At 36.8% G+C, this 71,276-nt stretch overlaps 6 protein-coding genes across 10 annotated transcripts; all 6 read right to left on the bottom strand.

Annotated features, from left to right (window-relative positions):
- Positions 1-39,705: 39,705 nt before the first annotated feature.
- On the bottom strand, positions 39,706-42,186 carry LOC112749818 (uncharacterized). The gene has a single exon (XM_025798223.3). The coding sequence runs from the start codon at positions 41,010-41,012 to the stop codon at positions 40,005-40,007; it is 1,008 nt and encodes a 335-aa protein (XP_025654008.1). The 5' UTR covers positions 41,013-42,186; the 3' UTR covers positions 39,706-40,004.
- Positions 42,187-42,716: 530 nt separating this feature from the next.
- LOC112748038 (protein FAR1-RELATED SEQUENCE 5-like) lies at positions 42,717-44,659 on the bottom strand. Its single transcript, XM_029292906.1, has 2 exons — positions 43,456-44,659; positions 42,717-43,312 (listed from the first exon to the last, which is right to left on the bottom strand). Exons 1-2 carry the CDS (start codon positions 44,657-44,659, stop codon positions 42,717-42,719), a joined length of 1,800 nt encoding a protein of 599 aa, XP_029148739.1.
- Positions 44,660-47,892: 3,233 nt separating this feature from the next.
- LOC112749817 (stromal processing peptidase, chloroplastic-like) lies at positions 47,893-59,073 on the bottom strand. The gene is given in 26 exon segments (XM_025798222.3): positions 47,893-48,244; positions 48,383-48,516; positions 48,597-48,747; positions 48,899-49,000; positions 49,250-49,330; positions 49,427-49,547; positions 49,817-49,934; positions 50,037-50,148; positions 50,337-50,489; positions 50,587-50,814; positions 50,966-51,103; positions 51,920-52,069; positions 52,381-52,551; positions 52,933-53,136; positions 53,388-53,612; positions 53,768-53,902; positions 54,370-54,471; positions 55,397-55,587; positions 55,590-55,692; positions 55,773-55,961; positions 56,075-56,182; positions 56,413-56,460; positions 57,274-57,472; positions 57,547-57,773; positions 58,105-58,372; positions 58,606-59,073. Coding segments are annotated over 25 exon segments (3,798 nt in total). The 5' UTR covers positions 58,785-59,073; the 3' UTR covers positions 47,893-48,244; positions 48,383-48,421.
- Positions 59,074-60,226: 1,153 nt separating this feature from the next.
- Positions 60,227-62,309, bottom strand: LOC112749816 (histone acetyltransferase MCC1). 4 transcript variants are annotated; one of them, XM_072218793.1, is made up of 6 exons: positions 62,174-62,309; positions 61,886-62,087; positions 61,623-61,806; positions 61,092-61,191; positions 60,770-60,998; positions 60,227-60,608 (listed from the first exon to the last, which is right to left on the bottom strand). In XM_072218793.1, the coding sequence occupies exons 2-6, from the start codon at positions 61,990-61,992 to the stop codon at positions 60,476-60,478; spliced, it is 753 nt and encodes a 250-aa protein (XP_072074894.1). In that variant the 5' UTR covers positions 61,993-62,087; positions 62,174-62,309; the 3' UTR covers positions 60,227-60,475. The 4 variants fall into 4 exon arrangements, with proteins under 4 accessions (XP_072074894.1, XP_072074896.1, XP_029149060.1 ...); XM_072218795.1 differs by having other exon boundaries at positions 61,662-61,806; XM_029293227.2 differs by having other exon boundaries at positions 61,886-62,301.
- Positions 62,310-62,363: 54 nt separating this feature from the next.
- Positions 62,364-64,799, bottom strand: LOC140179616 (histone acetyltransferase MCC1-like). 2 transcript variants are annotated; one of them, XM_072218792.1, is made up of 5 exons: positions 64,128-64,799; positions 63,778-63,943; positions 63,501-63,609; positions 62,745-62,973; positions 62,364-62,630 (listed from the first exon to the last, which is right to left on the bottom strand). In XM_072218792.1, the coding sequence occupies exons 1-5, from the start codon at positions 64,256-64,258 to the stop codon at positions 62,531-62,533; spliced, it is 735 nt and encodes a 244-aa protein (XP_072074893.1). In that variant the 5' UTR covers positions 64,259-64,799; the 3' UTR covers positions 62,364-62,530. The 2 variants fall into 2 exon arrangements, with proteins under 2 accessions (XP_072074893.1, XP_072074892.1); XM_072218791.1 differs by having other exon boundaries at positions 62,721-62,973; positions 64,128-64,341.
- A 333-nt stretch (positions 64,800-65,132) lies between these two features.
- LOC112749815 (uncharacterized) lies at positions 65,133-68,732 on the bottom strand. The gene is made up of 12 exons (XM_025798216.3): positions 68,118-68,732; positions 67,932-68,036; positions 67,768-67,825; positions 67,600-67,680; positions 67,424-67,495; positions 67,078-67,325; positions 66,909-66,980; positions 66,468-66,584; positions 66,300-66,381; positions 66,132-66,178; positions 65,769-65,850; positions 65,133-65,460 (listed from the first exon to the last, which is right to left on the bottom strand). The coding sequence occupies exons 1-12, from the start codon at positions 68,348-68,350 to the stop codon at positions 65,377-65,379; spliced, it is 1,281 nt and encodes a 426-aa protein (XP_025654001.1). The 5' UTR covers positions 68,351-68,732; the 3' UTR covers positions 65,133-65,376.
- Between the last annotated feature and the right edge of the window lie 2,544 nt (positions 68,733-71,276).

Genomic DNA, 71,276 nt, shown 5'->3' with positions numbered 1-71,276 from the left:
ATCAACATACTGAACTAGGAGAATCAATAACACTATCTGAACTCTGAGTTCCTATAGATGCCAATCATTATGAACTTCAATGGATAAAGTGAGATGCCAAAACTATTCAAGAGGCAAAAAGCTACAAGTCCCGCTCATCTGATTGGAGCTATGTTTCAGTGATATTTTGGAATTTATAGTATATTCTCTTCTTTTTATCCTATTTGATTTTCAGTTGCTTGGGGACAAGCAACAATTTAAGTTTGGTGTTGTGATGAGTGAATAATTTATACGCTTTTTGGCATTGTTTTTAGTATGTTTTTAGTAGGATCTAGTTACTTTTAGGGATGTTTTTATTAGTTTTTATGTTAAATTCACATTTCTGGACTTTACTATGAGTTTGTGTGTTTTTCTGTGATTTCAGGTATTTTCTGGCTGAAATTGAGGGACTTGAACAAAAATCAGATTCAGAGGTTGAAGAAGGACTGCTGATGCTGTTGGATTCTGACCTCCCTGCACTCAAAGTAGATTTTCTGGAGTTACAGAACTCCAAATGGCGCGCTCTCAACGGCATTGGAAAGTAGACATCTAGGGCTTTCCAGCAATATATAATAGTCCATACTTTGGCCGAGTTTAGACGACGCAAAAGGGCATTGAACGCCAGTTCTACGCTGCAGTCTGGAGTTAAACGCCAGAAACACGTCACGAACCAGAGTTGAACGCCAAAAATACGTTACAAACTGGCGTTCAACTCCAAGAATGACCTCTCCACGTGTAAACTTCAAGCTCAGCCTAAGCACACACAAAGTGGGCCCCGGAAGTGGATTTATGCATCAATTACTTACTTCTGTAAACCCTAGTAGCTAGTCTAGTATAAATAGGACTTTTTACTATTGTATTTACATCTTATGATTTTTAGTTCAACTTAGGATCATATTGATCACGTTTGGGGGCTGGACATTTGGCCATGCCTAGACCTTCATCACTTATGTATTTTCAACGGTAGAGTTTCTGCACTCCATAGATTAAGGTGTGGAGCTCTGCTGTTCCTCATGATTTAATGCAAAGTCCAACTGTTTTATATTCAATTCAACTTATTCCGCTTCTAAGATATCCATTCGCACCCAAGAACATGATGAATGTGATGATTATGTGACGCTCATCATCATTCTCACTTATGAACGCGTGCCTGACAAACACTTCCGTTCTACGTGCAAACAAGCTAGAATGAATATCTCTTGGATATCTAATACAGGGGACCGAGTCCGAGTTATTAGTATCTTCGTGGTATAAGTTAGAACCCATGGATGGCCATTCCTAAGATCTGGAAAGTCTAAACCTTGTCTGTGGTATTCCGAGTAGGATCTGGGAAGGGATGGCTGTGACGAACTTCAAACTCGCGAGTGCTGGGCATAGTGACAGACGCAAAAAGGAGGGTGAATCCTATTCCAGTATGATCGAGAACCTCCAGATGATTAGCCATTTCCCTCCCAAACCCAACCCCTCATACACGAATACCCCCCCTCTCTTACCCTATAAATACCCCCTCCTTACCACCTTCAATTTCACACATCATACACACTTCTTTCCCCCCTTGGCCGAACCACTCACCCCCTCCATCTCCTCCATTTCTTCTTCCTCTCCTCCTTTCTTTCTTCTTTTGCTCGAGGACAAGCAAACCTTTTAAGTTTGGTGTGGAAAAAGCTCTGCTTTTTATTTTTTCATAACTATTAATGACACCTAAGGCTGGAGAAACCTCTAGAAAGAGGAAAGAAAAGGCAATTGCTTCCACCTCTGAGTCATGGGAGATGGAGAGATTCATCTCAAAGTCCATCAAGACCACTTCTATGAAGTTGTGGCAAAAAAAAGGTGATCCCCGAGATCCCCTTCATGCTCAAAAAGAGTGAATATCCGGAGATCCGACATGAGATTCAAAGAAGAGGTTGGAAACCTCTCACCAACCCCATCTAACAAGTCAGAATCTTAATGGTTCAAGAGTTCTATGCTAATGCATGGATCACTAAGAACCATGATCAAAGTATGAACCCGAACCCAAAGAATTGGCTCACAATGGTTTGGGGGAATTACTTGGATTTCAGTCCGGAAAATGTGAGGTTGGCATTTAACTTGCCAATGATGCAAGGAGATCCCCACCCTTTCACTAGAAGGGTCAACTTTGATCAAAGATTAGACCAAGTCCTCATAGACATCTGTATGGAAGGAGCTCAATGGAAGAGAGACTCAAGAGGCAAGCCAGTTCAATTAAGAAGGCTTGACCTCAAACCCGTGGCTAGGGGATGGTTGGAGTTCATCCAACGCTCTATCATTCCTACTAGCAACCGGTCTGAAGTTATAATAGACCGAGCTATCATGATCCATAGTATCATGATTGGAGAGGAAGTAGAAGTTCATGAGATCATACCTCTAGAACTCTACAAGGTGGCAGACAAGCCCTCTACTTTGGCAAGGCTAGCCTTTCCTCATCTCATCTGTAACCTATGCAATTCAGCTGAAATTGTCATAGAGGAAGATATCCTCATTGAAGGAGACAAGCCCATCACTAAGAAGAGGATGGAGCAAACAAGAGAGCCCACTCATGGACCTCAACAAGAGCATGAGGAATTCCCTCATCAAGAAATCCCTGAGATACCTCAAGGGATGCATTTTCCTCTACACAACTATTGGGAGCAACTCAACACTTCTTTAGGAGAATTGAGTTCTAACATAGGGCAACTAAGGATGGAGCACCAAGAGCACTCTATTATCCTCCATGAAATCAGAGAGGACCAAAAGGCCATGAGAGAGGAGCAACAAAGGCAAGGAAGAGATATTGAGGAGCTAAAGCAATCCATAAGATCTTCAAGAGGAAGAACTAGCCACCATCACTAAGGTGGACCCATTCTTTAATTTCCTTGTTCTTATTTTTCTGTTTTTCAAATTCTATGCTTTATGCTTTGTCTATGTTTGTGTCTTTATTACATGATCATTAGTGTCTAGTGTCTATGTCTTAAAGCTATGAATGACCCCATGAATCATTCACCTTTCTTAAATAAAAAATCATTTTAATTACAAAAGAACAAGAAGTACATGAATTTCGAATTCTATCTTGAAAATAGTTTAATTATTTTGATATGGTGGCAATACTTTTTGTTTTCTGAATGAATGCTTGAACAGTGCATATTTTTTATAGTGAAGTTTATGAATGTTAAAATTGTTGGCTCTTGAAAGAATAATGAAAAAAGAGAAATGTTATTGACAATCTGAAAAATTATAAAATTGATTCTTGAAGCAAGAAAAAGCAGTGAAAAACAAAGCTTGCGAAAAAAAGGGGGCGAAAAAAAAAAAGAAAGAAAAGAAAAAGCAAGCAGAAAAAGCCAGTAACCCTTTAAACCAAAAGGCAAGGGTAAAAAAGATCCAAGGCTTTGAGCATTAATGGATAGGAGGGCCCAAAGGAATAGAATCCTGGCCTAAGCGACTAAAACAAGCTGTCCCTAACCATGTGCTTGTGACGTGAAGGTGTCAAGTAAAAAGTTTGAGACTGAGCGGTTAAAGTCGTGGTCCAAAGCAAAAAGAGTGTGCTTAAGAGCTTTGGACACCTCTAACTGGGGACTCTAGCAAAGCTGAGTCACAATCTGAAAAGGTTCACCCAGTTATGTCTCTGTGGCATTTATGTATCCAGTGGTAATACTGGAAAATAAAATGCTTAGGGTCACGGCCAAGACTCATAAAGTAGCTGTGTTCAAGAATCAACATACTGAACTAGGAGAATCAATAACACTATCTGAATTCTGAGTTCCTATGGATGCCAATCATTTTGAACTTCAAAGGATAAAATGAGATGCCAAAACTGTTCAGAAGCAAAAAGCTACTAGCCCCGCTCATCTAATTAAAACTAATCTTCATTGATAATTTTGGAATTTATTGTATTTTCTCTTCTTTTTATCCTATTTTGTTTTTAGATGCTTAGGGACAAGCAACAATTTAAGTTTGGTGTTGTGATGAGCGGATAATTTATACCCTTTTTGGCATTGTTTTTACATAATTTTTAGTATGTTTTAGTTACTTTTTATTATATTTTTATTAGTTTTTATGCAAAAATCACATTTATGGACTTTACTATGAGTTTGTGTGTTTTTTCTGTAATTTCTAGTATTTTCTGGCTAAAATTGAAGGACCTGAGCAAAAATCTTATTCAGAAGCTGAAAAAGGACTGCAGATGCTGTTGGATTCTGACCCTTCTGCACTCGAAGTGGATTTTCTGGAGCTACAGAAGCCCAATTGGCGTGCTCTCAATTGCGTTGGAAAGTAGACATCTTGGGATTTCCAGCAATATATAATAGTCCATACTTTTCCCGAGATTTGATGGCCCAAACTGGTATTCAAACGCCCACCTGAGACCCTTTTCTAGAGTAAAATGCCAGAACTGGCACCAGAACTGGAGTTAAACGCCCAAACTGGCACCCAAGCTGGCGTTTAACTCCAAGAATGGCCTATGCACGTGAAAGCTTCAATGCTCAGCCCAAGCACACACCAAGTGGGCCCCGGAAGTAGATTTTCGCACTATCTGCACTTAGTTGTTCATTTTCTGTAATCCCTAGTAACTACTTTAGTATAAATAGCACTTTTTACTATTGTATTAGGGGATTATGATATTATCATCCTTGGACTTGGAGGCTGGCCACACGGCCATGCATAGACTATTTTCTCTTATGTATTTTCTACGGTGGAGTTTCTACACCTCATAGATTAAGGTGTGGAGCTCTGCTGTTCTTCATGAATTAATGCAAATACTATTGTTTCTCTTTTAATTCATGCCTACTTCTTCTCCAAGATATACTCTCGTACTTAATTCAGTTAAGTCAGAATGAAGGGATGACCCGTGATAATCACCCACTATCTTCGTTACTTGCTTAGCCAAGATCCGCGTGCCTGACAACCACAAAGCGGTCTATATGATGTTCAACGTAGTCATTGGACGACAGCTGGAGTATATTCTCTTGGGTATCTAATACACGGACCGAGTCCGTGAGATTAGTATCTTCGTGGTATAGGCTAGAACCATTGGCAGCCATTCCTGAGATCCGGAAAGTCTAAACCTTTTTTGTGGTATTCCGAGTAGGATCTGGGAAGGGATGACTGTGACGAGCTTCAAACTTGCGAATGTTGTGCGCAGTAACAGTGTGCAAAAGAAAAAGGGTCCTATTCCGACGCTAGTGGGAATCTACAGATGATTAGCTGTGCGGTAGCCGTACCTGGTATTTTTCATCCGAGACGAGAAATCTGACAGTTGATTAGCCGTGCAAAGATCGTACCTGGTATTTTTCATCCGAGAGGATCATACAGCTTGCCATGGAAGGGAGCATGCATGATTGGAAGAAGACAATAGGAAAGCAAAGGTTCAGAAGTAGCAAAGCATCTCCAAACGCTTATCTGAAATTCCCACCAATGAATTACATAAGTAACTTTATTTTATTTTATGTTTTATTTATCCTTTAATTATCTAAACCTCATACCCATTTGAATCCGCCTGACTGAGATTTACAAGATGACCATAGCTTGCTTCAAGCTGACAATCTCCGTGGGATCGACCCTTACTCACGTAAGGTATTACTTGGATGACCCAGTACACTTGCTGGTTAGTTGTGCGGAGTTGTGAAAAGTGTGAATCATAATTTCGTGCACCACCAACTATTTTAATCATGCAAGATTTATTTTATGGCAAACTGTAATTGACTAAACCCTATTGTCTTAGTGATTTAGTCTCCTCTAACCCAAATCAACCGCCAATGTCTTGGTTACTTAATGTAGATTAGAGGGTGAAGTTCAATTATAGTTTATGACCACAAAAATCCTAACTACCCAAAGCTAAGAGGATTATATGTCGCATATTACGATTAGTTCAAGTAATTAGCAATTTAGGAGGAATTTGCTTTCAAGCTGTAGTTCAAGCGAGATAACTCTATCGAGAATCACAAGAACACATGTAGAATAAGGGTTATACTGTCGTTCTACCCAGATTCATAAGATGAAGAATGAAAGCAATCCTTGAAACTGAATCAATAGATTAATTAAAATAGAAAAGTAATAGTCTTAATCCATAGAAATAAACAGAGCTCCTAACCTTAATTTTAGGAGGTTTAGTGGCTTATGACTTACAGAGAAAACAAGGGTTCTAAAAAGTGTAACGTGCGGAAGTCAAAAGATTCCCCTGAAAGGTGAATCTTTTCCATTTTATATTAACCTAATTTGATTTGAAATTAAAATAAAATAATAAATTCTAAACCTAAAAGATTTTGTTTGTAAATAAAAATTACAAAAATAAAAGATAAGATAATAACTAAAAGCTAAATCCCACAAAAGATGCTCCTTTGATGAGGTTGAGTTCGGATTGCCTGGTGCTAAACACCCAGCTGGCGTTTAGCACCCCCCCCCCCCATAGGTAGAGAGCTCCCCTTAGTTCGCTAGTTGCTGGCGCTAAACGCCAGGTGGGCATTTAGCGCCTAAGGGGACAACTTCAAAACTTCTCCTTTTTGCTCAAAATTTTGCCAAATTGATCCGAATTTCACCTGAAATAATAAAAACACCAGAAAAACTCAAAGTAGCATCCAAAGAGGATTTTAGCACTAAAATATAATTAAACTTTATAAATTCAAACTAAATTTAACTAGAAAATAAGCCGAAAATGGGTATAAGATGCTCACGCATCACAACACCAAACTTGAACTGTTGCTTGTCCTCAAGCAACTAAAACAATGAAGGACTGAGAAGAGAAAATGCCTAAGACTTGAGTGTTCATTTAAGCTCATGTCTAATCACTGAGTGGGGCTAATGACGAGATAAGCCTCAAAGTGGTCCCTGAAGTTGCCCTCGAGCCTCATAATAGTCCCTGAACTTAAAAGTTACCCATATTCGTCCCTGAAGTTGCACTCCGGGACTCAGATTCATCCTTCCGGCACATTTTGTCCACCTGGCACCACCGAAAAGCTGATCTGGACTCCTCCGTGACACGCTGACCAGGTAACGGCTAGCTGACGTGGATTAGTAACTTTTATGGTGCAATTTGGTCCCTAAATCAAAATTAAAAATTTTAATCCCCAAATTTAATCATCATTCTCTTCTCTACAGTAATCCCTCTTTTCTCTACAGGCATAGATCTTCATATCCCAAATTCACAAGATTTTTCCTTTTGTTGATTTTTAGTTGAAGTGTCTTATAACAATAACAACAACTAGAGTCTTTTTAACAACCATTATTTGAACAAGTTTAACCCTTTTATCCCTTTTTTTCTGTAAGAAAGATGGTGAGATTATAACATAAAAAAAGTTATGTGATATATATAATTAAAGAAATAATGCAAAGTTTAGTTTCTAAAATTGTGAACATTCATAAAAATTTGTTGACTTTTAAAAATGATTAAATTGATTCCTAAATTCATAAATTGTGAATCTCAACTCATCTCTAATGCTAATATAAAATGTTAAAATGTCAGTATGACATTTACAAACAAAAAGATGATATGATTAATATTTTAATATGATCAAATTAGTGTCTTAAATTAGTTAATTATATTTATTCTGCTTAATTCATTTTTTATTAATTAGAGACTAAAATAATAAATATTAAATTAGGTAAATTTTTGCCATTAAATTTTACAGATTTTAATATGAATTCTACAGCTTTTAAATTTTTCAAAGGTTTTCAAGGCATGCGTACACGAACAGTGCATGCGACGCGAGGATTGGCTGCTGCTAAGCACTCTCGCGTACGCAACACATGCATGAATACGCGAGAATGGCATTGTTACTGGCATGTGCACGCGACTCGTAACACACGACCCAGAGGCTTCCTTTTGGTTGGGACTCTCACGTACGTGGGTAGGGTTACGCGTACGCGACTTGGGCAATTTGATACCCATGTGTACGCGAGAGGGGGCATATGTACGCATGACCCCTGTTTTGCTGAAAACTTATTTTTTGACATTTTAATGGTTCCTCTAACTTTCTAAACTTCTCTAACCTCTATTTAAGACTCTTAGCTTGTGATTAGGCTTTGAGACTAGTGACGATGAGTTAGGTAACTTAATTTAGATATTTTCTGTTAATAAGTTTAGAAGACGGTGACTTAGGCTTAGGAAGTTCTGTGGATGGAGTGACTTGAGTGGATTGGCAGAGTGTTGAGATAATAATATATTAATAACTGATGATGGTTATTATGAATTTGGAACTTGGATAGAGTTGATGAGATTAAAGAGATAAGTATTAATAGAGTTGTGCTATATAAACAGTGATCACTGAGATTTATTATATACTAGTCATATACTGATATTGATGAGTCGCTATGCACCTGGCGAGGACGGTGGTTAATCCCGCTTGTCGAGGTTGCAGCGCCAGCGTAAGGACAGTGATTAATCCCGCTTACGTTGAGATGTGAGGTCTGAGGCAGAGTATCGCACTCGCATCTTTTTTGGTCACAAGAATGTGCTCGGGCACTATATTCCGTAAGAGTATGCTAGGGCACTATATCCCAGGGGCCATATGTATACGTGATAGAAAAGAGACATCCCGAGGGGATGTGTCGGGTTGGCAGTTGAACCGACAAGTGATATCACGGCCAATAGGACAGGCATTCATCATGTGCATCTTCTATCTATTTGCTTGCTTTACCTAATTGTATCTTTTGCCTAAATGTGTAATACTCTTACTTGCTTCCTGAATTACTTGCTGTAAATGTATATTACCTATGTTTTACTTGCTTGCATTTATCTGTGTTTTCTGCTGGGATTGAGGAGGTTTGGTAGGCGGTGGCGATGGGATCGCATGGAGGATAGGTTGGCGAAGGCTGTGGGACAGCGGTGTTTCTGTTAGAATTAGAAATTTTTTAAGATAGATAACCTTTTTATGGTTTAAGTTTTTGTTATAAGTTGAATATCTTTATATCGGTGTGAAGTTCTAAGATTTCCTTTGGTGTCCCAAAATCTTATATCTTATCTATTGGGTACTGTTACCATACTGAGAACCTTTGGTTCTCATACTATATGTTGTTGTTGTTTTTCAGATGCAGGTTGCAACCTACCTCAGTGAGTTTGCGGGATGGTGACAAAGCAAAGGATTGCTTTTATCTTTTATTTTGGTTATTTTGATGTAGTATCTCTCTCACTTTTGTATATTTCACTTGTTAGTTTAGAGGCTTACTTTGAGAGATAGGATGTTGCTGTTTCACTTCAAAAACTCTGTTGTATTCTATTTGAGCTAGCTAGCCTAAACTCCGTGGGTTGTGACTAGTTCTCTTTTGTATACTATATATGTCTTGTTTATCTTGTACCTATGATCCTTTTCTTACCTTTACGCATTTGTTTATCGTGTGTAACACTTTGCGCTTTTGTATCTCTATTTTCATCATTTTTGAGCTTTTATTTCTTCATCGGACTTCTAGAGTACTATATCCTTGACTATATACTATGATATTGAGTTTTAGAACTATCCTGATGCTTTGTTATCCTTTGCTTTACGGCTAGAGGTAAAGCTTAGAGTGATAGGGTGTTACAAATTCAATTAGTAAGTTGAATAGGACTTATGGATTAGGATCAATTATGCCTAATTGAGTTTTTTTCGATGTTTGGGGACAACGAAGTAAGATTAACTCTTCTTAATTGCCATGTTTGTGGTCAATGACATGGATAGAGAACCTTGACTCTCAATCCTTGCCAAGATGCCTTTTTAGCACTATATTTTCTTTATTTGCTCTTTTCTTTCTTGTCATTTAATTTTTTATCTTTTACATTTCAAACCTTTTTTTCTCATAGCCAATGATACGCGCACCTCACTGCAATTCCTTTAAGAGACGACCCAGGATTTAAAACTCCCGGTTTTTATTGATTTGAATTTGTGATAACAATCTAAACTCTAATATGAGTTATTTGTTGGTTTGGAACTATACTATCGACAAAATTCTATTGAGAAATTCTAGCCCGACATTTAGTCTACTTTAGACTACCAGACGCGGGACCCCCTCTTACAACAGTACCTATCCAAGGTCAAAGAGCTAATCGCCGGATTTGATAAAGTGACCGCCCGACACATCCCTCGAGAATGAAATGAGAGCCGATTTGCTCTCCAACCCAGATCAGTGTCTGGGAACCGATCGTTGATCCAAGAAGTCGTCAAGACACCATCCATCGTGTCCTCAGCTTCGGCAAACCTTCCTGTGACGAATCAGCACTCCTGGACCTTCCCGATCTTGCAGTATCTCAACAATGGGAACCTACCCAAAGACCCAAAGGAGGCGAAGCGTATAAAAAAGGAGGCCGCGAAGTATACCACAATGGCACGACAACTATACAAACGAAGGCTGTCCCAGCCCCTCCTCAAATGCATAGAGCCAGGAAACATGGACTATATACTTCGTGAAATCCATCACATTGGGGGTAAAACCCTAGCTTAGAAAGTCATCCGAGTCGGGTACTTCTGGCCAACCATCATCAGGGACTCGCTCCAATTGGTTAAAAGCTACAAAAATGCCAGGTTCACACCGACCTACACCAAGCAGCCCCCATCAGCTTAACATAGTAACGGATCGCCCCTTCAGAAATTGGGGAATCGACTTCGTCGGCCCATTCCTCATGGCTCCCAGGTAACTCTGATTTCTTATAGTCACCATCTACTACTACATTAAATGGATCAATGCCGAGGCGTTGGCCACCATCACGGCCACCCAATGCCGAAAATTCTTTTGGAGATAAGTCATAACCCAGCTTGGGATTCCTGAGATCGTGATCTCCAATAACGGGACCCAGTTCGCAGACAAATGCTTCCAAGAGTTTCTAGAGGGACTCAGCATCTCTCAGAGGTTCAGCTCGATGGAACATCCTCAAACTAATGGCCAGGTAGAAGTGTAACACCCTACCACACAAAGCCTTATGCTTAAGTTGTAAAGCAGAGGTGACGAGGTATTACGACCTCTAAAAGTAAAATACGTACATAAATATAGTTGAAAGAAATCATATCTAGGAGCCTTGAAGAATAAGCTAAACAAAAAACGAAAATAGAAAAGCGTGTCACACTCGCACGGATATTCATAAAATGGATAGGTAAGATCAAAAGAAGGCTAAAAACATAATATACAGATCAGAGTTCCAAAACATAGATATCAAGCTCTAGATTCGACCTGCAAAACTAAGGCCGACTAGAGTATGTAATTATATATATTTATACAACACAAAATATAACTCAAACTACAGAATAAACACATGTTTCTCCAAGTCAACTTCTAAGAGGGACAAATATAAAATATATACAGAGAGGAATCTATATACATATATACATAGCATAAATAGAAAATACAACATCCCAAAATAACCACACTTCGCCTGCACAGGAAACTCCAGACACTCAGCGAGGTGCCTCTCGACCTACATCTGAAAAACAACAGAATATATATGGAATGAGAACCGGAGGTTCTCAGCATGGTAAAGGTGCCCGCATAGTTAATATAAAAGGTCCCAAGAAAGCCAGAATCATTCCTAGAACTTCGACACTCAGATTTTAGCTTAAAGACCCAACTAAACCATAATTAAGTAAGATATCTAAGGTATTCAAGTTCTAAATCTAACTTTAACTTAACACTTCACTTTCTGTCTCCTTCAATCCTCTGAATCACCGGTGGAACAACCCTTCTCACACCTCCGCCAAGCGGGGTCTCTCAGAAAACATACACATACACTTCAAGTAAGGAAAACACAGACAGAGGTACAATTACAGCAAATAGAACAAGTAGCAGATAAGTAGAGTTAAGCAACTAAGCAAACTAAAATAATGCTCACCAAAGCAAAACATACAATGCACATGATGTATGTCTGTTCTATGACTGATGAGTCTAATCTGTTGGTTGTATAGCCAACCCAATATGTCTTGGTAGTTAACCATTGGACAGTCCCTCTGTGTGCGCATCCCCAAACTCAAAAAATTATCCATGGAGTCAAACTCCAAGTTCAATAATATAATATTCCATAGAGTTAAACTCCAAGCTCAATAATAATCCGTGGAGTCAAACTCCAAGCTCAAATATAATATTCCATGGAGTCAAACTCCAAGCTCAATAATATAATATTCAAAATCCATATATATATGCATGCCCATGGGGGAACCCGGGGAGTTAAATTTTCCGGTCACATTTTGCAATAGAGGGTCAACAAATAGTCTCAAATATACAAGCTACATAATAATCTTTTTCTTTTTAAAATAACACTTCAAATCAAAACTCCAATTCTTATAGAAATTTCGGCAGTATCTCCTCTAAAACTCGAATTTCTACCACCCTTCAAGGGTCCCAACCACCAAACCAAACACCTTTCGATCATTCAAATCATTTCCAGTATCAAATTATTTCAAAACCAAACTAATTCCAATATTAAATCTTTTCTAAAAATTAACCAACTCCAATAACAAACCGTTCACAAAATCAAATCACACATCATATACCATTTACACAATCCATCAATAATTCATTCAGTTCATTCCTATTTTACAGTCTTCTAGCCTAAGTTTCCATTTGACATTAAATATTAACTATAAGAAACCAAAACCATACCTTGGCCGATTTCTCCCTAAGCTCGGAACACCTCAAAAACCTCTCCTTTCATAAGCTCTAAGCTTCCAAACGTCAATTCCTCAAGCCTAATTACCCAGATTTCGTTCCAAACTGCCCAATTGAAATCCAAATCATCAACCGGAACACAATCTATTTCACACAATATAACTATAATCATCATAGGGTTCACTAACTCAATGATTCACAAGGGTTCAATAGTTTCTTACCTTACCCACAGGTCAATTGGACAAAATCCAATGATTTTCCACTGCTAGAGTTCACCTAAACCATCAAAATCATTCAATTTCTCAATACCCAAATTTCAAAATCTCAAAACTGAGGAGGGGTAAAACTGGGTGAGAAATGCAAATTTTTACCACTTTGTTCGGATATAATTGAAGAGAATTTTGAGACGAACACGTGACCGTTGACTCCGGAGCTTTGGATTGAAAGTTACGTGGAATTGAAAGATTTGACGAGGGTTTGGGGTTTTTCGGCGTTGAATCCCTCTCTTCTGCGTGCTTCCCACGAGACTATGGGGAAGAAAGGTTTGGAGTTAAGTTTATATAAGTGGGCCTTGGGCCTGATTTGGACCTGGTTCGACCAATTCGGCCTGTTGGCCCAGTTTTAGGCCAAAATCTTTAAAATTAGTGTCAAAATTCATATTTTTAATATTTCTACTCATCTAGATTATAAAAATTTAATTTCCTAATTTTTTTGAATAATAATTAATTTATTGACTAATTATTTATTAATTTCGTAGAGTTTACAAGAAGCGGCTAACAAAGTCATCGTAAAAGGTCTCAAAAAATGGCTAGACGGAGCCAAAGGCGTATGGGCTGACGAACTTAGGTCAGTACTCTGGTCGTACCGAATGTCACCCCAAACCTCATCTGGGAAAGCCCCTTTCTGGCTTACATACGGCCTGGAAGCCATTATCCCAGTAGAGATCGGAGAACCAAGCCCCCGAAGGACCGTTGGGGGACACGATGAAAACGCAAAATAGGACCTCGAGGGAACTAGCCTTGAAACAAAGGGTGAATCTAAGGTACAATCAGGGCGTAGTGAAACAGGATTTTTGGGATGAAGACCTAGTATTACAACGCAAATACGTCGGCCCTCCCACCCCAGGAGAAGGTAAACTCACACCTAACTGGGAAAGACCTTATCGAATCACGTCGGTAATCGGAAAAGAGGCCTACAAACTGGAATGGCTTAACGGGCACGAGATATCGAGGTCATGGAACACTGCAAACCTATGGTGCTTTTACTCATAAGGAAGCCCAACCGATTCGGTAACTTTGTCAAAATTTTTAGTTTAGTGATTTAATATTCTTTTTTATCTATTTTTGTGTTTTCATTTTTTCGGGAACTCTTTCCTACCTGGATAACAAAGGGAGGTTTTAACAAGGCCCACCACTTAATAAAGTCATCTTTTCTATTTTAAACAAATTCTACCCAAACAAACGGTACGAACTAAGCAACACTTCACTCACGTTCTAACCAAGCAATCGGTAGGAACAGAATAAACTAGACAGCTACCCCGGGACCGATCACCCTTAAGGCCAACAGACAGATAGCCATAAAATAAACACAAGTATTTAAAACGGCCCATGATGAGCGAATAATTTATACGCTTTTTGACATTATTTTTACATAGTTTTTAATATGATTTAGTTAGTTTTTAATATATTTTTATTAGTTTTTAAATAAAAATCACATTTCTGGACTTTACTATGAGTTTGTGTATTTTTCTGTGATTCCAGGTATTTTCTGGCTGAAATTAAGGGACTTGAGCAAAAATCTGATTCAGAGGCTGAAGAAGGACTGCAGATGCTGTTGGATTCTGATCTCCCTGCACTCAAAGTGGATTTTCTGGAGCTATAGAAACCCAATTTGCACACTCTTAATTGCGTTGGAAAGTAGACATCTAGGGCTTTCCAGAAATATATAATAGTCCATACTTTGCCCGAGTTTTGACGACGCAAACTGGTGTTCAAACGCCAACTCCCTGCCCTATTCTGGAGTTAAACGCCAGAAACAGGTTGCAAATCAAAGTTAAACGCCAGAAACAGACTACAATCTGGCGCTTAACTCCAAAAAGAGTCTCTACACATGAAAGCTCAATGCTCAGCCCAAGCACACACCAAGTGGGCCCGGAAGTGGATTTCTGCATCATTTACTTAATTCTGTAACCCTAGTAACTAGTTTAGTATAAATAAAACTTTTTACTATTGTACTAGGGGTCTTTTTCCCTATTTTCGAATTCATATGCCATTTGGGGAGGCTGGCCATTCGGCCATGCCTAGACCTTGTTCTTATGTATTTTCAACGGTAGAGTTTCTACACACCATAGATTAAGGTGTGGAGCTCTGCTGTTCCTCATGAATTAATGCAAAGTACTATTGTTTTTCTATTCAACTCAAGCCTATTTCTTCTCTAAGATATTCATTCCCACACAAGAACATGATGAATGTGATGATTATGTGACACTCATCACCATTCTCACTTATGAACGCGTGCCTGACAAACACGTCCGTTTTACATGAAAGCAAGCTTGAATGCATATCTCTTAGCCTTCTGATTTACGATCAGAGTCTTCGTGGTATAGGCTAGAATTATTGGCGGCCATTCTTGAGATCCGAAAAGTCTAAACCTTGTCTGTGGTATTCCGAGTAGGATCTGGGAAGGGATGGCTGTGACGAGCTTCAAACTCGCGAGTGCTGGGTGTAGTGACAGACGTAAAAGGATCACTGGATCCTATTCCAGCATGGTCGAGAACCGACAGATGATTAGCCGTGCGGTGACAGCGCATTTGGACCATTTTCACTGAGAGGACGGGATGTAGCCATTGACAACAGTGATGCCCAACATACAGCTTGCCATGAAAAGGAGTATGACTGATTGGATGAAAGTAGTAGGAAAGCAGAGGTTCAGAAGGAACAAAAGCATCTCCATACGCTTATCTGAAATTCTCACCAATGAATTACATAAGTATTTCTATCCCATTTTATATTTTAATTATATTTTAACTATCAAATTTCCATAACCATTTGAATCCGCCTGACTGAGTTTTGCAAGATGACCATAGCTTGCTTCAAGCCGACAATCTCCGTGGGATCGACCCTTACTCACGTAAGGTTTATTACTTGGACGACTCAGTGCACTTGCTAGTTAGTTGTGCAAAGTTGTGACAAAGAACTAAGATTATGAACGTGCGTATTAAGTTTTTGGCGCCGTTACCAAGGAATGAACAATCACGGTTTCGTGCACCAAGTTTTTTGCGCCGTTGCCGGGGATTGTTCGAGTTTGGACAACTGACGGTTCATCTTGTTGCTCAGATTAGGTAATTCTATTTTAATTTTAAGCTTTTTTATTATTTTTATTTTCGAAAAATTTTCATATATATATACAAATTATTCTATGGATTTTTAAGAATGAATTCTAGAGTTTCATGATGATATGTTGAAGTCTGGCTGGCTGTGAGGCCATGTCTAATCTTTTGGATCGAGGTTTCAACTCATCATCACAAGAGCTTTTTTGATTCTCATCAATTCAGCTGTTGTATGCCTGATTTGTATCTTAAAGCTTGGCTGGCCATTGGCCATGTCTAGTGTTTTGGACCGAAGCTTTCACTGAAAGCTTGGTTGGCTAGTAAGCCATGTCTAATTCCTGGACCGGAGTTTTAGACTAATATTGCATGATTCCTGGAATTCTCATTAGAAATTTTGAAATCCTTATTTTTCTTTTTCAAATTAATTTTCGAAAAAAATGCAAAAAAAAAAATTATAATAAAATCATAAAAAACCTAAAATTTGATGTTTCTTGTTTGAGTCTAGTGTCAATTTTTAAGTTTGGTGTCAATTGCATTCTTTTATTTTTCTAAAACAAAATTTTCAAAAAATTCATGCATAATGTCCTTCATGATCTTCAAGTTGTTCTTGATGATCTTCTTTGTTTGATCTTTGCATTTTCTTGTTTTGTGTCTTTTCTTGTTTTTCATATGCATTTTCAATTTGTTAGTGTCTAATTATTGAAAATTTCTAAGTTTGGTGTCTTGCATGTTTTACTTTTCTTAAAAATTTTCAAAAATAAGTCTTGATGTTCATCTTAATCTTCAAAGTGTTCTTGGTGTTCATCTTGACGTTCAAAGTGTTCTTGCATGCATTAGTTGTTTTGATTCATAATTTTTATGTTTTGTTCCAATTTGGTGTTTTTCTCTTCCTTCATTAAAAATTCAAAAATAAAAAATATATTTCCCTTTTTCTTCTCATAAATTTTGAATATTTGAGTTGACTTTTTCAAAAATTTTTCAAAATTTAGTAGTTTTTTATGAGTCAAATCAAATTTTCAATTTAAAAATTCTATCTTTTTCAAACCTTTTCAAAAATCAAATCTTTCTCATTTTTTTCATATTTTCGAAAACTTTTTAAAATGATTTTCAAAATCTTTTTCTTAATTTCATTTCATAATTTCAAATTATTTATTAACAATTAATGTGATTGATTCAAAAATTTTAAAGTTTGTTACTTGCCTATTAAGAAAGGTTCAATCTTTAAACTCTAAAATCATATCTTTTTGTTTCTTGTTAGTCAAGTAATCAACTTTAATTTCAAAATTCAAATCTTTTTAATTTCCAATTCAAATCTTTTTCAAAATTATTTTCAATCATATCTTTTTCAATTTTAATCACATCTTTTTCAAAATCAATTTCAAAATCTCTTCGAACTTCTCACCCTTTCAAATTTGATTTTCAAATCTTTTTCAATTAACTACTTGACTTTTTGGTTTATTTTTAAAAGTTTTCTATTTCAATCATATCTTTTTCAAAACCACTTAACTAATTTTCTCTCTCTAATTTTCGAAAACTCTTCCCCACTTTTTCAAAATTCCTTTTTAATTAACTATTTGTTTTAAATTCTAATTTAATTTAATTTTATTTTTCTTTTTAAATTTTGAATTCTAATTAATAGTCAAAATAAAAACAAAAAAATATTTTTATTTCATTTTATTTAATTTTCGAATTCTTCCCCCTCTCATCTCTTTCTATTTATTTATTTATCTACTAACACTTCTCTTCTACTCATAATTCGAACCCTCTCTTCTTCTCTGTGTTCGAGTTTTTCTCTTCTCCTCCTTCTATTCTTCTCCTCTTATACTCACATAAGAAATCTCTATACTGTGACATAGAGGATTTCATATTTTCTTTTCTGTTCTCTTCTTTTTCATATGAGCAGGAACAAGGATAAGAACATTCTTGTTGAAGCTGACCCTGAACCTGAAAGGACTCTGAAGAGGAAGCTAAGGGAAGCTAAGGCACAACCCTCTGGAAAGGATCTGACAGAAATTTTCGAAAAAGAAGGAGACATGGCCGAACCTAATAACAATGGTGGAGATACAAGGAAGATGCTTGGTGACTTTATTGCACCCTCTTATAACTTCTATGGAAGAAGCATCACACTTCCTGCAATTGGAGCAAACAACTTTGAGCTTAAGCCTCAATTAGTTTCTCTAATGCAGCAGAATTGTAAGTTTCTCGGACTTCTAATGGAAGATCCTCATCAGTTTTTAGCTGAATTCTTGCAAATCTGTGACACTGTCAAGACCAATGGAGTTGATCCCGAGGTCTACAGGCTTATGCTTTTCCTTTTTGCTGTAAGAGACAAAGCTAGAACATGGTTGGATTCACAACCTAAGGATAGCCTGAACTCTTGGGATAAGCTGGTCAGTGCTTTCCTGGCCAAATTCTTTCCACCTCAAAAGATGAGCAAGCTTAGAGTGGAAATCCAAACCTTCAGACAGAAGGAAGGAGAGTCCCTCTATGAAGCTTGGGAAAGATATAAGCAACTGATCAAAAGGTGTCCTACTGACATGCTTCCAGAATGGAGCATCATATGTATATTCTATGATGGTCTGTCTGAGTTATCAAAAATGTCATTAGACCATTCTGCAGGAAGATCTCTTCACATGAAAACCCTTGCAGAAGCTCAGGAACTCATTGAAATGGTTGCAAATAACCAGTTCATGTACACCTCTGAGAGAAATCCTGTGAACAATGGGACGCCTCAGAAGAAGGGAGTTCTTGAAATTGATACTCTGAATGCCATATTGGCTCAGAACAAAATATTGACTCAGCAAGTCAATATGATTTCTCAGAGTCTGAATGGATTGCAAGCTGCATCCAACAGTACTAAAGAGGCATCTTCTGAAGAAGAAGCTTATGATCCTGAGAACCCTGCAATAGCAGAGGTGAATTACATGGGAGAATCCTATGGAAACACCTATAATCCTTCATGGAGAAATCATCCAAATTTCTCATGGAAGGACCAACAGAAGCCCCAACAAGGCTTCAATAATAATGGTGGAAGAAATAGGTTTAGCAATAGCAAGCCTTTTCCATCATCTTCTCAGCAACAGACAGAGAATTCTGAACAGAGCCATTCTGGCCTGGCAACCATAGTCTCTGATCTATCCAAAACCATACTAAGTTTCATGAATGAAACAAGGTCCTCCATTAGAAATTTGGAGGCACAGGTGGGTCAGCTGAGTAAGAAGATTACTGAAACTCCTCTCAGTACTCTTCCAAGCAATACAGAAGAAAATCCCAAGAGAGAGTGCAAGGCCATAACCTTACTTGGTGTGGCCGAATGCCCAGAGGAGGAGGAGGACGTGAATCCCAGTGAGGAAGACCTCTTGGGACGTCCTCTGGACAGAAAGGAGTTCCCTTTTGAGGAACCAAAGGAATCTGAGGCTCATTCAGAGACCCTAGAGATTCCATTGGACCTCCTTCTGCCATTCATGAGCTCTGATGAATACTCTTCCTTTGAAGAGGATGAAGACACCATTGCAGAGCAAGTTGCTAAGTATCTAGGAGTAATCATGAAGTTGAATGCCAGTTTATTTGGTAATGAGACTTGGGAGGATGAATCCCCCTTGTTCACCAATGAACTGAGTACATTAATAAGGCAGACATTACCTCAGAAGAAACCGGATCCCGGAAAATTCTTCATACCTTGTACCATAGGCACCATGACCTTTGAGAAGGCTCTGTGTGACCTTGGGTCAGGGATAAATCTCATGCCACTCTCTGTAATGGAGAAACTGGGAATCTTTAAGGTACAAGCTGCAAGAATCTCATTAGAGATGGCAGACAAATCAATGAAATAGGCTTATGGACTAGTAGAGGACGTGTTAGTAAAGGTTGAAGGCCTTTACATCCCTGCTGATTTCATAATCCTAGACATTGGGAAGGATGAGGATGAATCCATCATCCTTGGCAGACCCTTCCTAGCCACAGCAAAAGCTGTGATTGATGTTGACAGAGGAGAGTTGGTCCTTCAGTTGAATGAGGGCTACCTTGTATTTAAGACTCAAGGTTCTCCTTCTGTAACCATGGAGAGGAAGCATGAAAAGCTTATCTCAATACAGAGTCAAACAAAACCCCCACATTCAAACTCTAAGTTTGGTGTTGGGAAGCCACAACCAAATTCTAAGTTTGGTGTTAAGAGGCCCCAACATTGCTCTGATTTTCTGTGAGGCTCCATGAGAGCTCACTGTCAAGCTATTGACATTAAAAAAGCGCTTGTTGGGAGGCAACCCAATGTTATTTAATTATATCTATTTATTTTCCATTGCTATTTTATGTTTTCTTTAGGTTGATGATCATGTGAAGTCACAAAAACTACTGAAAAATCAAAAACAAAATGAAAAACAGCATTAAAAATAGCTCACCCTAGAGAAAGAGCTTACTGGCATTTAAACGCCAGTAAGAAGCATCAAAATGGCGTTTAACGCCAGAAAGAAGCATCAAGCTGGCGTTAAACGCCAGAAACAAGCACCAGACTGGTGTTTAACGCCAGAACAGAGCATGGAATTGACATTTAACGCCAAGAATGGGAGAAAAGCTGGCGTTAAACGCCAGAAACAAGCAGCAAGCTGGCGTTTAACGCCAGACATGCATTCTAAGGGCGTTTTGCATGCCTACTTGGAGCAGGGATGCTAAGTCCTTGACCCCTCAGGATCTGTGGACCCCACAGGATCCCCACCTACCCCACCTCTTCTTCTCTCCTCTTCACACCTTCTCATAACACTCTTCCCCAAATACCCTTCACCAATCACCTTATTACCTCTTCCCTAAATACCCTTCACCAATCACCTTATTACCTCTTCCCCATAAACCCCACCTACCTCCAAATTCAAATTCTTTTCCCTCCCAAACCCAACCCTAATGGCCGAAACCTAACCTCCCCCCCCACCCCTATATAAACCCCTTAACACTACTCTATTTTCACACATCACAACCACTACTTCTCCCCCGTGGCCGAATACACTCTCTCACTCCATCTTCTCCATTTTCTTCTTCTTCTACTACTTTCTTTCTTCTTTTGCTCGAGGACGAGCAAACTTTTTAAGTTTGGTGTGGTAAAAGCATTGTTTTTTATTTTTTCATAACCATCAATGGCACCTAAGGCCAGAGAAACCTCAAGAAAGAGGAAAGGGAAGGCAATTGCTTCCACCTATGAGTCATGGGAGATGGAGAGATTCATCTCAAAAGTCCATCAAGACCACTTCTATGAAGTTGTGGCCAAGAAGAAGGTGATCCCTGAGGTCCCTTTTAAGCTAAAAAAGAGCGAGTATCCGAGGATCCGACAAGAGATTAGAAGAAGAGGATGGGAAGTTCTCTCTAATCCTATTCAACAAGTCAGAATATTAATGGTTCAAGAGTTCTATGCAAACGTATGGATCACTAGGAACCATGATCAAAGTATGAACCCAAACCCAAAGAACTGGCTTACAATGGTTCGGGGGAAATACTTAGATTTCAGTCCAGAAAATGTAAGGTTGGCGTTTAACTTGCCAATGATGCAAGAAAACGCATGCCCCTACACTAGAAGGGTCAACTTTGATCAAAGGTTGGACCAAGTCCTCATGGACATATGTGTGGAAGGAGCTCAATGGAAAGTTAACTCAAGAGGCAAGCTGGTTCAATTGAGAAGACCGGACCTTAAGCCTGTAGCTAGTGGATGGTTGGAGTTCATCCAACGCTCAATTATTCCTACTAGCAACCGGTCTGAAGTTACTGTAGACCGGTCCATCATGATCCATAGTATCATGATTGGGGAGGAAGTGGAAGTTCATGAGATTATACCTCAAGAACTCTACAAGGTGGCTGACAAGTCCTCCACTTTGGCAAGGTTAGCCTTTCCTTACATCATTTTTCACCTTCGCAATTCGGCTGGAATTGACATAGAGGGAGACATCCTCATTGATAAGGACAAGCCCATCACCAAGAAAAGGATGGAGCAAACAAGAGATCATGGACCTCAACAAGAGCATGAGGAAATTCCTCACCATGAAATCCCTGAGATGCCTCAAGAGATGCACTTCCCTCCACAAAACTATTGGGAGCAAATCAATACCTCCCTAGGAGAATTAAGTTCCAACATGGGACAACTAAGGATGGAGCACCAAGAGCACTCCATCATTCTCCATGAGATTAGAGAAGATCAAAGAGCTATGAGGGAGGAGTAACAAAGATAAGGAAGAGACATAGAGGAGATCAAGAACACCATTGGTTCTTCAAGAGGAAGAAGACGCCACCCTCACTAAGGTGGACCCGTTTCTTAATCTCCTTGTCTATTTATTTTCTCTGTTTTTCGTCTACTATGCTTTATGTCTATTTATGTTTGTGTCTTATTACATGATCACTAGTGTCTAAGTGTCCATGTCTTAAAGTTATGAATGTCCTATGAATCTATCACCTTTCTTAAATGAAAAATGCTTTGAATCACAAAAGAACAAGAAGTACATGATTTTGAATTCATCCTTGAAACTAGTTTAATTATTTTGATGTGGTGGAAACACTTTTGTTTTCTGAATGAATGCTTGAATAGTGCATATGTCTTTTGAATTTGTTGTTTATGAATGTTAAATATGTTGGCTCTTGAAAGAATGATGAAAAAGGAGAAATGTTATTTGATAATCTGAAAAATCATAAAACTGATTCTTGAAACAAGAAAAAGCAGTGAATAGAGAAAAGCTTGCGAAAAAAAAGAAGGCGAAAAAAAAAGAAAGAAAAAGAAAAAAAAGCAAGCAGAAAAAGCCAATAGCCCTTAAAATCAAAAGGCAAGGGTAAAAGGGATCCAAGGCTTTGAGCATCAGTGGATAGGAGGGCCCAAAGGAATAAAATCCTGGCCTAAGCGGCTAAACCAAGCTGTCACTAACCATGTGCTTGTGGCGTGAAGGTGTCAAGTGAAAAGCTTGAGACTGAGCGGTTAAAGTCGAGGTTCAAAGCAAAAACAGAGTGTGCTTAAGAACCCTGGACACCTCTAATTGGGGACTTTAGCAAAGCTGAGTCACAATCTGAAAAGGTTCACCCAATTATGTGTCTGTGGCATTTATGTATCCGGTGGTAATACTGAAAAACAAAGTGCTTAGGGCCACGGCCAAGACTCATAAAGTAGCTGTGTTCAAGAATCAACATACTGAACTAGGAGAATCAATAACACTATCTGAATTCTGAGTTCCTATAGATGCCAATCATTCTGAACTTCAAAGGATAAAGTGAGATGCCAAAACTGTTCAGAGGCAAAAAGCTACTAGTCCCGCTCATCTAATTGGAGCTAAGTTTCATTGATATTTTGGAATTTATAGTATATTCTCTTCATTTTATCCTATTTGATTTTCAGTTGCTTGGGGACAAGCAACAATTTAGGTTTGGTATTATGATGAGCGGATAATTTATATGCTTTTTGGCATTGTTTTTACATAGTTTTTAGTATGATTTAGTTAGTTTTTAATATATTTTTATTAGTTTTTAAATAAAAATCAGATTTCTGGACTTACTATGAGTTTGTGTGTTTTTCTGTGATTTCAGGTATTTTCTGGCTGAAATTAAGGGACTTGAGCAAAAATCTGATTCAGAAGTTGAAGAAGGACTGCAGATGCTGTTGGATTCTGACCTCCCTGCACTCAAAGTGGATTTTCTGGAGCTACAAGAACCCAATTGGTGCGCTCTTAATTGCGTTGGAAAGTAGACATCCAGGGCTTTCTAGCAATATATAATAGTGCATACTTTGCCCGAGTTTTGATGACACAAACTGGCGTTCAAACGCCAACTTCCTGCCCTATTCTGGAGTTAAACGCCAGAAACAGGTTGCAAATCAAAGTTAAACGCCAGAAACAGGCTACAATCTGGCGTTTAACTCCAAAAAGAGTCTCTACACATGAAATCTCAATGCTCAGCACAAGCACACACCAAGTGGGCCCGGAAGTGGATTTCTACATCATTTACTTAATTCTGTAACCCTAGTAACTAGTTTAGTATAAATAAAACTTTTTACTATTGTACTAGGGGTCTTTTTCCCTATTTTCGAATTCATATGCCATTTGGGGAGGCTGGCCATTCGGCCATGCCTAGACCTTGTTCTTATGTGTTTTCAACGGTAGAGTTTCTACACACCATAGATTAAGGTGTGGAGCTCTGCTGTTCCTCATGAATTAATGCAAAGTACTATTGTTTTTCTATTCAACTCAAGCCTATTTCTTCTCTAAGATATTCATTCACACACAAGAACATGATGAATGTGATGATTATGTGACGCTCATCACCATTCTCACTTATGAACGCGTGCCTGACAAACACGTTCGTTCTACATGAAAGCAAGCTTGAATGCATATCTCTTAGCCTCCTGATTTACGATCAGAGTCTTTGTGGTATAGGCTAGAATTATTGGCGGCCATTCTTGAGATCCAGAAAGTCTAAACCTTGTCTGTGGTATTCCGAGTAGGATCTGGGAAGGGATGGCTGTGACGAGCTTCAAACTCGCGAGTGTTGAGCGTAGTGACAGACACAAAAGGATCACTGGATCCTATTCCAGCATGATCGAGAACCGACAGATGATTAGCCGTGCGGTGACAGCGCATTTGGACCATTTTCACTGAGAGGACGGGATGTAGCCATTGACAACGGTGATGCCCAACATACAGCTTGCCATGAAAAGGAGTATGAATGATTGGATGAAAGCAGTAGGAAAGCAGAGGTTCAGAAGGAACAAAAGCATCTCCATACGCTTATCTGAAATTCTCACCAATGAATTACATAAGTATTTCTATCCCATTTTATATTTTAATTATATTTTAACTATCAAATCTCCATAACCATTTGAATCTGCCTGACTGAGATTTGCAAGATGACCATAGCTTGCTTCAAGCCGACAATCTCCGTGGGATCGACCCTTACTCACGTAAGGTTTATTACTTGGACGACCCAGTGCACTTGCTGGTTAGTTGTGCGAAGTTGTGACAAAGAACTAAGATTATGAACATGCATATTAATTTTTTGGCGCCGTTACCAAGGAATGAACAATCACGATTTCGTGCACCATCCCACCAGGAGGCCTACCATTCATACAAATATAAAAAAGGCCCACGATGAGGCGATCAACAACAGTTTAAGGAGCCGAAAAAACGGCCTACAAACTTAAGCAAACAAAAAATTGTTCCAAAAAGTATAACGCCGAATAGCCAGCTTACAAACTTATCAATAAAAAAACATAAAAACAGTTACTACAAATTGACTATCTGGCCGTCCTTTATAGTCCGAAAAGCTCCTATTAGGGACACATCCACGTCCGGAGCCGAAACCTGGACTTGCACCTTTAGAGCCTCCTCAGTGGCCGAGACGGTATCCCGGGTATCAGCTAGAAAGCTGGCATTTTGCTTCTTCAATGTCTCCACCTCGGCCTTCGCCACCTCCCCCTCGGAACAGGCAGTAGTAATTTCGGCCTCAGCATCAGCAGCCAACAACTGAGTCATAGCCACCTGAATCAACAGCTTAGTCTCCCACTCTGACAATCTCAGTATCTTGGCACCCGCGTCCTCGGTATCCTTGGCCACCTTCACACGAGCAACCTCGGCCGCCTCCAACTGCCCCTTCAAAATGCCCATATCCGCCCGAGTCTTCCGGAGCTTCCTATGTAGACGAAAAGTTTGTGAAAGCGCATGCTCGGATTTTCAGATAATGGTAGCAGAATGGAGGAGGGCTCGATACACTGACTTGGCATGACCAAACAAGTCGCAATAAGAACTCGTTGGTACCGCACAACAGGTGCCGATCAATAAAATCGGGGGCATCAAAGGAATGATCCATTACGCAAGGAGTAACCACCCCTGTGCTGACTCCCTCAGCACCTCAACCCACTTGCGCTTTTGATCAGTCTCTGGAATTGGGATCTCTCGAAGGTCATCGTCCCCAATGACCCCCTTTTGGATGATCTCTTGCGAGACTGTCTGGAAATTGGGGACAGAAGCCGCCGGAGGGGTTGAATAAGAGCACTCCCCAATTCCATCCTCCGGAATCTCCACAAAAGCAGTCGTCAAGCCCTGCAACGTCGTCAACCCGTCAGTCATTCCAACTAAAAAACCAAGGAAATAGAAAAATGAATAAGTTACATGATCAGAAGGAAGACACTTAAGCACAAAAAAACTAACAAAAACTACCAACATAGGACCTACCCACCTCGTGATCCCCATCATGTCACGAGGATTCAAAGGCTGGTCCCTAAAAAGAGCCAACAAGACGTTGGCGATCTCCTTGTTTTCGGAAGACAGTCCTTCATAGCTCACCCTTGTCATATAAGAAGCGTTGACCCCAAAGTTCCAATACAGGCAAATCCGATGCTCCCCCGCTGGTGAAAGCCAGAAAGGATGACAACCCTTGACAGGACAGACCTTAAAATACTCCGCCTTGAATCCATGAAACGAGTCTTCAAACAAGTCGAAGAATTGGCAGTTTATCTGGGCTCGAAACGAGATGTACCCTTTCCTATGTTTTACCTCCTTGTGCAGAATGGTGCATAGAAAGAAAAATAGAAAGACTTCAACCCGAGCTGGCAACTCTAAGAAATCACACACTAGCTCGAAGGTCCGAATGGCCGCCCAACTATTCGGGTGCAGTTGAGATGGCACCGCCTAAATCCGATTCAGGAGAGCCATTTGAAATTCAAAAAAGGGTAGTCGAATCCCTAACTTAGTGATCAAGCGCTCATGCACCCAAATCCAGTTCGAGACATGAAGGGAATGCAAGTTGAGGTAGCCCTCTCATCCTCGTCGAAAAGCACCAATTCGTACTGGTCTGTCGCCTCACTACCTCCCAAAACGGCCCCCTCATCATGGAGCCTTTGGAGTTCCATCTCATCCAGTCGAGAAGGCGCTCCCGAAATGTCGGAAGTTAACCAATGGTAACAATTCGGCACGCCCCCCGCCGAAAAGATAGGACCGGGTTCCCCTGAACTCCCCTCCGTCACACCATACCTATATCCAAATAGGATTTTTCACTGTCATCCCACTACCCAGAAATACAAACATATAGGGAACTCCTAAACCATACTAAGACCACAATAGAAGCATCCTACCAAAAATCCCTAAAATTACACCTAACGCGATACCCCAATCAAACATTTTCCCCATTAATAAACACAAAAGCATGCAACAACACAAATAGAAGATAAAACAAAAATGGATAAGCAGAATAAATGATCACAACGGCAAAGTTACGAACATAGTTCTCAGAGAGTAACAGAAATGAAACAAAAAAAACAGGGTGACGCAACACTACAATCCCACCAGCAAACTCAAACGAAGCACAGTGCCAGAAAAATCTGGAGATAACGTTTATAAGAAAACGAGAGAGCAAAAGAAAGAGAAGAAACAGTTACAATGAAAGATAAATAAACCCCAAAAAAAAGTTTCAAAAAAGAAAACACGAAAGGGTGGAGGGCAAAAAAAGGAAAACAACGAGACCTCTCTCCTCCCGCTAAGCGTCATTATGACACCTTGGGAGACGCATCGGGTGAAACTTCCTTGAAAGGAGCGCAACGGTCCAGTGACCTGAACACGCACGGGCCCCCGATCTGGAGACCTCATCACTCCATTCCCAACGACACAGGAAAACTCCCGGACCTAACAAGCAGAACCCCAGAAATAGTCAAAATGTGCGGCCCGGATCCTCAGCCCCGACCATAAACCCTGGACGATATTCCTTCGCCTAGGCCAAGCTCATGGACACCTGGACTCATGGCCGCACTGCCAGGCAGGCACTTCTAAGCAGCGAGACCAAGCCCACTCGCTCTCTCGCTCTGGGAGCAACTATTCCGGACCCAGTCCCCGAGTCCCCCGTCGAAGCAATCACAACCCAGTTACCCGGGCCCAAATCGGCCCGCTAACCATAAACCCCTGACCATCATTCAAATTCAAACACTTTCCTTATCTTAGCCAACAAGATAAGATAAGATAAGATAAGATAACTACCCTAGACTATAAAAGGGGCCAAAGACTCCCTCAGGTATAACACACATCCTTAACTCTCACTACCTCTCGGATCCATTTTGACTTGAGCGTTGGAGTGTCTTTGTAAGTACCATCCCTGCCGCTCTAAGAAGATCTGATCCTGTCATCACCCAAGGCCGGTAAATTCCTGATCCACCTCACAACCCGTACCAATAGCTTTTAGTACAGAAATTAATATCAATCGGTTCCCACTCCGCTAGCATGGCCTAAGGCCATTGAGTCGAATCACCATCAAATTTAAACTGAGCAACAACACAAACCTACCTAAGATTTGCATAAAATTATGTCTGTACCATGAATCAATCAAGGATTCCACAAATTATGTTAGCCTGTTTAAGAAAAATGAAGAGCGAAATAAGATATAGTACATCTTAAACAAAACAAGATAATAAACGAAAGAGGTCCCCGTGATTTGATGGGAAAATCTAGTTTCACAATTTCGAAAACAATGATTTACAAGTTATATAACTAACCTTTTTTTTTTTTGGTAAATATATAACTAACCTTTTTATTCGATAAAAAAAACAATGTGTTTGTGGCCAGAGAACCCCAAAAACAATATGGCCCAACGGATGAAAAAGTGGGACCTATACATCTTAGTGGTGAATTGCTCTATATTTTTCTTCATTCTAATCCTATAAATTTTGTTAAGTACAGGTAGCAGTAACATTTTATTTGTGGTTCAACTAAAGATACAAAGATAAATTGGAGAAATCAAGAACCACTTGTTAGGTTGATCGAACATTTTCATTGTGGACTTGTTTGAATGTGAAGTAAATGAATGCATGCAGCAGCTTCTTCGAACCACAACCAATTGTCGTACTTGCAAGTATGGCTCCTGTATAGGTGCAAAAATTTGTGTATAACGCTCAACCCAATGCATATACAAGAAGTAAAGAACAAAGTGTAGAGACGGATAGAAACTATGATAAAGTAATTACAAGGACCAAAGGATAATTGTGAAGATTATTGAACAACAAGAAACAGAACGATTAAGAGAGAGTGAACAGAGAAGTGTTGCCAAGAATATTAGAGAACAATGAAACTATCTATTGTCAAATGATTATAAAGAAGTTAAATGTATTACTACTCTTCTCTACCACTGTACAAGGAACTGCACTACTATTTATAAACTAAGGTAGTGCAGGAAGGTTTATTAACATCAACAGAAACTAAACTCAAGACACTCTCTTGATGTTGACAAAAACAGAAAACTAACTTTCAAGACACTCTTGATTTTTCTGTTTTTGGAGGTGATATCTATTTAACAGCCCCCTTCAAACTCAAGCTTCTAAGGATTGAAGTCTAAGTTTGCTTCTGAAATAGTCAAAGCTGGAAAATGATAAAGGTTTAGTAAGAATGTCAACAACTTGAGAGGTAGAAGGGACATGAACTATAAAGAGCAGCTTGTTGTTAACTTTGTCTCTCACAAAATGAAGATCCACCTCAAAGTGCTTGCTCCTACTATGCAAGATGGGATTTGCAGCTAAGAGAACCGCACTAAGGTTGTCACAAAAGATAGTCAGAGGAATTGGTGAGGAAATGTGAAGTTCTCGAAGAAGATTTCCAAGCCAAACAATATTCACAGAAGCATCAGCAAGGCATCGAAATTCAGGTTCGGTGGATGATCTGCTCACAGAACTTTGTTTCTTGCTAGACCAGATCACAGGATTGGAGCCCAAAAATACACAATACCCGCTTGTAGATCTTCTATCTTCTATCTGCAAAGGCAAGGACTCTAAAATCAGAATTTTTAGTGAAGTAAAGACCTTGTGGAACTACACCTGAGAGATATCTTAAAATCCGTTTGACAAAACTCCAATGGTGTTGGAGAGGTCTGTGCATGAATTGGCTCACACGATTCACCGCAAAAGCAATCTCAAGATGTGTTAAAGTGGCATATTGAAGTCCTCCAACTATATATCAATATAGAGTTGCATCCTCAAACAAGTCTAAACCTGTAGCTGTTAATTTAAGTGTAGAAACCATAGGTGTAGACATTGGCTTAGAATGCAACATGCCAACTCTGTGTAAAAGGACTCTAACATATTTTTGTTGAGATATATGAAGTTTTGAATTAGATAGCTTGGAGATTTAAAGACCAAGAAGGTAATGCAGTGTGCCTAAATCTTTTAAAGAAAATAAGGAATGCAGACTTTGATAGCTAATCAATGGCTAAGAGAAAGGGGGTTGAATCTTAGTTATCGTTTCTGTCGAATATTGCTTTTTCTTTCTCAAGAGAACTTAGAAGATATTTCACTTTTGTCTTGTTGTCATCTGAGAGACATTTTCATTTTTGTCTCCTGAGTTACAGAAACAGAAAAGTAGAAGTGAAGAAGAAATGATACCCAGATATATCTGGTTCAGCTACAAGGAGCAATGTAGTCTATATCCAATCTCTATCACAACAATGATAGAATTTCACTATCTCTTTTTCAAGATTACAAACACCAATACTTCTCTAAAATTTATCCAATCCTATCTGGGACAAATCCAGATTCTAAACCCAATCTAAATTTGACTAGGATTCAAAACCTAGCTTTTCAACTGTAAAGTGCTAACCCAACTTGTAAGGAAATCCCCACAGGATCATGATACACAATAGAAAGATGTACAAAGAAAACTCTGAGACATCTATAATTTTTTCTCTAATATTGCTCACTACTTTTTACCTCTCTCTGGCTTTTTCTTACAAATCTCACCATGTTTGCCTTTTACCATGAGATTCAGACAGACAATAATAAGAAAAAGAAACTAAATGAACATCATTGAAGGAGAAGAACTCAGGCAGCTTTTGGGTAGCTATGAGAACTTTGTACTTTTTCACTTACTCTCTTTGCTCTCAACCCTTAGTCGTTCACCCTTAATATAGAAGGGTGAAACTTCAAAAGTTGATACAAGTTCAACCCTCACACCTTCTTCCTTCTCCAACATCAGAGTAGCAACTGCTTCAACAGAGAGGATTGAGAGGACTGAGGCTCTTGCATGCAGGCTCACATCTTCTCTCTCATTCTTTTTCTTCAAACTTCTCCAATCTTGTCTATTGAGCTTGACTTTGGCCCCAAGTTTTGATTGTGATCGTTGATGAGCTTCTGACCCAAGATGGCTTCACGTTTTCTATTTTTGTTTCTTCCTTGCTTGAAGCTTTGAAGCTTTCCTCTTCTCTGTAGCACAAAAAAAGAAATAAATTTTTGTTGTACTTTTACCAAGATAGATTTGCTTCTTGATCGAAGCCTTTCTTTTCCTTTCTTGGCAAAAATTTTTTAGCCCTTCTTCAAAAAACTTTCCTTCTGTGGCAAAAATCTTTTTAATCTTTCTTCATGGACCTTCTTTCTGTGCCTTCTATTTTTCTTCTTTTTTCTTTTTTGAATGAGTGATGTGATCGAAGTAAGAGAGAGGAGAGAGACGAGAGGAAAAGCTTTTGGTGAAAGCATTCAATGCAATTAAATCAAATTGAATTTCAAGTTTCAATTACCAATGCATGTAGTAACCGAAGCATGCTTTGTGAATCTTGGGTTCCTTTTTTTTACTTATCAACTTTGGTTCACGGGCTTGTGATTTTGGGTCTCTTTGAATTTCTTCCTTTTAATTTATTAAATTTGTTTCATGGACTTGTAAATGGGCTTGTCTTTTTTCTTAATTTCAAGGTTCAGCTACTCATTTATGTACCAGGCTCGGGGTGTCTGTTTCAAGTCATAGATCGCTCGATTTAACTTACAGACAAGAGCTGAGCTGGCTTTCTCAAAATCTAGTGGTTGAATCATAAACACAGTTTCATGTAAATCACCACTTAGAAAGACATTGTTAAAGTCAAATTATCTTAAACACCACCCTTCTGATAAAGCAATAGTGAGAACATTTCTTATAATTGCAGGTTTGATAATTGGACTGAAGATTTCATCAAAGTTCACACCATGCTGTTAATGATAGCTCTTGGCTACTAATCTAGCCTTATACTTCAAAATAGAATTATCTGGAGCTCGCTTAATAGTATAGACCCAGCGACAGACAAGGACAGTGGAGTTTTGTGGTAATTGAGTGAGTGTCCATGTGTTGTTTCAAAGAACTTCATACTCTTCTTTCATTACCTGAATCCAGTGAGGGTAAGTTAGAGCTTGTTTAGTTTTGATTGGAACATTTTGAACCAAATTCAAGTCGGGAGCAACATCAGAAAAAGCCTTAGGCTTATAAATCCCAGCTTTAGAGCGTGTGACCATAGGATGTTGATTATGAATGATATGAGGTGATGCAAAAGTGGATGATGTTGGGAGAGGAAGGGGACTTTCAATGCCTGAAATAAGAATAGCATCAACAGAAGTATGTGCAAAAGTAGTATTAGTTGGTGAAGGTATAGAATTTTGCGAATTTTGTTCCAGGAAGATATATGAGGAGTAATAGGAGAAGAGGAATCAGAAGACTATTGCGTTTCGGAAAAGAAAAATAAAGGAGTGAGATTATTACTTCTGTCACTGGAAACTTGTTTCGAAAGTCTAATTTGTTCAGATTGTAAGGGCGTGTATGATGGAAACAGGCACAGCCAAACACATGGATCATTAATGAATCCACATATGATGATAAATTTTGTATTGATTTGAATGAATTTCATCATATAAATCCACATTTATTCATCTAAATAGCATGCTTTTGTGTTTTCTCTCTAAATTGTGTATAATTGTGAAAACATGCTATTTTGTGCTTAATTTGATCAATTTTATTCCATTTTCGTTCCATTCGATGCCTTGATGGTTTTAATGAGTGATTTCAGGTATAATAGGTTGGAATGGTTTGAGAAGAGTGGAAGAGAAGTATGCAATTGGGAGGAAACATGAAGAAAACAAAGGAGAAGTACACACCCATGTGTGCATACGCACAACTCTTTGTGCGTGCACACAAAAGGAAAATTCAGCATGTGTGCGTGGACTTCACTAAAAAGTCACGTGGCTCGCAATTTGAGGGACTTTTTGGCCCATTTCTGGAAGGCTGAAGCTGAAATCAAAGTACTATATGAAGGGGCAACAACACTGACAGAAGAAAAATGTCGGTAAAGATTTTCACAAAAATATCGCGTTGCAAGTATAGTTTTAAACCAACAAATTATCCTCGGTCAATGTTTAAATTATTTGTTACTTAAGCAAACCCAATAAAATTTACCGAAGTATTTAAATCTCGGGTCGTCTCTCAAGGAATTGCAGGGAAGTGTAGTTTACTATTGGTTATGAAAAAGTATATTTTTTGGGTTTTTGAAATAAGGAACAAGAAAATATAGATTGCGAGAAAAATAAACTAATAACTAAGAAAGCTCTTAGCCAAGATTGAGAATTAGAAGTTCTATCCTCATTATCATCGTCAATTGTGATGATAAATGTGAATTGTCTTCACTTAGTTAACCTATATCCAATAGAGAAATGTCAAGTGCATACAATCAACTTGAGTTCACAAGTCTTAGTCAACTCATAGTAAGAAACTAGCTTTGGTGAAGTTCAAACTAACCGGCAATCTTCAATCACCAATCAACAAAAGACTTTTGATAACTCAAGAGTCTCTAAATAATCAATCCAAGTCAAGAACATAAAAATCTAAATTAAAATTCACTCAAGCATTTTATGAAACACTTGGAAGACACAAAATAAAAGCATAGAAAAGTAATAAGAGAATGTAAAATCTAAGACTAACAATTGCAAATCAATAACAACAAATGAAGAAAGAAGCAATAAACATGAAATACCTCAAATTGCATTAAAAGGAAATTGAATCTAACATGTAGAGTTCATAAACTAAATTGGGAAAATAAAGAAATTAACAAGAGAAGACTAAAATGCTAGAATAATAGAATGTAGAAGATAAACTAAATTAAAGCAAGATGAAAATCTGAATTGGAGAAGAAATAAAACTAAAAACCTTAAAATCTAGAGAGAGGAGAGAGCCTCTCTCTCTAGAGACCTACATCTAAAACCTAAGGTATGAATGAATGAAAAGTGAATGATTCCTCCAGCTTCACCCTGCAGCTTCTAATCTGTATTTTCGAGTCAAACTGGGTCAAAAGCAGCCCAGAAATCGCCTCCAACAAATTCTGTCACGTGACGCTCGTCACACGTACGCGTCAGCCACGCATGAGCATCGCTGGACTTTTCACTGGCCACACGTAGGCGTCAGCCACGCGTGCGCGTCATTTATATGCTGCACCAGTCACGCGTACGCGTCGTCCATGCGGGCGTTTCGCCACCAGATTCTGAAATCCTTAATTTCTTGTGTTCCTTCCATTTTTGCGTGCTTCTTTTCCATCCTCTAAGTCATTCCTGTCCTATAAACTCTGAAAATACTTAACAAACATATCACGGCATCGATGGTAATAAAAGAGGATTAAAAATTAGCAAATTTAAGGCCAAAGAAGCATGTTTTCAATCATAGCACAAAATTAAGAAGGATTTGTAAAATCATGCAATTTATATGAATAAATGTATGAATAATTGATAAAATTCACTCAATTCAATACAAAATAAACCGTAAAATAGTGGTTTATCAAACACATATCAAAGGGAGCTCACTTTTAGATTAGAAAACATATAATAGGAGTAGGAGTAGTATAGCATACAAATTCTCTCTTAGGGTTTTAATTAGATTTTGAATGTAGCCTTTTATAGTTCAATTTTAGTCTTGAATTTGGCTATCTCATTGTAAGTATTCCTTAATTTTCTCTTTTAGTTCTACACTCTCTTATATTTTAATTATTCTTGTCAATATATACATAGTTATGCAATTTTGAGTTTTGGTTAATGAATTTGATGTTTAGTGATTTTTATATGTTTATTGAGTTGCTTTTGTTGATTTTGATCATTTGTGGTTCATAGCTTTTATCATTTTCCCAATTTTGCCATGTTTTATGATTATGCTCACTATGTGTTTGATAAAATGTTAATTTTGATTATGGAGTAGATTTCCACCCCTTGGCTTGGGGAAATGAAATTATGGAATACCAAAGTCATAATATCCGACATTTAGTGATAATTCTTGGGTTGTTAATTGTCATTTTTTCCACTAACGCTATCTTCTTACTAAGGTAATTAGTAAGTTAGTTAGAATTTGTGGATTAAGCATAATTATGCTCACTTGACTTACTCTTCGATGTTAAGGGTAGACTAAGTGAAATTAATCCATCATAATTATTATAGTTATGATTATGGGAAGGAAGGAATTTCATAACTCATCCCAAGTCAAGATTCCATTTATGTTTTGAACTACAATTCCCTCAATTTTGAGTCTTACTTGTTTATATTACATACATAATTTTTTTTTTTCCTTTATTAGTTTATTAATTGCAATTTTGATCGTTCTTTTATTTCTTAATTGTTTGCTTCATTATTGAAAACCCCTTTGCTTTTCACAACAAAAAATTGTGCACTCGTAGGCATTAGTTCCTAGGGAAGACGACCCGAAGTTTAACTACTCTCGGTTAATTTTAATTTGATTTAAATTTTGATTGATGAGATTTAATTGCTGGTTTAAACTATACTATCGACGAAGTAATTCTCTTTTTTAGAGTGAAATTCTAAACCGGCTTGCTATAATCAGGCTTTTTATGATGTAGTATTTCATAAGGAGTTTTCATAGCAAAAACTTTTGTGGGAAGGCGATTAATGAGGAATGCTGCTGTCAAAAAGGCATCCTCCCAAAAGTGTGGAGGTAACTTAGCAGAAGCTAGAAGAGAAAGTCCCATTTCCACTATGTGTCGATGCTTTCTTTCAACAACTCCTTGTTGTTGATGAGTATAAAGACACGAGAGTCTGTGCATGATGCCATGTTCCTGTAAAAAATTCTGAAAAGCATTGAGAGGAACTCCTTTGCATTGTCAGTTTGCAAAGTTTTAAGAGATGAACCAGTTTGTTTTTCAAGCAAGGTCTTATATAATGAACAAAAATTTGGAAAACTTGTGCTTTCGAGTGTAGCAAATATAAACAGGTATAGCGAGTGAAGGCATCCACAAAACTGATGTAATATTTAAAGCCTGATCTAGAAGTCACAGGGTAATTCTAGAGGAGAATTATAGTGTTAGAATCAGCAAAGGGCAATGTGTGCATTTTAGCAAGGCAGGAGTCATTACAGAAAAATCATTCTTATTGATATTAAAAGGAACATTGCAAGATTGTATCACAGCTTTAACAATAGAATTGGAAGGATGGCCAAGCCTTTGATACCAAATTTTAATTGCAAGATTACATTGATTTACAGAAGCATGATATGCAGAAATATTATGAACAAATTTGTTTAAAGTGAGGCCTTGAAACTCATAGAGGCCATTTCTAAGATGTCCCTGTAGAAGGATGTCTTTGGTAACCTGTGATTTAACAAGACAAACAAACGGATGAAATTCGAAATAAACGTTATTAACAAAATTGAGATACAATAATAAGATTCTTGGTGATCTTGGGAATATGAAGAATGTTTTTCAAAACAAAGGTATTATTGTTTTCAAAGTTAGTGAGATATGTCATTCTAATTTGTGAAATTTGCAAACCTGTGCCATTAGCAACGTATAACTAATCAGATACTTGGTAATCTGATGCGGAAGAGAGATTTGCAGGGTCATTAGTCAAGTGATGTGAAGCACCCGAATCTGGGTACCATGAAGATTCAGAGATGCTAGAAGGTGTAGCTAGGCATGAAGAAGGTTGATGAAAGGAGCTGGGAGGTGGAGGATTTGAAACTGATGAAGAAATTGAATTTGGTGGTTGCTGTCCAAGGATTGACGACTGAATGGAAGAGTAAGGACCAAGAAAACTATGATCAAAGCAATGAAAACATTGTAAGACAGTGTGACCAGATTTTTCACATAATTGGCAAAAAGGTCTACTTCCTAATTGCCAAGAGCCTCTTCCCGGCCCCTCTGTTAAATCTTCCTCCTCTACCTCTTCTACCACCATAATTGCCTCTGCCAAAAGAAATTGGAGCAGATGGTGAAGACTGAGCTAAATTCACTTGAGCAAGAGTTGAAGAATTTTGTTTAAACTTTTTCAACATAGCATCATGCGATATTAGAAGAACTTCCACTTCATTGATTGTGTACATATCTGATTTTGCTTTCACAGTAATAATAAAGGGAGCATATTCTTCGGTAAGACCATCACATAGAGCTTCTATGTTATCATCATGGTAGATTGGAGCTCCAATTGCTGCAAGAGAATCAACTATTCCTTTGATCTTTGCTACATACTGAGAAGCAGAAAGATTGGTTTTTTTGATAGTCTTGAGTTCTGATTTGAACTGTTTAGATTTGACCTTGGTTGAGGAAGCAAAATGAGCTTGTAACTTTTCCCAAATATTAAAGGCAGTCTTGCAATGCACCATCTGATTCCGAAAAGCGACATGCCATGAACCTAGATTGTAATCCTGCAGATTCCAATCAATGTATCCTGTCGAAACAGTGCCTGCAGCTCTATCAGCATCAGTGGCAAATTGAGGTGGTTGCTGATAGGGTTGGATGTGGTTTTGAAGATTCTGACCAAAGATTGCAAATAGTGCTTGCTGCTGCCATGTAAAAAAGTTGTTTTCATTCAACTTATCTGGGATTGGATAAAGAAGGGGTTTGGAGTTTAAAGATGAATCAGCAATGGTAAGGGCCATTGAAAAGAAAGAAAAGAAAACCAGGGATCTCAAGATCTTAATACTATGTGAAGATTATTGAACAAGAAGAAACAGAACGATTAAGAGAGAGTGAACAGAGAAGTGTTGTCAAGAATATTAGAGAACAATGTAACTATCTATTGTCAAGAAAATAACAAGAAATTTTTCTTCAAAGTAAATGACTGCATCACACCGATTCATTTTAGCCAGGAAGATAATGATCTAAATGAAAAATTAATTAAAAAAGCAGGATCACCAAGTTTATTGAAAGAAGAAATGAATAGGCAAAAATCAAACTAGGAAATCATTTAATGCTTCCAAATCAGACTTCTTTACTAATAAAAGAAATTGCTTGGCCTGCAGGTTGGAACTGAATGCCAATAAGTACGTGTTGGGTGAGTTCCTCGAATTTAAGGGCAAGCAAGAAGATCTTCAGGCTTTGAGTCAGATTAGAAGATCTAAAGTTGAGCGTATTACAGTCCAAAAGACAAGCATGTTTGGACTAGGTAATTTTTTCGAAATAAATTGTAAACTATTCTTTTGCTTTCCAATGATCTTTAGCTGTGTAAACAGTTCCTCTCTCTTAGAGTTTATGAATTAAAATCAAGAATTGGGGTGTAAAATTTATGTGAGAGGATAAGATTGACTTTCCTACATATTCTAACATTGACTCTTATGCACCAATTGAACTAATAGATTATCTAGATACCATTAGGAGGCTATATCACTGTTTATTAATGCTTATGTTATTCTTATTCCAACGTTGAATTTCATTTATATCATGGTCTCAACTGGTAGCTACCTGTCTTTAGTGGAGGGAGGCAAAGCTTTCTTTAGTTTCATTGTTATAATTTGCAGTTGCTTTGATTAACATTGTATGGTTTGCAGCTCCTTCTAGGCTCCAAGTGTTGTATGCATTGCGCGACTATAGAACTGAAGGGGCATCAGAAGCAGAGTGGAAAGAAGTGACTGTAAGATCAAGCACTGAGATCATCTTCCAGCTTGAAAATTCTTCGAAAGTCCGAAAGTTTAAGCTCTCATCAGTGATCTCTCTGACTCTTAGCGCATGACTTCGCCCCGGTCGGAGAAAGGTTGTGCTTTTTGCTGATGGCATCCGCCAATCTCTCTCTTTCTCTTTTTGCTGAATGGATGGGATGGATACATGTATATTATACTTTAAACTTTGCATGGAATGGATTTAATAACTTAATTATGGTCACATGCATGATACAATGCCTTAGAAAATATCTGAGCGTTCAAACGTTTGTTTCTTATACATAATACGTGTTACTGTGTATATTAATGAAATCAACAGTTTCATTTGCTAACTAATGCCTACTTCGTCTTGTTGAAGATATCTCCTTTGTTCGAAGAAACAAAGAAGCTAAATAAGAACGTTTGGCTAGTACAAATATTACATCTTATTATTTTTATTTTTTCTAAAAATATTTTATATATATTAAAAATCAGTCATCAAATAATCAATTATCAGAATAATCAAATTTGTTGTAATAGAATAATAAATCTGTAATATATAAATAATCAAATTTGTTTATATTAGTATAATATTTTTCTTATGAGATGTCAAATATGTCTTTTATATGTTATGACTAATTGGTAGTTAATTTTTTTATATACGCTTACCATTATTATTTTTCTGATCGGTTTTTTGTCTTCTCTACTGGGTCAAAATCAATAGACTAATACCATACGCTATGGCTTCGAAACTATTGCCCAACGTGTAAAGCATTCGGCAGATTCTCCAGAGTTCCAGCTACGAAGATGAGATCTAAATCAGAATGAACACCTTATGATTCATTCACATTAGAAAACACAACCATCCCAAGCAAAGAACAAACGGGGTAATAAACATGGGAAATCCAGAAAACTAGAGAATATGCACACCTCCTCTGTCTTACCACCTGCGATTCTGATAATCTTATTTCAAACTGAGATACTCAAAGTTAGAATGTTTAAATCATAAAAGCATATATTAGCCATTAAAACTCTGCATAAAGTATTGCCAGCTTACTTAAATTTTGTACTTTGTAATGAATTCAAACCATAAAAACCAAGTACTATCTTAAAACATGAGATTCAGCTTGATTGATTTTAGTTTTAAGGCAAAAGAGAATCAAGTGGTAGCAGCAGCTTCAGCAGAAGCAAATTCAAGAGTGGAAAACGAATGAATATCTAAAGCTACATTCATAATTCATCCATCAATACACTCCATAATAAACAACCTAAAACTGATCAAGTTCCACATGGCGGGTGTCTCATCTTAAATTACAAAAAGAGGCAGAACAAAAGAGAAGAAAAGTAACCCCAAAATAAAAAAGGAAAAAAAATCTAAACCAGAAAAAGCAGAACTGAACTGACATTTGTGTTACTTAAGAGAGAGAGAGAGAGAGAGAGAGAGAGAGAGAGAGAGAGAGAGAGAGAGAGAGAGAGAGATCAAACTCAGAAACCCGAAACTAAGATTGTTGTGGGGATGGAGTCTTCTTTGGCTTCTTCTTCTTGTCAGAAACTGCTTTGGCGAAAGCCTCCACGATCCTCTGTTGAGATTCCAGAATCATCTCAGTGCGCTTCATCTCCATTTCCATACGCATGGCTTCGATCTCCCTCGCCATCTCCATCTTCATCTGCTCCATCCTCACGAACCCATCTCCAAGCAGCTTGATCGCCGACACAACCTCTCCAACCGGATCCCTCTCCCTCTCTCTCTCCCTCTTCCCCAAAACCCTCGTCCCGAAGTTAGATCCAGCGTTCTGATTCAAATTAGGGTTATTGAATTTCTGATTTCCACCAGATTTCCCGTAAAACTTCGATCCAGGTTGCGCCACGCTTAATCCGGTAGGGATCCTAATCCTAAACCCGCCGCTGCCGTTTCCACCGCCGGGAGGACCGCCAAAACCGTTGCGATACAACTTGTTGAGGCTCCGTGTGTTAGATCCGTGTCCTCCGTTCTTGATCTCCTCGTATAGATCCTGATCGTCGTCGTCTTCGTCACGGTCAACGCCAACTCCATCGCCGTCGTGGCTGTCGGAGTCGTTCTCTGGCTTGACAGGTGAGGGACCTTTCTCCATGGAGTCCATGAGCTTGAAGTGGACCCAGGAAGAGTTGAATCGCGCCACAGGAAGGGACCTTGCGCGCTGGATCTCGGTTCGGTATCGCTTCCTGAGCTTCTCCATCTTGTGGCGGCACTGGACGGGGGTCTTGGCCGGAGAGGCGTTGGGGCATCTCTGTGCGACGGCGTCGGCAACCTCCTGCCAGTGTGTGGCCTTGAGGTTGCCGCGGCCGAGGGAGTACCACTTGTCACGGTAGGCATCAATTAGGGCAAGGGTCTCGTCGGGGGACCAGCAGGGAGGAGGAAGGCGGCGAGAGGAGGAGGCGGTGGGGGGAGGAACGGGAAGAGCGAGGGGGAGCGCAGATGGAGGATCTGGAGGAGGGGTGGATTGGGGAGGAGAAGAAGGGGAGGCCATGGAGGAGAGAGAGAAAAAGAGAAGAAGAACGAGAAGGAGGAGGAGGAGGAAGAGAGAAAGAGAATGGAGAGTGTATGGTTAGGGGTAGGAAGGAGAGAGAGGCGGCGTAAGAGAGAGGGAAGGAATAGTAGTGGGGGTGGGTGGGTGGAAAAAGGGTTTGGTGGTGGTGGAAGAGAAAGTGGCGTTTGGTGACATAATTGTGGTGTTAAAGGGTGGTGGTGGTGCGTGTGGGTGAGCGTGCGTGTATGCGGCTGATTTTGAGATGTGGATAGGACCAGGAGGGCACCACCGAGTTGGGGAGGGATGTGGGAAAAGGGCTAACGTGCGCCGCGGTCACAACACGCCACCCTCACCACTACCCATACCATACCCACCCCCACCCACCCCTTTTTTTCCTAACTAACAGCCTGGTAGATAGATGGATGCGGTGGGGGCATAATTGCCCATTAACATTATCATTATCATTAACAGGGTGGGGGTGGTTGGCAATTGGCCCCCTCCTCACTTGGACGGTGGTGATTGGGTCAGCATTCTCGTATGCGGTGTGGGCTTTTTTGTGGGTGGAGACGACCTGCAATCTTAATGCTATTGCTACCTCATCTCCTCCATGCATTCCCATTATTACGTTTACCACTTACCCCTCCTGCCTCCTCCTAATTTTGTATCCCTTTTAAATCCCATCTCCTCTTACTCATTTCATTTCTCCCTTTTTATGCTATTCTTTTTATTTTTTATTTTTTTAATTCATTTTCTAATGCTCCCTCATCCTTTCTTTTCAAAACCAAACCAAACCAAACTCTACCTCCCTCCTCCTGTTCTCTTCTTTTCTTTTTCTATTTGAGATTTTTTTTTTTGTTTTCTGACCAAATAAATGTTCTTATTCCATATTATTTTTTCAATTTTAGTTTTCATTTTACTAATTTTTTAAATTTAAATTTAGTAAACTTATAATACTAAACGAAATTAATAAATTAGAATCAAAATATTTAGTTTCTCTCATAACATTTAAAAAGTTTTCTTTCTATTTTGGTAATTTGGTATTTTTGAGGGTGCTTAGTGCTTAAAACCAAACAAGCTTTAGCAAAGGCATGATTATTAAATTTTGAGATTACTTTTATTGTTTTATCTGGGGAACTACTAGTTAATTAATGAATAACAAGAATAATAATCTGTGCTTTTTTTAATTAGCATTGCTATATAATTTTGGAATAGAATAATATATGATTGATTAATTTGTTGAATAAAAATTATAATATAATAACAAAATCATTTTAAAAAGTGTTGCCATAATTCACAATTATTCATAATCGCTGTGTCTTCATCAGATTATCTGATTATATATTGAGAAGAAATTGCTATTATGAACGTATATAAGAGTATAAAACTAATGACACTTTTGGGCCCATGCTACCGTGTCTTAATCAGATTATTCTCTTCCACAATATGTAGCCGATACTTTTGTTTTAGAGTGAATACTATAATTATCTTAAAAGGATTATGAGGTTTTTAAAAAAATATATATCTAATTCGATTTTTGGTATTTATTTTTATAAGATTGATTAGTTTTTATGTCAAAAAAAAAATATTGACATACAGGAGCTAATCAATTCTATAAAAATAAAATTTATGAGTCGGATTGGATATTTTTTGTTAAGAGTCTCGTTGTCTTTTAATATAATTATCTAGATCGTTTAAAATTTTTTTTTAGTATGATACTTTAGCAGCAACAACAACCAATTGTTTAGAAAATTCCATCAAGGCACTTTGGCGACTAATAACAACAGCATCCCTCGTGAACCCACTTGGATCAATGAATGCTGACTTAACCTTTTTTGTCCATCTATCCAATACCAATGACCGGGAAATCTCACAAATGTCAATGTCAACCAGAACTTTCACAATATGTTCGCAGGAAATTCCAAATGACTCCATTCTTAAACAGGTACACATAAAGATCATTTCTTGACGAAAATCAACAATCCACATAAAATCGGGCCTCCCATGCTTACACATAATGTACTTTATGTCATCATCGTTATTCTCTATGTTTAGCACCCGCATTGATCCAGCTCTAGAAAGAAATGGCCGAAAGAAACAAAATATCTCATGAGTGTATAACTCAGCAGCATATCTCTCTAGCAGCTCTATACAAGTCTGCATGACGGGCACCCCACGTGTAGATTCATAATCAGCATTAAATTCTTTAAAGCGCAAGTGTGCAACACACCTTTGAAAATGCTCTACGAAACTTGTCAAATCATGTCGCGACCCCACATACCTTGCAACAACTGAGTGTAAACCTTCACATCTTGAGGTAGTTCTAAAGCCAGCAAAGAATTTTCTCTTATATATGCAGTAGCTCACATATGCTTCTCTTCGTACATGTTGATCACCCACGGCTTATCCTCAAGGCCAAATTCTTCAATAAGCTAAACCCACTTACGCTTAAACACGAAAATCTTGTAGTCTCCTAACATGATTTTTTGGAATTTAGATGTAAACGATGGACTTCCAACATTGCTAGTTACATTTCGAATAAGGTGCCAAGCGCATAATCTATGTCTGACTTCGGGAAATACAACTCTGACTGCATTCCTAATCGCCATGGCCCCATCAGTTATTATTGAGGTCGGGGTCTTGCCCTTCATTGCAAACATGAGCTGACGCAGGAGGCAAATATATGTATCAGTAGTTTCGTCCACAACTAACGCAGCAGCAAAAATAATTGTTTGGTTGTGGTGGTTAACCCCGCTGAATATGACTAATGGACAACTATACTTGTTCTTCTTGTACGTAGCATCAAAAGCAATAACATCCCCGAAGAGTCGGTAGTCTAGTTGGCTAATCCCATCAGACCAGAACAAGTTACGTAACAAACCTCTTGAATCATGACATGCCTTGAAATATAATTGTGGATCCTTCAACCGCATAGCCTCCAACTTCTTCAACACTCGTGCTGCATCACCAGGAATTTGATGCCTTTGCCGAGCAATCTCATTGTACATATCTCTGGGACCATAGCCAACAAATTCATACCCGCCTGCTTGACTAGCTAGAAGACCAAATATCTGTGAAGCGCTAATCCCTGACTTTAGCATGTTCATCATTTGCATAATATCTGCCTCTGACATTTTTCTATGGGCAGGCAACATAGCACTGAATTGTGTATCCAATAGATCATGGTTGTGTTCGTCAGAGAAATAAAAGATATGCCACCTTCCAGTTTCTGGTACAAATTTAACATCCATTCGAGCTTCACATCCAGTTCTTGTTTCCAATTTAGGCTCCTTCTTCCTTTTTTTCATCGTGTAATATTTCTCCATCCTGAATCCTTGCCTATGACATACAAACTTTTGTTTGTATATCTCGCCAGTACTATTCTTGAAGGTCTTGCTCTTCCTTGCACTAAAGCCCTTCGACTTTGAGTACTTCATATAAAAATCAAATGCAAGCTGCAAAGTAGAAAAGTGGTATTTTCCAATTTCTTCCGCAAAATTCTCACTAAATTTCAAAGTTGTAATGTCTTGCACGGAGTCAACCGCATAAGCGGCTTCAAGGATATCTTCTGACATATCAGATTCAGAAAAAAACGCTCCCTCAGTAAATTCATCTCTGAAATCTTGTTCGAATTCATTCTGTTCATCCATCATATCTTGGTCACTTACTAGCTCTTCTTGTTGGTTAAAGTCATTGTCCTCCGGGTATTACTCATTCATCTCAGTGTCCGTAAATATACCTGACATCTTAAAATGTCCAATGAAAAAAAAAATCAGTACACTCCGTCTTATAACATTACATAAAATAGATAGATTCGTATATTGCTAGCAGGGACGGATCCAGAGATTTTAATATTGAGGTGCCAATTTTTATATAATTTTTTTTAATCTATAAAAATAATTAACATATAGTTATTGGAGTTAGTTTTTTAATAGATTTATTAAGATACATATAATTATAATTTTTTTCAACAATTTTATTTTTAATATGATAATTACATAAATAAAATATAACTTTAACAATTGTACATTACAAATTTATAAAATACCATATAATTTATAACGGGATTTGCTAAAAATGATCCCATATCTTATTAATTAAAATTCATTCTTTCAAAAGTTTTTAAAAAATTTGAAAATAAATTATAAATTATTAATTAATTGAAAAACACGGCACCATTGTAGAATATAAGATATACGATATCTTTATAAAATTTTTCTTTTACCAATGTGAATTTAGAAGAAGAATTAATATTTTTTACAAGAAAATAATATCTACGGTACATAATGTGATTACCAAAACATAACTACTTAAATTATTATTAATATAAAAATATGAATGTTAAATATATTAATATAAAAAAATAAATGATTTTTAAAAAAAATAAATATAGAAATTATTATATAAAAACTAATTTGAAAGGTACAAAGACTTGAGGGTATGATATTAAATTAGTTTGGTAAAAATATTAGTGAATTAACAATTAAGACATAAATCTATTACATAGTGAAAAATAATACATATAAAACTATTAAATTACCTAATATTTGTTTTTATTTTTTAAACACAAATCTTATATATAAGTATAATTTCTTAAAATTTTGGGGGGTCCAGGCCACTACTCGCCCCCTCTAGGTCCGTCCCTGATTGCTAGCTAATTAGTAATAAAAAATAATATCTATTTACTTTTTAGTAATTCTCAATGTCTTGTCAGTTAATAAAAGATAAAAAAAATATTTTTTCATTACACAATCAATTTTACGAATAAAGTATCGAAACGAATAATTGGAAAATTAGAGATTCTATCCACTTACCTCGATTTTGTAATCAAAACGATGGATTGTTTTCTGAACACTACAATGAAAAAAATTGATTGGACCTTTGCTGATTGCTGCAACGGTGATTGTCAATTAACAATGAACAAAAGTGGATATTAAATAGACGGATAAAAAATAAAAAAAATGGATATTTAGTAGATGGATGGATGTTCGAAAGAAAAACAATGAAATCTTTTATAAAGAGAATGATACACAATTTTAATAGTGGGATTGAATAATTTGTGATGGATTATTCACCAATTTATAATGTTAATATTAAGGAAAAGATAAGATTAGAGTATCTAATTCAAAATAAAACCTTAAAAAAGGAAGATAGAATTTTAAAGATAAGATAGATGAATAAGAAGATAATTTTTAAAAACGAAAACAAGACTGACATAGGCGTAATACATCGCGTTCCAATCGATTGAATTATCATTTCAATCGATTGAATTTGAATTCACACACACTACAATCGATTGAAATTGGCAAATTCATATTGTTTGTGTAAATTCAATCGATTGAGTCACAAAAGCAATCGATTGAATTTGGTGAGACCCAGGTTGTTTTGAAGCATTCAATTGATTGAAAATTCTAAACAATCGATTGAATTACAAAAATCCAATTTTTATTCATCGTTCCATCGATTGGATTGTATGACCAATCGATTGAGTTATGCGAAAACCATGCTTTTGGCAATTTTCAATCGATTGTTTAGTGGTAAACTGTAATCCAATCGATTGAAATATAATTCAATCGATTGATTCATTATTCCAATCGATTGGTTTTCGCAGAAAACACAATTTTATGATTCCTCGCGAACGAGACGAACCAAATTTAATATTTAATTGATTGTAATGGCCAAAAAATTGTTTTTGTTTTTGATTGTTAATGAACATGATAGATTTATGATAAATTAATTATTTATAAAATAAAAAATCATTTTTATAATTATATAAAATATATGGGGTCAATTTATAATTAAAATTAGTTAAACGACTATGTAGCAATTGTTAAAAAAACTTAAAAAACATGTTTTGTTATGGGACCACTAAGTGGTCCAAACGTTCTGGGACCACCGAATCCTAAGCCCACAAAATGAGGTGCACAAGCACCTTTTTGGTAAAGCTTTTCGAAGAGGTGCTTGTGCTTTTTAAAAGTTCAAACTCCTCGTTTTGTGTTTGGTAAATCAAAAAGACCATGTGCTTGTACTTACAGCTCTTAAAAGATAGGAGTACTTTTGAAAACACCTAAGATAGAACTTTTCAAAGTTGGCTTGTGCTTTTCAAAATTTAAAAGTCTAATATAACCACATATGTTAACTATTTTTTAAATTTAATACTTACATTTATGTCTATTATAATATTTTTAAATTTTAAAAGCTATTTTACCAAACGCAATTGATATTGCTTGTATTTATTAAAAGTTATTTTTTATTTGATTTACCAAACATAAATGTTACGACTTTTAAAAAGCCATCTTTTAAAAGTTAACTTTTATAAACTACTTTTAAAAAGTAAAAACTTTACCAAATTAAAGCTAAACCAAAGTATGCAGCGGGATTAGGAGTATACCAAGTTCGATCATTATCGGCCATGAAGATAGGAAGCTCAAGTCAGAGAAGAAAGAAAAAAGAAGAAAAAGAAAAACAAGTTTGTGCAAATCAAAACATGGGCAGAGGGAATGAAGAAGAGCAAGAAAGAGAAGAAAGTGTGATCAAAGCTGATCTAAATATGCAGCAAGAATTAAGGGAGGAAATCCTCAGAGCCACCTCACAACTCGTACCAGCAGCTTCTAGTACAGAAATTAATATCAATCAATTCCCACTCCGCTAGCATGGCCCAAGGCCATTGAGTCGAATCACCATCAAATTTAAACCGAGCAACAACACAAACCTACCTAAGTTTTGCATAAAATTATGTCTGTACCATGAATCAATCAAGGATTCCACAAATTATGAAGAGCGAAATAAGATATAGTACAGCTTAAACAAAACAAGATAATAAACGAAAGAGGTCCCCGTGATTCGATGGGAAAGTCTAGTTTCACAAGTTCGAAAACAATGATTTACAATTTATGTGACAACTTTTATTCGAAGAAAAAAACAATGTGTTTGTGGCCAGAGAACCCCAAAAACAATATGGCCCAACGGATGAAAAAATGGGACCTATACATCTTAGTGGTGAATTGCTCTATATTTTTCTTCATTCTAATCCTATAAATTTTGTTAAGTACAGGTAGCAGTAACATTTTATTTGTGGTTCAACTAAAGATACAAAGATAAATGGGGGAAATCAAGAACCACTTGTCAGGTTGATCGAACATTTTCACTGTGGACTTGTTTGAATGTAAAGTAAATGAATGCATGCAGCAGCTTCTTCGAACCACAACCAGTTGTCGTACTTGCAAGTATGGCTCCTGTACAGGTGCAAAAATTTGTGTATAACGCTCAACCCAATGCATATACAAGTAGTAAAGAACAAAGTGTAAAAAGACGGATAGAAACTATCATAAAGTAAATAAGTAATTACAAGGAACAAAGGATAATATACCAACCTCAAGATCATGTAGCAACCCGGGAAGTACCCAAAAGGATCAGGTAGTAGGACGTGTCATTGTAGATAAACCACGTCCTCCCATGGGAATAACACCTGGATAAGCATCACCGGCTTCTTCCTCTCCTAAAGGAGCTGCGCATAGCGTCAAAGATTTTATAATTACATAATTTGTAACAAAACCCAATATTAACCATTTTGAGGCTACTACACACCTGCTATATCTTGTTCAGCCTGAGCCCCGGCAACCCCAATGCATGCATATAGAGAATTTTCATCCACTTTCAACTGGTCATATGCACGGTATACATCCTCAATAGTAGCATCTTCGTATAGAAATGTTAGGTCCTTGATACAAGATATGTCCTGGATCCCACAACCACCGTTAATAACTAGCACAACTGTTATACTATATTTAAAATTCCAAAAAAAATAATACATTTATATCAGTTCTTTTCGCAATAAAAATAAAGGTCTGAATATATTGCATGTCATGATTCGGACATTTCTATCTCACCTTCCTTGGTACAGAAGAAGCTTGTAAGTGAGCTAACAATCCCAGCCAATAGGCATTAGACTTGATTTCGGCTTCATGTCTCATCAAGAGTGTCCGCTTAGCCTATGTTAGAGAAGAGCACCAAAGGAAATCTTTAATTTTTAAGCCATGACAAGTATGTCAAAATAACAAGAAAAATTTCTTCAAAGTAAATGACTGCATCACACGGATTCATTTTAGCCAGGAAGATAATGATCTAAATGAAAAATTAATTAAAAAAGCAGGATGACCAGGTTCATTGAAAGAAGAATGAATAGGCAAAAATCAAACTTGGAAACAAATTATGGATGTCTTCCATATTCAATAACTAACCCTGTCCAGTTCCCTCTCAGTAATTTTATTGCTATGCAGACCTCTAAGAACATTCTTGCATGCATCAACAGCTTTGTGCACCTGCAAAGGAAGGTGAAGATTCTCTTAAAATTTTTGAACACAAGGAAATTGACATAAAATACAGAGCAGTTCATCTTAAGAGAATGAAGTCCACACCTTGCTTGGAGTTGATGTCACAGAGATCACATACCATCCTAGCTTAAGCCTATCAAACAAGTTTAATTCAAACGATACATCATAGGTCAACCCCAGTGAATCTCTGACAGTTGTGAAGAGCCTGCACCACAAAAGCGTACCTAAGCACAGCTGGAAATTTGTTGCTATAAAATTGTTCAAAAGTGACACTCGTGCATATGTTACTATTAAAAGACATCCGAGGCATTAAATACAAATTTCAACACAAAAGTAATCAGGGTTGATCCATTTCCATGATGGTGGACCAGTCCAATATCAGACAGAAAGTATGTGGGTCAATTTTGCCCAACTCATCAGCATGATATCTAAGCTTCCACAATAAGCTAACTACAGAAGAGTAGAAGGAGGTACCTAGAATTTATAATCTCAGCAAGCAAACCCATAGTTATACCAAAGAAAAGAGGATGAGCACGAAGGCTTCTTCTAAGATCACCTTCCATGTGCGGAACATCGGTTTTTGATTGATCATCTGCACAAGAGATTTTTGATATTCAATGATTAAATGCAATTTGAAATGATAAATTTAGACACACAGCGGAATATTCATATAAATCCCACAAGTATTTTTTACCATTTTTAATTGACTCTAACAGGTCTTCTCCATCTGCAGTAAAACCCCAACGGTTTGGTGCTGGCCCAGCAATATAAGCACATGCCCTTTCATCAGTGTCTTTTAGAAATACCTACCAAAAAGGTATAAAGCAAATAAATGTATGTTGATTATTGCATCAGAGTATTGCCAGTAGAATTTCAAGTCAGACTAAAACAAAATGCAAGTAAAAATTGCACTGTAAAAAAAATGTAAGTCGGTCGCATTAAGTTTTGACAAAAGCCATATGCATGTAATGGAAGTATATGCTTAGCTTCTCACTTCTTGAAATTGCAAATCTGACGGAGATGGTCGAAATAAGGGTGGCCTGGGTTCTTCCCCTTTCTTATAATTTCTTGTGGCCTGAGCAGTGCCAAGGTAGTCAAGAATACAGGATTCAATTTCCTCCTCAGTGAAGTCACCTACAATGCTTACCTGATGGACAAATAAGGAAGAGATTTTAGACAAGGATTTTAGTATTTCAACATAATCTAAAAGAACACTGCTTTCAGAATGAATAATGATGGCAGACCTCCATGTTATCACCAAAAAATTGACTCATTACAGCCTCCTTAACAGATTGAAGGGTTAAATTTTCCAATGATTTTGGTGTAGGCTCGATAAATCGCTCATCACCATCTAGCATTGCAACCATGAGCTTGTGAGCAGTTGAGCGTTCCAAGCTCTTTGGGATGGATCGATAAAATGACAGGTACAATTGCCTTGCTCTATCAAAAGCATCATCTAGCCATACACTATGCTGCACAAGAGGAACATCATAACATATTAATAGGGCAGGGTTGTAACTAGATACATACAGTTTGCAGCAAAAGTAGTAAAGCTAAATATCATTTTATGCAACTTAAGTGGATAAGAAAATGGTTAACAATAACAATAGGCAAGATGTTTACCTCGAGCACCATGTGGAGGAGTTGAAAGGCAGCACGCATTCCATTATCTCTTAAAGTAAAACGAAACTCCATAGATATGAATTCCTCCGTAGATTCCAAGGAGCAATTAATCAGGTGATTCACACAAAAAAGTTCAACCTGGTGCATTCAGTAAATAGAGCTGTAGATCATTCTTAAATATTGAATTTATTTCATGCACATATGATGCCATGAATGCATGTATGAGATGTTCCAATAATAGTTTATGGGGGACTAGGAAAAAGTGTAGAGTCAGACATTAAGTACATTTCCCATCAACATTTCACAATATAGAAGGAACATGCTAATCGTACATTCAATATAGACATGGGCACACTTTACAGCTAAGAGAGGTCAATAGAACATTCGTCTGGATTATGTATTATGATACCAATGGCCTCTCACCAATATGAAAATCATAATAACTGTCATAAAATTGTTCTTAACTATACTTTTTAAAACACTATGGTTTGGTTTTTTAATAAATGGTTACCACTTTCTAATATTCATCTTAGCATATGCATTTTCCATTTTGTTTATAAATAATGGGGAATTTCTACATTTTTATCAGATCATTGATAAACCTTTTAAATTTAAATTCAAAATAATCAGAAAGAGAAATATAATCACGACATCTTCCAAATTAAATGTTAAACATGAAAAAAAATCCAAGATGCTAACAATAATGGTCTATCATCATCCTAGAGCCCTTGTACCTTGGCAACAAAGTTCAAAAGAAAGAATCAAAATAATTATTTAAAGAAAACGTTAACAAACTTACCAAGAGTCGCAAGAAGCAACTAGATAGATGAGAATAACAAAGGATAAAATTGCTTGTTTAATGAGGGCACATGCAGCTTTCTTGTGAGTCATGTCAAAATAGAAATATATTCCAGACATTAAAGTTCGTAGATATAAGTTAGTTCAGATATTTACTTGCTCCCTTGAGAAATTGCCAACACGACCTCCCTCACTAAGTGTCCTAACACCCAGAATCACGGATCCTCTCGAATCAGAACTCTCAGCGGCTCGTCCTCCACCGACAATCAGCCGCATCACCCCACTTTGTGTTTCTGTTTTTGATATCTGTGACAATAGAAAGCATTAATTAATTAATTATAAAAATCAGTCCTCTTAAGCAGTACAAAACCTGAGTTCTCATGGTAATCTCAAAACACTCGATATTACTATGTCTATATATCAGTTGAAAATTAAATGGCAATACAAACATAATGAAAAACTATAAACTATTTTTTCTTCTTATAATTATTATTGTAGGGAAAGAACAAAATGATGCAACGCCATAAAGTCATAGCATTAGGAACCCATGCATTGATTACATTAGTGTGTAAAAGGAAAAGAAGGTAGTAGCTACATAACAAACTTGCACAGTATACCTTATAGTTAACAGGAATTCCATTTGCAAGACGACGTTGAGTGATCCCAGTTTCCTCATCATGAAGCTTTGTAACATCTGTTTCAGAACTTACAGAAATAAAGGCTGGCTTGCGCTCCTTTTTTAAGTCTTCTAGCTGGGATGGTTGTACTAGTTCCTTTGGCACCTCGAGCTATATGTGTATAAAACAATTAGTTGAAAAGTACTCAAAACTACTTAGAAATAAAACCCCAGCTCATATATGTAATTGACTCAGCAAAAAAAAAAAAAAATCTCAATCCATATGATTAGGGAACCAATTTTGAATCAGTGTGGCAGATATACGGAATGCAAAAAGTTATGATAAAGCCACCACTCTAAGGTTAAAGCTATTATTGTGACATAACCACATTGGGCATAACCAAATATCAAATACACAGTAATAGACTAGTTACAAGTCAGTGGGGGAAAACCAAATACTACCAAGTGTGAAATCAGAAAACCAAATACTACCAAGTGTGAAATCAGGATAAACTAACTAGTCAAGAAGTCGATTTGAAGAGGGGTTGAATACCTCAGGCTCTGGCATTATAGGCTGATCCAATCCTGCTTTCATAGCATCTGTAATTTCAGTTGGAGATATCTTGAATTCTGTTTCACCTGCTCCCTCAATGTGAACTTTTGTTGGAACACAAGCAACAATAGCTGCAGGCAGCGGTGCAGTAGGCTTTCCAAAATCAGCTATAAATTCTAACACCTTAGCACCAACAGAATTGACCTGCACCAGAACACATCAATGATTATATAAGCATATCCAAAAATATGAATTACTAGATAACAATCTAACATGAAAGAAACCAATGCCTCATCTTTTGAATGCATGGTACCCACAAATCATTAAGGGAAAAATCTTCAATCTCTATTATCAGGAATAAACAAAAATGTAGTAGTAAAAATTCTAAAAGAGAAGGATGCTTTAAATGAAGGTAAAAAATAATGCACAAGATACAAGGAATGCAAATGAAATACCTCCTCAAGGGTTACTGTCTCTGCAACAGCAAGTAAGCATTCATGTCCCTGCCTCTGGTCCATAACTCTATGGCCAAGAGCATCACTTTCCATGATGAAATCCAAGTTATCAACAGAAGATACATTATCAATCATGGCTGCAAGGTGTTCACTATCTTTCAAAAGGGCATCTAAATATCGAGTTAATTCCCCCTGGGTAACACCAAACTCTTTAAGTCTCCGAACCTGTATCAGACAATTACATTAGCTCCCATAAATTAACCCAGCAATAAAAATACAGACCACAGGAAGCATGAAATAAAACCTGAAACAGCCAATGAAACTTAAACTAAAAATTGCACTACTGCAATGACATATGTAGCATTGCAGGAGAAACAAACCTCTTGAACAGCAACTGTAATTGCATTTTGCCAATTCTTTGGTTCTGCAGTTATGGTAAGAGTGGTCACAGTACATCCTTCCCTTCCAGAATCACTATGATCCAGTTCAACTGAAGTGAATGGTGGATTTGAACTCTGTAAATTTCATGCGTTACAAACATACTTCAACGATAACGCAAGGATGATCTGGCAAATTTAACAAAACTGCCAGGCAGATTTCTTTTCTATTAAAAAAAAAAACAAAAACAAAAACAAAAACTACACCACCACCACTAGACAACAGAACTCTCTTTATTTCATGTAGACTAATCATGAGTCAGTAACTCCAATTTCCGATTTTGACAGAACAGAATTCTAACAAATACCGACCCCCTCAACAGCTTCTGTGGTATTGCTGGAGGGGGCAGCGGTTCGTTTGCATTTAAGAGTTAAGACACAAAATATGTCATTTTCAGAAGCAGTTGAGCAATTTTTTGCTTAAACCAAAGCAACACATTGCGTATTCTCAGACACAACAACGTCACATAATTTACCATCAAATAGATTCCAAAGTGGCTCTAACACGACAAGATCAAGAAGTAGCAATACAGGTTTCATCTCACCTTATATCTTGTATTGATACGAAAATGAAGAGCAGACAAAAATATTCTTTTCATCAAGACGTTACGCAAGTCATTGAATGTTTGAACCCTATTTACTGGAATCTGCATAAGGTTTCAGTAAGGTAATTAGTGGAGAGGGGAAAACATAAGTGTTGTAATACCAAAGGAAACAATATGCATTTGGAGAAGTTCAAAAGGTTAGTGCCATCGCCCATAAGTGCTTTACATAAAACAATGATGCATAAATAGTTAAATACTCTACATACATGCCTAGAGGCTTTTTGTTCTTACATGACAAGGACCAAATTACAGGCGAACATGTGCAGTTGTCTACTTTATCCCATATGCCTATATCTTTTACCCTAAGTAGGTCAAGGCCACATCAAGTAATAGCCTATTAAATAGCAATAAGGTAGGAGAATAATCTCTATGCACCAACTTATGTAACATGGTCACCCAACAAGAATCTACGGAACTACCATTTTATATTGGCCAGTTGCTTATGCTTATATGTCAGCTTCTTGAATTTTTATGGTTTAATTATCCTGTTGGTCCCTATAATTTTACCAAATTTACAATTAAGTCCCTGTACTTTTTTCCCTTTTAATTAGGTCTCTATACTGCTTTTAATTTTATAATTAGGTCTTTTCTAGTGTAAAAAATGTTAGAGTTAACTGAATATTTCTTCGCAAATTGATGTATTCATAATTAAAAACCTAATTAGATTTTTGACCACATGTATTTTGGGAGAAATATTATGTTAATTTTAACTTTTTGAATGAAAATGACCTAATTACAAAATTAAAAGCAATATAAGGACCCAATTAAAAAAAAAAGTATAGGGACCTAATTGAAATTTTGATGAGACTATAGGGACCAACAGAGTAATTAAACAAATTTTTATTATGTTAGTGTAAGATAATTTACACTATCAGTAAATAGAAATTATCCTCATATAGTATTTGAATTGTTCATTAGATCAGCATCAAATTAATCATGTATAGCATAAAGTTAAACATCTTCATACCTTGCAAAACATATTAATTGAAAAATTTTGAAGCAACTCGTGTTGAAATATTTGTGGTGGCTTCAAATCGCCACTGCTTCCAGGAAGCGACCAATTATGCTTCACAGGAGGACGAACAGCTTGCCTTTCCTTGTTAAATACTTTTGATTGATCAATTGTATTTGCTGATCTTTCAACTGAATTTCCCCCAGACCAACAGAAAGCTTGGGCACAAGAAAACTAGCCACTGCACCAAATGCGCTTGGAGTGGTGACAGAACTTTTCTCATTGTCTACACCTGTTTGTCCAAAAACAGCCTGCATGCAACAGTGATTGTAAGACTCCCAAATATGGCTATAACCAAACCAAATACTTTGCAAATGAATGTTTGACATACTTCAATCTGATACACAGTCTTTGTGATGTTATCAATATCCCCCACAATGTACAAGGTAGCATTTGCAGGGAAATACCAACGCTCATGAAATTTCCTAATTTTATCTGCATCCCATTTCTTTATCTGTTCTTCTAAGCCAATTGGAAACCTCTTGCTCAGCTTGTTTTCAGAATGCAGATGTTGTAACAACTGCGGTTACGGAAATATAAAGCAAAGCAAATAAGAAGCAGAAATACACTAGTCAATATTGTGCAAAGCATCAAGCTGATGGCCTAAATTTCAAGAGATATTCTGTTCCACACCTGGCAATCAACCCGGTACTCTATTGTATTCATCATTTGAAGCTCCGAGAGTATAGCACGTCGTTCTTTTTCAATTCTAGAAGCAAGGAACTTTGGCTGGAAAGCTATCTGCATATATCGGAGTTAGGAAACAATAAGGTGTGAGCAAATCCCAGTCCAAAAAACAACATATCCATGTTTCTCTATTGTCCCCTAAAATTGCTTTAACACTGGGTACTCGGGGTAAATTCAGAGCATTAAAATATCAAGATCTAAATACTAAGAAACAAGCATTAAAGCTAATATATACATTTACAAGAAGTGGCTTGTATGATAAGGCAAAGTTTAATAAAGCATACCTCATTTAAGGCATCTAGAACAAATGGAAGCAGATCACCATCAGAGTCCTGACATAAACCACTATAATCAATATCAACAGAAAAAGTTCAATGCACAAACATGACAACATAAATTGAAAGCAAGGCTTGTTAAATTGGCTTGTGGAAGAGGGCTACAGTATAGGTTTTGTAATAGTCCCAGGAGAGACCCTAGTTCTATACCCCTATTTCACAGGGACCCCTCTGGAGTTCTTACAAGCTAGGGGTTAGAAGCTCGTGACCTCCACCCCCAATTCCCTCTCTTGCCACACCCTGAGAGGCTTTCCCTGTGGGGAGATTGTTTTGGATGATGAACAGAAGCAGTAATCAAGCACAAAACAATTCACTGATTGACTATCTGTCTCTCAAGAACAATGAAGTTTTCTTTCCTAGAAATTAAGATCAACTATGTCGCTAAAGGCTTTAACACATTAAATATCATGTGGACTCCCTTAGGAATGCCATTAATACTTCAGAAGTGAACACAAGTATTATTTATTCCCATGCCAATGACAAAGATCAACCATCATATCACAAAAAATTTACAGATCAGATCAGCACATTCAACAATAATAATAGGACCTTTGTCGTTCTCATTATTCTTCTTTTGTGAAAATCCGCCCATTCAATAATATATGCTACTGTTAAAGATATAAACTATTGATTCAATTCATTACAATGTCAAGAATTTCCACATATTCTTGGGCAGACAGAGATAATAAATTTCATATTGTTATAATCATCTATTTAATTTAAATTATCCAGTAACAACACAGAGTTCAATAAAAAGCAGAAAGTGAAAAAAAATTAAAATAGAAAAAAAAAAAAACACGTGCCCCAAACCTTGGTGCTAGTAGGGGCATGGATGTGAAACACTGTATGGTGGAAGTCAGTATAAGCATTTGAACGAGCTCCTGTGCCAAGAAGCTTCTCACGTTTTTTACTTCCAAGGAAAGCAACATGTTCAATCATATGAGCAATGCCTTGCTCATCATCCTCTTCATCTATTGAACCCGCATGAACTTCCAAGTGTGCTTCAAACCTAAAATTGAATCAGTTGGGACTACTTAGTTAACAACGAATGAAAGCTAGAGAATCAGTATTTATAGAGCTTACCTGTTTGGCGGCACTTTATTTGGCAAAATGAGATAACGCAACCCATTCTTTAGCTGGCCTCGATGCAACTTAGGGTGATATGGAAGTTCAGAATTTAGACACTCCTCAATCCGCTCTCGTTCAGAATCAAATAAACCTAAATCTTGCTTTTCAGAAATACCGTCTGGCCAGGCTGTACTTGCTGCATGAGGCTCATCTGGACCAACTGTTGCATGTGGAATTTGAGCCTGCTTGACCAATGACCAAAGACAACACAACAACAAAATCAGACGTCATATTTGAGAAGGAAAAATGGACTTGTCGAACAGGAATACATCATAACACTAGACGATTAGGCTAACAATTCCCATACTCTCCAGATCTACCAATGTATACTAAAATCATCAATACTTTCAATCGTCAGATTGCAGTTGCACTAAATATAGGAAGCACGATAACTGTTCAGTAACAAAAATATGAGAAAATCCAACACAAATTTTATCTGAAACAAGTTCTGGCGACATAATCCATACAGTCATATAAGTAGTTGTAAGACAGAATTGAGACTGGAATACTTACAGAGCGACGTTGGAATCTACTCTTCGATAAACCGAATGACGATTTATCCAGAAAAGCTCCAAGAACGAATCTCGGAAAACTTGTGCGGCGTTTAGTAGCGGAAGCACGACAGCAAGAGGTACAGCTACGCGTATGTTGCTGCGGCAACAAAAACGACTTCGTCGCGAGTTCACCGAAGAAGGAAGTGGAACGTTTCCAGGTAACATCTCCCTTGTTCCGTCGCAAACCGAATCCACCGCCATGAATAGCTTTATGCGTTCTCCTTCCACTGAAACAGAAACAAATGCAACAAACTCACATCGCAAAATTGAGCTCGCTCCGCGCGTGGAGTGAATCGTGAAACGAATAATTGCGAGAAAAAAAAAAGAAAAAAAAAAAAACCGAAACTCTATATGAGTATAACAAGAAATTATTATTATCGGAAAAACATAGGTGAGCTTGTAATTGAGCGATTCTGATAAGAAGTACCGAAAATTGAAGAAGAAATGGAGAGAGAAGTACCTTGGAGAAGAAGAAGGGAAGAAGAGGCGATTGTTACGGAATCGAACATGAAAACGAGTGGAGTATGGAGAGTTTGTTGTGCGAGAGTTAGTATGAGGAGGAAAGAGAAGAGAGGCACAAGCTGTTGAAGTAGTAGCAGAAGACGCCATAGCCATAGCCATAGCCATGGGTTGAGACATAACAGTAGCAGTTACTGTTAGCTGCTGCTTCTTTCTTCTTCTTGAGTTCTTGTTCTTCTCCTCTCAAGAGAGGTTAGGAGAGAGGGAAAGGAAAAAAAAATCAAGTGAAAGAGGGTAGAGGATGTTATTATAGACTCCGCCAACCAGCTGCACAGCCACACCCTCACCTCTTTGTCTTCACTTCCAGATTTTTTCTTTTTTCTTTTTTCTTTTTTCTTTTTTCTTTTAATTCAATTGCCGTGAAGAAATGATCCTTTGTCCGAACTCCGAAGCTTTTTACTCCTCCAACACAAACGAAAAGAACGCTAATAAGTAATAACAACAACAAATATCTAATATCGTCCTAATCTCTTTTCTCTAATTTCTTTTTGCTTTTGGATATGTCTTTTCTCTAATTTGATTTCCCAAAATGGACCCGTATTATAGGCCTGCTGAGTTCAGACGCACAAAAATCTGCTGGATGCAGACCAAAAACTTTTACTAGCCCATAATATATGGATTTTTTTTTCATAAACATCTACATCTGTCTATCTATAATATAATTTATTTATAAATAATATATTTTAAATTAGTTTAGTTTGTGTTTAGAGTTAGGACAAGCTTACAATCGAAATGATTTGATAAATGTTATGTATACTATAATTGTGTATACTTTTCTGGTATAGTTTTTTATTTTAGTATTAAAAATAATTAATAAGTGACAAAATAATTATTTTTTATATAATAAAAGAATGTGCAAAAAAGTAGTGCAATATCATTTCTAACATCCTAAATATTGTAATATTTTTAAATTTCTGACACGTTTTATTATGTTCAACTCTGATTTAGCCTATCTTTTTCAGACTCATTAGCCCATTGGATCAACGTATTAACTAAGACTTATACAGTTGCTATCTCCTGATGTTTGAATTATCATCTTTATTAAGGCTCACTTAATCGCTGACGTGGATATGCTTTATGCTGTCACGTGTTAATAGACTGCTGACGTGACATATTTATGGGACCCTATCTAAAATTTTTTGGTGTCCTCTCTTTAATTTTGTTCTCTATTTTTGAGATATCTGTTTTGATCTTATTGTTCTCACATTTTAGAGGTATATTTATAATTCTCATGAAAAAATCAATTGTCTTTCAACTATTTCATTTGCACCATACTTTTTGACAATTTGTCACTTTTTTAGTAGTTTTTCACCATTTTTTTACAGATTTAATCAGTTTGCCACTCTTTCGACAGTTCTATCGACATTTCTTTTGACAATTCATCTGCATTTTCTCCAACAGTTCCTTATGCGCTCTGTTTTGAGAGTTCCGTCTGCACTACGTTGCGGCATTTTCGTTTGCGTTTATTTTTGTCGATTTCTATAGTTTTTTTCTTGTTGAGTAGTTGAGAATTAGGTTAGTAGTAGTTAGTAGTTATATGTTATATTTATGATAGATGTTGATTGTAGCTCTATATATAACTTGTATCTTGCATTCATTTTATATACTTGAATTCAGAAATCTATTATCTTTATCTCCTGCCTTGAGTTTTAATAATATCAACCCTCCTATTTGACAAGTGAAGAACTATGCCAACTATTACAATGAGAGTCACAAATTATATAGTCATGTTTTGGGTTAAATTTCAGAAAGATCCAAATGATATACTACATAGACACCAAAAAAATCATATACTACATATAGAGTCTAGTCTAATGGCAAGCTAACTTCCCTCTGTTTTGTTGTGTACCACTTTTCTTGCTTTGAGATGTATCAGTCTTCATTTTTGTCCCCCAAGACTCCAAGCCGGTCCTCACACAGCTCAACATTGATATCAGAACTTCGCTGAAACATGACACGATGAGATGATGAAAAGTTATTACAATATAAGCATTTCATGTTGACGCAAAGTTTGGAGAAGAGTATCACCTAAAAGTAATTAGAATAATAGTTGAAAAAACATAAACAAGGTAAGGCATGAAAATTGGATGGTAATTTAGGCTTACAATGGCCAGCGATGAAAGCGACCGCCATTGAGTGGGTAAACAAATAAGTATGCATCTGAATGTCTGCCATCGAATGAATAATACTTTGACAACTTTCTTACTAACTTGAAAGACATTTTCTTGTAGAGATTGACTGCTGCCTCGTTCTCAGAACTCGAATGCAAGTAAATAGCGCGGCAACTTTGAATCATAGAAGCATTTTCAATCACCTTCTTAAGAAGATCAGAAGCTGCAAATGCAGATGCATATGAGATGATGAGCCACACAAGTTAACCAGTAATAATATAATTACAACTTACAAGTGCCAATCAGAAATTACTACCTATTCCATGATGTCTATACTCCTTCACCACTCCTAGCGTTAAAACATGGACTAAAGTTTCATCTGATTTGGCTAAGTCATTTCCATGGATACTCACTATCTATGTCAATATTCATGGACAAAACAAACCACAATTATCAGCACAAAATTCTGTTACATATTTTGGCCTACCCTAATCAAGCCTCGTAGTACGGATATTGAGAAGCATAATTGTTATGAAATTACTTTTTTCTCAGAAGTTTAAATAGATAAGAAAAAACACATAAATAGTTATATTTCTAATAAAATTTTTTTATTTATGTGAAATTTTCATAATTTTTTTTCTCTCATGTTAAAATTCTAGACATTTTTGTCACAGAAACTCTAATACTATGTCATAAAATCACTTCTCCTAAACACACCTAAATGATTATATTGCTAATAATAATAAGATTGGCTTAAGAAATATATGGACTTGAAATCCTAAGAAGATATCAAATTGTAAGTCTATTTCCAGCACAAGTTCCTCGCAACAATGTACTAACTAAATACCTTTTTCATGAAATGCTTCAAGTAATTAACATAATTAACCTCAACTTCTGCTGCAGGAACAATCCGAGTCGTCACAAATCCAATTAGTTCATCACTCTGACCATCACTGCGACTCACGTCTACGGCTCCCCACGACTCGGTGCCTCGCCCGTTAGCCACATCTTGGTAAAATTTAGATTCATACCTGAGAATTGTGAACATTATTACTGAAGACATAATTATATTTTGAAGAGCTAAAAGCATAAGTCAATGAGAGAACTAACCTGATGGGAAAAAGTTGGTCATGGATACGCTGTAAAGTGTGTTCATCAGAAGGTTGTATTGACCTGTACTTTATTTCTCTCTTACTAAACGCTTCTTTATTTTCCATTGAGCTTAGAAATTGTGGAATAATACTAGCTAAATTACTATTACTACCAATCAAACAACAACAGCTTCAGCATGTCATCTTCAAATTGATCATTCCTGAATATCAATTTCTGAGTTTAAATTAAACTACTCATAGAAACTGAAAGAAAAAAGTCAGAACAGAAATGAATTAGATAGATAACTTGAAAGAGAAGATGAGATGGTGATGCTTTTTGGCCAAAAGACTTGTAATTGGATCTATAATCTATCCCCAGCAACGCAACGAATCTCCCCTATTGTTTTTTTTTTCACTATTTACTCTTCTTTATTTATTTAAACAATATAATCCTATAATCGTATTTTTCAAGAAATCAGCTTGTGACACAAGTTAAGGGGGAAAATAAAGAGGGAGAGAGGGATTGTGATTTACTCAAACATTATATTATATATACACAATTTATTCTGCACTACCAAATCATTTGTAAGATGAAATTTTTCTATTGAATTATACAGTAAATAATAAATAAATAAAAGAAGAAAAAGAACGAATTTAAATATGTTCATGAACGGTGCTGCCTTTCTTGTTTAATCTTGCGCAGCCTAGTACCCGCTGACTTCAACCCACTCCTCACGTGCCCCAACATTAATGTCACAACATCTCTGAAAAAATATATATATAAAAATTAATTGTATTTCTGAGTTAGTAGTAATATAATTAATCATATATATATATTCACATGTGCATCGTACATAAATATGTTAACGAATATATACTTTGGTGAGCGATAACAGCGTGCACCATTAAGACAGTGGACGAATAATAATCCATCATAAAGCTTGCCGTTGATTGGATAATAGTTCCTTAACCTTCTAACACACTTGAACTTCATTTTCTTGTACAACTTAATTGCTGCCTTGTTCTCAGCAACTGCGTGCAGGTAAATGCCCACGCAAGTTGGAATCTTCGAAGCATACTCTATAACCTCCTTCATCAAATAAGTTCCTGCACAATATAAATAATGCGTTGGTTAATTTAGTAGTTAATTTTGTGGGTACACGTCACATAATTGTATATATAAGTAATTCACCAATAATAACAGTAACTAACTAGCTAAAATGAAAAATATCAATATAATATAATAAAATAAGAATAAATTATAGTATTTGTTTCTAAAGTTTCACAAAAAATTTAAAATATTCCTAAATTTTATTTTGTTTCAATTTTATTCTAGAAATTTTCAATTTGCATCAAATATACTCTTGGCGATTAATTTTTCAAAAAATTTAATACCAAATCAACAATAATTTCATAAGAACAACTCTCAACACAAAGAAATCAAATATTATTTTCATGTATTATTATTAGATTAATCTTAAATTTAGATATCGAAAATATATTAGATGCAGATAAAAAAATTTTAGAACAAAATTAAAACAAAATAAAACTTAAAAAATTAAAAATATTTTTAAAATTTTTAACAAATTTCAGGAGAAAAAATATACTTTATCTTAAAAATAAACTACTCCTACCTATTCCTCGATTCCTATATGCTTCCAATACTCCCAGCCACATAACATACACCAAACTCTTATTGTCTAATTTATCTGACGACTCACCTGCAACTATATTATCCGCTAACTACAATAATAATAACGTTCATAAGGGTTAGATATCGAATTATTCATGTGTTTTTACTGACAACTTAATATCAGAATACAATGGAAAAGAGATATATCAAGAATTTGATATTTGTTGCCGCAATTATATTTAAAGGAATTAACTAATTGGGATAGATTATATATGAACCTCACTGTCGCTTGCATTAACAATTTTAGTTGTGACTACGTATCCAATGATTTCATCACTTTTATCATCTGGCCTACTACTGTCAACAGCTCCCAATGTCATCATCTTGTCAGAATCTTCATTTGATAACATTTGTTCGTAAAATAATGAAGGGTCTTCATCATTCCTGAAAATTAATTAATTTCCAACACTACTGTGATCATTGTCATGATAATTATATATCTTTTCAAAAAATATCCAAGTTGTTGGGTATATAAAATACAAATTAAAAATATTAAAAATAGATTAACCAACGTATGTATAGTAACTGATTTTTTATATGTACGTAATATTTATAACCGTGGTCTCACCCGTGGGGGAATATTTTGGCATGAATATGCAGCAGAGTCGCAAGGTCGGAAAGTAGTAGGGGCCTGAAACGTATTTCTGGCGGTGGTGGTTGATTGTGCACCTTTGTGCTTGTTGCCATTGTTGTTGTCATTGTTATGATTAATTACTGCATGCATATTAGACAATGATATTTATATATGGATTAATATATTATATGCTTCCCAACAACGAAAAGAATCTTGCAGACCTGACCTTTCTCTATTATGTTGTTTGTGTGTATTTTGATTATATATTGGAGATTATAAATGAACATAGTCATATTGCATAATCCCGTATTATATTTTTCTATGTACACCCAAATGGCCAAATAATACAGATTATTTATGTCTAACCAAATTAAGCTTCATGATAGATAGATAGATAATATACCGAGTCCATTAAAAAATAAATAAACTAGGGAGCCAATGGCTTATTCTTAAGCTGATTTTAGAGTTTATCAAGAATCAAACTCTTGACCTTTCGGATCTAGAACTCTAATACCGTGTCATGATACAACTCATCCCAGAGGCTTACGCTGATGAAAAAGGGTAATACTAATGGTTATATCTCTAATACTTCCTAAACCTCCATTGTACTCATTATACAAATATTCCATTGGCTCCCCATACTTTCCCAAAAAAATAAACCCCCACTAGATCTGCATAGGTCGTCTAAAATATATTATATTCCCAATAACCCTTAATGGATTCATTCACAAATTGGTTAGGAATTCTCACAAGGCAAATGGAAATTTTGGAACCTTGGAAAAGAATCTATCTAAGACAACCTAAAATGTCTTAGGATCTTAACAAAAATTAAACAACGCAACCCATTGGAAGGTCTTAACTATCCTTCTAAGCTAATACTTGGCACTCTGCAATTAATTATTTTTTGGCTAGTAGTATGAATTATACAAATATGTTAAGAAGCCACCCACCAAAATAATAACAAAAACTAAAAATAATAAATAAATAGAAGAAAAGAGAGAATTAAACATGGTCATGACTCATGAGACAAAACAAATAATACAGTAGGGTGCCAAGTTTTCATTGCTATTTCTATATATTCTTAAATATTATGAATATTATATATTATTACAGTATTATACTATTTACACAAGCACTGCTACTTGTTGAAAGCAATGCATATATTCAAGACATTTCTTTCAAGCAAACATGGAATATTTACGGACAAATTTAACATATATAATTGCGAGAGATGCCATGAAACTCAAAGAACATCCCCAGTCATAAACCTATGATTGAGAACGGCCTGCGCAATTGGTCTCTTTCGAAAATCAGCATTAAGCATTGCCTGAAAAATCATGATAACAATATTCCGGAATTAGAATAGTCTACGTTTGGAATAACAACAAAACCTACGTCTGTTGAAAAAATGGTGCTAGCAGAAAAGACAATATGACTTCTTTGCTTAATTACATAACTTCACTACAATAATACATTCAAGAATTTCTTTATCATGGATAGCATTTTCAGCCGAGAGAATGAAAAGAAAATAAGGAATTTTCAGACGGATCGGACGAATATACTAATAATCAAAGCTATAAGTAAAATTTTACAAGGACCGAAATATTAATTTTACTCTAACATATAAATTAATACCTGAAGTAACTCCCAACCAGCACCATCTCCAAGATCGAGGAACTCGACAGCCTTCGCTAATCGGTCATCTTCCATACAATACCTGCCGGTGGAAGAAGAAAACAAGATGAGACAAAATTAAGCAAGGATCTACTATTGTGTGCCATGTGAAGTATATTTGCTATGTATAGGAACTTAGTTGAATGGGATGAAAACAATGCATCAACTATCAAATATCAATAAATGATGAGTTGCTGTTCCAAGTATTTCTATTTCAGCTTTTGTTCTTATCAGCAACTCAAGCTCACTAAATTTTTTTGCTTATGCCACAAACAGAGAAAACAATATTGGTTTACCAAGAATATAAAGTAGAAGAAATCTTACTCTCGTGTTGCTTCAAGATCAAGTTGGAAAGTGTTCTCTAAAAGTCTCTGAATTTTGTGGTCAAGAAAAAACACCGGTGAATATGTAACCTTGTGATAAGGAACACTTCCACAGAAAAAGAATTATGGGCTGCCAAAGATGAAGTCATATAAGGGCAGCAGAGCTTACTTGCAAGGCAAGGCCATCCATTGCGCCAGCTTCACAAAATGGAACAAAAGCCATGTACGCAAAAAGAAGACCCGCTTCGTATCTGTATTGGAACTCATAAACTAAATAGATAACCTGGAAAAGATGTTGAAATAGACTTCTTCAATGAACAGAATTCTGAGAACTTACATGTCATCAGCTATTGCAAAGGCTCTTTTCTCCATACGCGTGAATGCACCAGCAGCTGTTGCTCGCCTCCAGAGACCATCTGCAAGTGATCTTGGATCCTCCTCTAGTTCTGAGTAGCTGGAACGATTAATCATACAACACTATTTATATCTTGATCTATTTCAGCTTGTAATGTATGCAAAACGAATTCAACACAGTGCCATCCTACCACGTGCAGATAAGCAGGATATATATTGCATTGCACATAAGAAATTCGAAGTTCACAGAGAGTTACAAAACTATTTTTTCAAAAAAGATAAAAGGGAAGGAAGTAAGGATAGAAAGTAATAGAACAATAAAATACAATTTGTTTGGCATATGCAAATGAAGTATCAACAGTATATCAATGTGTCAGGGATATGTTAATTCATAAGAAAGGGGATAGGTAAACAATTACCTTACCTGACATCAACAGAAAAGGCCAGATCTCGAAGCCTTGGAATCAAATACCGACCTTCTCTTTCTGAAATGGTGCTGCCACCATGTTGCAAACACATTGAAGATAGAGCAATGGAGAAATACAAGGCGAAAGAAAAATCATGACAAAGGTAAAAGTGTTGCCATTGCTTACTTGAGCATCACAGAAAATGGTCCTAGACTCTGGTGCAATCTGTTATTGTCATGCATGTAAGCTAGACCTCTCATAGCACCTTGGAGCAGCTTTATCACAAAAATTTGCTTTCTCTTGATCGATTGTTCTTGCTCAAAGCGATTCCAGGAAGACAATTCTCCCGAAGCTCGGTCCCTCGATACCCTATCACTCGCAAATTTTGCATAATCCGCCGCACTATATTTCCCATCATCGCGAAAAGCAAGCCACTGGAACAGGTAGATTTATTTCTCCAACAAGATTAAAGAAAACAATGCACGGTATGGAAAACGGAAAGAACATAAGATAATGATTTCACAGGACAAACCTGCTCTCCAGTAATCGTTTCAAAACCACCAACAAGTAACACAAGATTCTGAACAATACCTTTAGAATTTCTCTGTAAGATAAAAAATGGAAACCAAACCAAACCAAACAAATAGGATTAAAGGAAACTCAGATTCAAGAATTCAATCAATTGAAGCATATATAGTATGATCTAACTTGAAGAAAGGAGTGAGCATTCAACTCATTAGCAGCCATCATATCAGCCTCAATTCCACCAGCTCGCTTTCCAGGATAAACCTTCATACATTATCGCATATGCGCTCAATGAATAAGAACTCTAAGTCCAAAACGGAGAAAAAGAGAAAGAATGCCAAAAGTGATTACCTTGAAAATAACAGGGGTACCTCTGAGTGGACCCTGGGAAACCCTACCTTCATAGAGCCTGCAATGGTGCTGCCATGAGTATCATAATCAGTGATTTTTTTTGTTTCTAATTGGAATTTAGGTAATTCGTTTGTTTGAATCAATGTAAGTAACTAAGTAAGTACCTGATTTTAACACTGCCTTCTCCAACATCTTGAGTCTTGAGACCAGCTCCGAAATCAGCGTATGAATACTTGTTGCCTTCTAGGGCAGAGGGAAAAGCTGAATAGCTGAAGAATGAACGAGAAAGAGTGAAATTTTGGCAAAATAGAAGACAGAAGATAGAAGAAGAAAGAAGAGGGAAGGTTGACCTAGTGACATTCATGAAGCCGTAGCTGCCAATGGAGCGACCTACTTGGAAGGAATCGGAGTTGGTGATGAGGGTGGCTTTGAAAGATGGTGGTGCGCGTTTGGGAGAGTGAGAGCGTGTGAGTGTGAGTGTTATGGAGAATGGGGAAAGTGCGTTGTGAAGAGAACGGGTGAAAGAGAGGGAATGGGGAGAAGAAGAAGAAGAGGAGGAAGAAGAAGAAACAAGCATGGCCATGGTGGTGAAGGCGCCGCTTACTGCTACTGCTACTGCTACTTCAACTGGATAAGAAAACTAGTATTACTATCACCAATTGAGTGGTCATAACTCAACACCTTTTCCTATCACTAATCATAATAACACACACTCAGTTATTGGCCTAACAAGTTAAAAAATACTATGGGAGAAAGAAAAGCATGCATATTGCATACTGATTTGCAGGCGTAGAAAAATGTTTGCACCAAAATTAATACGAATTTGTTGCATTGACAATATGTGACCGGTTGAGTAATCAATTTTAAGAACATGAAGGATTTTTTTTTCGTTTCCGTAATAAGACCGGTATATCAAAACAGTGTATAGTCAAGTATGTATTCAAAAAATCAATCAACAATTTAATTGATTGTCATTTGTCAACAAGCCGTGAAATTATTTTTAATGAGAAATATTAGGGATTATTAAAATTTATTTTTTTTATTATTATTTAATTGTTAATTCAATTATTTTAGTTTAATAATTTAATAATATATTTTATTTTATATTTTATATATTAATAATTAACTAATAGTTAAAAATAATAAATTTTAATGATTCTCTAATATTTTTTATTTTTATATATAGTATTTTTGTAGAATATTGACATTTGAGATATTTTTTAATATTATAGATGTTTAGAGAAATATGACGAGTTAAACCCCAAAATAGTCCCTGAGATTCACAAAATACACCGATTTAGTCCCTGACTTCTCAATTGCACTAATTAAGTCCTCCAGATTGAAAAGAATGCATCAACGTGATCCTCCTCCTCCTCCTCCTCCTCCTCCTCCTCCTCCTCCTCCTCCTCCTCCTCCTCCTCCTCCTCCTCCTCCTCCTCCTCCTCCTCCTCCTCCTTCTTCTTCTTCCCTGCTCATTCTCGTACCCATTGCTTCTTCTTCATCATCATGTGGTAAATAATAATAATTTTTTTGCAGTTTTTTTTCCTTTCAATTTCTTCGATCCTTTTATTTTTTATTTTTCTCAGTTCAATTTTATGGTTTCGATTTTGGAAGCTTTCTGGGAGGAGAAGGGTTTTTGTGCAAACCGATACCGAGTGTGTCCTGAACATGGAATTGGATCGAGGTAACAATGCACATACTGTGAATAGGAGGCTGCAGGTTGCCCTTAATGTGCCTACTGAACAGAGCTCACTAACATTTGGGGATTTGGTCTTGAAGAACGACCTTAGTGTTGTACGGAAAGATCCGCCCTTCTTCTCACAAGAAATCTTATTCATAGGAGCTCATCCACACCGTGCTTGTCACCTACCGGACGCGATATGCAGCAGAGGGACAAGAATGGGATTATTGAGATATTGGGGCAATCAAATCACCTTAATAGGATGAAAAGATATGGTCAAAGACATTGTGAAGGCAATTAAGATGGGGCAGATCCAATTCCTGTTCATAGTGGGCTTGGGGTGCTTACTATTTCTTGAATACCCGTGGTGAGAATGCAGCAATTGTGAAACCAACTGATGAGGAGCCTTTTGCCCCTAAACAATTCGAAAGGTTTTGTTGGTAAAGCTCTTGGACAATTAGGTCTGAAGTGCTTGATTTGGGTGGGGGAAACAGGGTTCAGGGAGGTTGCTGCTTATCTTCTTGACTATGAACATTTTGCAAATGTGCCTCCCACTGCCTTGGACATGCAGATGAAGGAGAGGGAAGTTCAAGGAGGCCAAGTCAGAGCAGAGACACGTCCAACCATCATCCAACCAGCAAAGCAATGGATACAAGAAGTGATGCGCTACTTCTGAATTAGGGTTTAAAAAGGGATCAGGGACCAAATTGGAGTTTAAACTTTCATTTGCCACATCAACCAACTGTTACACACTCCAACATGACATTCATTCGCCACGTCACTCCCGCCGACAAGAAATATCATCGAAAAATATGAGGGGGACCACGTTGATGCATTTTTTCAATTTGGAGGACTTAATTAGTGCAATTAGGAAGTCAAGGACTAAATCGGTGCATTTTTGTGAATCTTAAGGACCACTTGGGGGGTTTAACTTGAAATATGACACAAGGCGCACCTTGTGTGATACTTTATTAGAAATTCGTTGCAGAGATTCATCGCAATTTTATCAAAGATTTTCTACAAATATTCGCCATGTGGTGCGATGGCAACAACATACCCCTATTTGTTGACTGCTTTTTAAAAGGTGGCTAGAGATTCGTTATAGTTTTTTAGAAATTTTCTGTAGAGATTCGCCACGTGACGCGACGATAGCACCACATCTCCTGCGTGTTAACTACTTAAAAATTTGTCTATATGCAGGAGACAAGTATTCTCCGAGAACAACATATGCAATAATAGTTTGGAGCCGTTAAAATGGGATGGGGTGAAGCTTTGTGGTCATTTTAGAGATTGAAAGTAAGTTCTTTGAGAAAAATTGAGAGTGAAAGAATAGTATGATAAGTAGGAGTAGAAATATGTTACATGCGTGGCTTACCAGAGGCCTGCATTCGGTCTGAACTGGCCTATTATAAAATAGTTTTAAATACAATTTAATTTAAAAACCTAATTATATTAATAGGTTAGGTCTAGGCTCACAAAATAGTCTAATAATTTTGTTAGGTTTACCTAAGTTTGTTAAATTATAAATAGATACAAAAATAATTTTTTATAATTAAAATAGTTATTAAAAATTTTAAATTTGTTATACTTTATTATCATTATTTTTTATATTTTAATACTTTAAAAGTTTAAATATTATTATAAAGATTGAATTTAGTATATTGCATATAAATATATTTTTAAAAGAAAATTAATCAGACTTAGTAATTAAAATAAAGATTATAACTACAGGTTAGACTTAGACCAATTAAATATATTACAAGTCTAGCTTAATAAGTAAGGGTATTCGCACTGCAGTTTGGTTCGATTTGGATGCGTTTTTTTTAAA

This window comes from Arachis hypogaea, chromosome 15 (assembly GCF_003086295.3).
Source record: "Arachis hypogaea cultivar Tifrunner chromosome 15, arahy.Tifrunner.gnm2.J5K5, whole genome shotgun sequence".
NCBI lineage: Eukaryota > Viridiplantae > Streptophyta > Magnoliopsida > Fabales > Fabaceae > Arachis > Arachis hypogaea.
The sequence above is the reverse complement of the archived record's forward strand: the minus strand, read 5'-3'. Positions and strand labels throughout refer to the sequence as shown.

Coding starts and splice junctions, on each gene's coding strand:
- LOC112749818 (XM_025798223.3), bottom strand. CDS start 41,012: ATGGCCTCCCCTTCTTCTCCTCCCCAATCCACCCCTCCTCCAGATCCT.
- LOC112748038 (XM_029292906.1), bottom strand. CDS start 44,659: ATGGATGAACAGAATGAATTCGAACAAGATTTCAGAGATGAATTTACT. Junction 43,313..43,455: donor CAAGATTTTCGTGTTTAAGC/GTAAGTGGGTTT, acceptor CAAGATGTGAAG/GTTTACACTCAGTTGTTGCA.
- LOC112749816 (XM_072218793.1), bottom strand. CDS start 61,992: ATGGAAAATAAAGAAGCGTTTAGTAAGAGAGAAATAAAGTACAGGTCA. Junction 61,807..61,885: donor GACCAACTTTTTCCCATCAG/GTTAGTTCTCTC, acceptor CACAATTCTCAG/GTATGAATCTAAATTTTACC. Junction 60,609..60,769: donor CGCTTTCATCGCTGGCCATT/GTAAGCCTAAAT, acceptor GTCATGTTTCAG/CGAAGTTCTGATATCAATGT.
- LOC140179616 (XM_072218791.1), bottom strand. CDS start 64,258: ATGACAACAACAATGGCAACAAGCACAAAGGTGCACAATCAACCACCA. Junction 63,944..64,127: donor GCCAAAATATTCCCCCACGG/GTGAGACCACGG, acceptor ATTAATTTTCAG/GAATGATGAAGACCCTTCAT. Junction 62,631..62,720: donor ATATTCGTTAACATATTTAT/GTACGATGCACA, acceptor ATATTTTTTCAG/AGATGTTGTGACATTAATGT.
- LOC112749815 (XM_025798216.3), bottom strand. CDS start 68,350: ATGGCCATGCTTGTTTCTTCTTCTTCCTCCTCTTCTTCTTCTTCTCCC. Junction 67,326..67,423: donor AAACGATTACTGGAGAGCAG/GTTTGTCCTGTG, acceptor TACCTGTTCCAG/TGGCTTGCTTTTCGCGATGA. Junction 66,585..66,908: donor GCCTTTTCTGTTGATGTCAG/GTAAGGTAATTG, acceptor TAATCGTTCCAG/CTACTCAGAACTAGAGGAGG.